The sequence below is a fragment of the Chiloscyllium punctatum genome, chromosome 51 (assembly GCF_047496795.1).
Source record: "Chiloscyllium punctatum isolate Juve2018m chromosome 51, sChiPun1.3, whole genome shotgun sequence".
Classification (NCBI taxonomy): domain Eukaryota; kingdom Metazoa; phylum Chordata; class Chondrichthyes; order Orectolobiformes; family Hemiscylliidae; genus Chiloscyllium; species Chiloscyllium punctatum.
Window position 1 is genome coordinate 41,425,909 of NC_092789.1, and position 72,089 is coordinate 41,497,997.

Here is a 72,089-nt window from a genome sequence, read left to right on the forward strand (position 1 = left end):
AAAAAGAGAAAGGAGTGAAATGAGAAAAAGCCAGACAGAATTATGAGAAATGTCGGGACATAAGTAAATACAAGAAAGGATGAGACACCGAGATGGAATCATAGAAAGAAAGAATAATGCAGTACAGAGGATTCCGTTTGGAAAATCGAAACTATCCTGCCTGAACTATGGCGACCATTGGAAATGTTGATAGAGAGAGATGCAAAGAGTTCTTGGGGAGGAAATAGTGGGATGAAAGGGAGCTGAGATCACTTTCTATCTCACTCTCCCAGGGACGGAAAGTGCCTGTGTAATGTGCAGGCAACGAATTCCAGTTGAAGAGTTGTCACTGTTGCAAGACTGCACTATCTAAGTCCATCTCTCTCTCACCCTCTCTTTAGTTTTATCTCGCTATCTCTTTCTCTCTCTCTCTCTGTATCTCTCCCCTTCATTCCGTGTCTTTAAACAAGACAGATGGGAGAAATGTCTGATCTCTTGCCCCATTCTAGGGATCCGTGTGCGTTTATTTTAGCAGCTGCTGTACAGCACATTTTGCAATTCGGGATGATCTTGCTGAAGACATAAGAAAGAAATACATGCAAGCTTAATAGTAGGAGCAGCACAGGCGCGTAAAACAATGCCGAGCTCTGTCATTCCAGATCTCCAATCCGAACAATCTGTTGTGGGAGAAAGTGAAGGTAACAGATGCCGAGGATCCGAGTCGACAGTGAGGTGCTGGAAAAGCAGAGCAGGTCAGACAGCATCTGTGGAACAGTGAAGTCGAACTTCAGGGTGTAAGTGCTTCATCAGGAATGAGGCTTGTTGAGCAATCGGGCTGAGAGACAAATTGGCGGAGTGTGTGGCTTGGGGAAAGGTAGCTGAGAATGCAACAGGCAGATGAATGTGGCAGAAGGCGATTGGTTAGAGAGGAGGGTAGAGTGGATAGTTCGAAAAGCTAATGGACAGATCAAGTGAGTGATACTGAGTTGGAGGATTGTGACTAAGATAACAGGTGGTGGAAGGGAAAATGAGTAACCTGGTGAAATTCGCGTTACTCCCGTGTGTTTGCTGGGTGCCAAGGTGGAACAGGAGGAATTCTTCCCCCAGGTTAGAGTGTGAGGAAATGTGATCCTCTGAAGTGTTTTATAAACAAACCCACAACTCGTTCTGGAGAGAGTGGTGCTGGAAAAGAATAGCAGATCAAGTAGCATGAGAGGAGCTGGAGAAATTATTTTTCGGTCCAAACTTGCAAACTTCAACAAGACCTGGAAAATATTGAGACTTGGCCAGGCAAGTGGAAAATAATACTTATGCTGTACAAGTATCAAACGATGACCATCAGCAACAAGACAGAAAGAAACTATCATCCCTTGACATTCAGTAGCATCACAATCACTGGTTCCCACACTGTCAACATAGTACACGGTTCAGGGAGTTCATGGGGTACCTTTGACCAGAAAATCACAACTTTCACCATCTAAATGTCTTGGAACGTCTGAGACTAGGAATTCTACAGCGAGTGGTCCACCTCCTGACTCCCTGTATCCTGTCCTCGATCAACAAGTCAAAAGTCAGAAGTCTGATTGAATGCTTCGATGAGTGCGGTTCCAATTACACTCGAGAAGCTCGAAATCATCCAAAGTAAACAGCCCACTTGATTTCCATCACGCTAAAAGATACTCACTCTGCCCCATTAGAGTCTCAGAAGAAGCAGTTTTTGCTGACTTCAGAAATTCAAGAGAAGATCCTGAGATGGCACCTTCCAAACGCATGACCATTACATTCTAAATGGACAAAGTTAGCAGATACATAGCAAAATCATTTACTGTAAGTTCACATTCAAGTCGTTCGCTATCGTGACTGACAAATATATTGGCATTCCTTCACTGTCATATGACCAGAATCCTGGAATTACTCTCGCTGACAGCACTGTGTGTCTATCTACATCACATGGACTGTGGCGATTCAATAAGGCAAATCACCTGTGGACAAACGATAATTCAGACAGGGGCTATACATGATCGTCCAGAGAGACAGCTCCAAATTCCCATGAGAGGCCATAAAAAGCTAAGCTCATGGTAATCGTATAATCAGTATTCCAGGTTTCGTGTACATGTCCCACCGACAGTCATTGACCTGTTTGTACATATTTAGGAACTCCTCTTTCCTAGTAACTTTGCTCAAGGTTGTCAGACAAGACACAACTAATGACAGCACCACGTTTTCAAAGCACAAATATTTAACAAGCTAATAAACAGCTCGGAATATTTCACCTTCTGGACAGAGAGATGACAACGGGTGATAGATACATGGAGAACCTGTGCATCAGAAGGAAAGGGACGGAGAAAGTGAGAATGCTAATTACACAGAGGCACAGTGAAAAGTCCAACAAAATAAAGTAATAAAATAGCAGTTGTGGAAAAGGGAAAGGCAGACAGACACCGAGATTCAGAGACAGATGAAGACATTTGATGAGGGCAAAGAGTCAAAGTTGCAAGCCTCACCTGGACGGCTATACACAATTCTCGTCTTCGTATACCTGAAGTAACCCAAACGTACAGGATGCACACTGATCTGTTCTATGTAGCCAGACTTGGAAGACTGTGTGCAATTCTACTGTCCACATGCTTCAGTTAAACTACCTTTACAACACGGTGCATGGAGTTAGCAGCGCAATATTCATTCTTTAGTCCGCATGCTTAGCACCGTGCTCAGTTCCGGCTTCTGTATACCGCAGTTAGAAAACAAGAGGGTACAATGCATATTTGTGGTTACACCGTCCATTGATTAGGCCACAATTAGTGCACTGTGTGCAGTTCCTCTCTCCATATCCCTCAGTAAGACTACATGCATGATCGGAACATGCACATTTCTGGACTCGAAATCTCTCAGCATGATACTTTGTTCTGTTCTCCATATCCCTTGTTTAATTGGAGCAGTATTCGCATTTCTATCTGGATTTCGCATGGTGCGCCTAAAATGAGAGTACACAGCGTAGATCAAATCCTTTTCTCCCTCAGTTTGATCAGGTTTTGATAATTTCACGCTGTTCCAGACTTCTATCTCTTAGCAGAATTACTTCAAACCGCTGCTCCGAGTTCTGTTCTCTATATTCTTTTACTGTACGTTTCTCTGAACTTCCTGAAGAGTTCTGGTCAATGTATCACATTTCAGGTCCCACTTAAAGCAATACACGGTGCTCCAACATTCGAATCCCCAGTTGAAACAATGGTTCAATCCTTTTCCCCAGTACGTTTTCTCATGTGCTTCGGTCCCCAACCTAATATGGAGCACAATGCAAAGTTCTTATCTCTGTAACTGTTGGTTACACCACATCTGGACCACTGCACACAGATCTGGGCTCCATATCCCTCAGTTAGACCACACGCAGAACAACGTGTGCCTTTCTGGATATCAACCCATGAGTTATAAAAAGAGAACTTGTGGACCTTCCTACAATCGTGGTATTCGCAGTCCTCAGTTAGACCAGACCTGTAGATCTGTACGTCCTTCTCGTCTTCACATTCTTTCTTTGACCTCACTTGCAACACTATTCCAGTTTCGCCATGTTAAAGTTTCATTATATTTTGAACACTGCATGCAGCTTCGCTCTCCATATCCCTCAGTTAGATCACACTTGCAACAGCTTGAACAGTGTTTATCACTGTATCCCACACTCGAGCACTGTGTATAGTTCTGATCTCCAATATCCACAAATGGAGCACACTTGCAATCTTAAATGCAGCTCTGGTCTATGTACTCTTGTGTTAGAAGACACCATGCCAACCTTAGACTTCCGCCTGAAGCGGCAGTGATTGCCACGAAAGGTATGACAAACGTGAGCAAAATTTTTACTTTTCTCATTCTCCTCAGAGTCCCTCCGAGTCATGGTTTGTGAAAGGAAATCGGAGGCTATTGTGTCGTTCATAATCACAAGAGGCAGGTTTACCTACGTTAGTGTGGGATTGTGGTCTGCATGGACTAGTTGGCCCGATGAGACTGTTTCTGTACCGGATGACAGTATGCCTATGTAATTATATAATTAATGAGGATTGGATAAGTTCACGAACTACACCAAATGTGTATGGTAACAGAGACCTTAAATCAAAGCTTGGAATCAAAGATAGGCAATTGGGCAGAGGGTTTGATTGTGCGTGAGTAAGATATAAAATAAAGTCAACAGGAAGAAACGAAGTAGAGTTACGTGTGCAGGATCAGTACTAGATAGGATTGAGAATCTGCAAAATGTTCGTAAAAAGAGAAGTTGGAATCATGCATAGGCTTCCAAATAATAGTCACGAGCTGGGGTGCAAGATATACCGGGGGATAGAAACTAATTGTAGGAAAGGCAAAGTCACAGTGATCATGGCGGATTTCAATATACATTTGGACTGGAAACCTCAGTTTCGTCGTGGTTCACAAGAAAAGGAATTTGGAGAATATCTATGAGATTTTTCTTTGAGACAGCTTGTGACTGAGCCCATTATGGATCAGTCAATTCTGGATTTAGGGCTGTGTAATAAGAATGACTTGATAAGGGAGTTTAAGCTGAAGGAAAACTGTGGAAGCAGAGATCACAATATGATCAAATTTTGGGAGAGAAAACAGAGAATTAGAGATAATGGAATTTGCGCTGAAGAAAGTCAACTACAGAGGCATTAGGAAGGAGCAAAGTATAATCGACTGGGAGAGGAGCCGAGCAGGAAACGCAGTGGAATAATAATGGCAGGAGTTTCTGGGAGTAATTCAGGACATAGAGAAGAGACTCATCCCGGGAAAATGAAGCCTGGTACAAGGAGTAACAGGCAACCAAGTCTGACTTGGGAATATAGGGATAACATAAAAACGAAAGACAAAGCATATAAAGGACCGAAAAACAGCAGAAAACGAGAGGATTGGGACGTTTATCAAGACCAACAGAGGGCAATAAAAAGAACTAAGGAGAGTAAGACAGCAAGTAATATCATGGAAGACTGTAAGAATTTCTTTCGCTGTATAAAATACAAAAAAGAGACAAAGGTAGAAATAGGGCCTTTGGAAAATGACGCTGGTTATATAGTAGTGAGGAAAAAGCAAATGGCTGATGAACTGAATAATTGCTTTGGAAAAGTCTCCACGGTAGAAGACACGAGTAATTTCGCAAAACCGTCAAGATTGCGAGGATACAGCGCTGAGTATGGTGGCCATCATCAATGTGAATTTGCTGGAAAAGCCGAATCGCCTGAAGTTGGAACCTTCTCCTAGACCAGATGGACTACACACTGACTGCTGAGGGAGACAGCTGAGATGATAATGGAGGCCTTAGTGATAATCTTTCAGGAATCATTAGAATCGTGGAAGATCCCAGAGGACAAGGAAACATCTAAAATAACACCCCTGTTTTAAAGGAGTGTAAGGCAGTAGATGGAAAATAGCAGTCGTGGGTAAGACCCTGGAATCCATCACGAAGGATCAGATTTCTGAACACTTGCAAGTATATGGTAAAATAGGACAAGCATCGTTTGACTAAGTATATTTCATGCCTGAACAATCTGCTGGAATTCGTTGAGGAAGTGATGAGCAAACTCGACGAAGGAGAACCAATGGATTTGAGTATGATAAGAGCCCATGATGTTCGCGGAAAGGTTAAAGCATGGGTGGAAGTTTGGCTGTCTGCCAGAAAACAAAGTGTGAGGATTAAAGGGTCCTTCCTCGACTGGCAGCTGGTGAAAAGCAGTGTTCCTCAAGGCTCAGTGTTGGGGCCAGAAGATTTCATTAACGATCTAGATGAAGGAACTTACGGTGTCTTAGCAGATAACAAGAATATTGGTAGAGGGACAGGTGGTATTATGGATTACGGAGGTTACAAAAGTGTTTGGACAGGATAGGAGAGTGGGCAATGAAGTGGCAGATGAATTATATTAAGGGAAAGAGTGAGGTCATGTATCTTGGTGGAAGAATAGAGTTGTAGACTTTATGTAATTGAGGAGGAATTTCAGAAGTCTGAAGTGCAGAGACTTTGGAGTGCTGATCCAGATGCTCCCAAGTTAAACTTGCAGGTTGAGTCAGGAGTTAGGACGATAAATGCAATAATGGCATTTAGTTAAAAGGACTTGAACACTAAACAACAGGGATATACTTCTCAGGCTCTATGGGGCAGGACAGGCCAAATTTTGAGTATCGTGTCCAGTTCCAATTCACTGCCACAAAAGCCTTTGAGATCGGGTCATTGGGTATACTTCAGAAAAAAAAGTTAAGTTCTTGATTGTAAATGGAATCACGTGTTACAGACAGAGAGCGGAAGAATGGACTTGAGAAATTTATCAGTGCTGAGGGATAGCAGAGCAGACTCGATGGGCTAAATGGCCTAATTTCAATCGCATGTCTTATGGTCTTGTCAAGACTTAAGTTTTCTGCCAAACCAATCATTCATCAGTGTACAGAGATATCAAAATATACAGCGTTTTCAGTGGTGAAGGTTTGAATAATAACGTCTTTGAACTTAAAATAAAGAATTTTCTGAATTTATGGAGACCATTTGGTCATTAATCCGCTGCAGTCTCTTTGAACAAATGCCTGAGATTGCCAATAGAATAAGGGCATAGATTTCCGCAGTTTGAGAAAGAGGTTCAGGCAAGAGGGCGATTAACTCCGCTTCAGAAGTAAACATTGAAATGAGCAACACCAAATCAAAAGAAATGTGTAACTATTGGAAGATAATAGTGGCGGATCAACGTAAGAGTCATTACATCTCAGCCAATGGAAAGGATGAGGAAGGTGGGACCTGCCATGTTCTTAATAGAGATATAATGCTCGGATAAGTCATAGAAAAAAAAAGGCAAATCGTGTATGATGTTGGGAGAAGTGAAGTTGTTCATTGAGAAAGGGACAGCGTAAGAGTAAAAAGTTTTTGAATGGAGAAAGCTGAAATTGAAAGCGACTTAGGGGAACATGTGCACGAAGCACAGAAAGCAAACACACGGGGTCAATAGATAATCTGGAAGGCTAATGGAATCTTGGCTGTCAATTCAAGAACGTTGAAGCATAAGAGGGAAATCTCACGGCAACTACACAAAGTGCTGGAGAGATCACAACTGGCGTGCTATGAAGTATTGGTCCGTAGATTTCTTACAAAAACGCTGAAAAATTTTGGAATCTACTCGCTGGGGTTCAGAGGAATGAGAAAGGTTCTCAGGTGGAATGCACAAGGCCGTTACTGAGCTTGACAGGGTCGATGTTGAGAGAATGTTTTTCAAAATGGAGGAATTACAGAAGAGATCCTCAGACTAATGGAGGAAAAATTTAAGACTGAGATGCGCAGACATAATTGTCTCTCAAAAGTTTGTAAGTAATTGGAATTTGTTTGGCACCGAGAGTTTGGGGGTGGGGGGTGTGGGGAAGAACTTTTGTGTATATTTAAAACTGAGATAGATGGATTTTTTATCAATCAAGTAATGAAGTAGCGAGGGTATGAAAATGGACGTGAGTAATGTTTGAACAGACATGATCCTGCCAAATAGCAGAGCAGGTTTGAGTTACCAAATGGCCTAATCCTCGCCAGATCTCTTTCGGTTTGTACTTTATCTGGTACAGGAATCTAACTTCTTTGTACCATCAACACCTCTTGCAGATGCACCAGGCAAAGCATGTTACCTGGATGCATCACAGGTTGACACAACAATTGCTCTGCTCAAGACTGGAAGAAATACAGAGAACTGTCATCACTGCTTAAATCAACGCTCAATCCAAATTTCAATCCACTGACTCTACCTACACTTCTTGTTGCAGCGGAAAGAAAGACAAGATCATTAAAGACTCCTCCAACTGCCGTTATAATATCTTCGATACTTTTAGAGCCATAGAAAGCCCTAGAGTCCGTGAACACGGAGCCATGCCCTTTGACCCAAACTGCTCCATGACGATAAAAATGTCCATCGCTATCTAAATCTTTCCTTGTCATATCTTCGTACAAATGCGTTTTAAGTAATGTTTATCGACCCACTCAACTACTTTAACTGGCATTTCATTCAATATGCGGAGCATCCTCTGAGTAAGTCACTTGCCCTCACGTTTCTTTTCACTCTATCACCTTCAACTGTAATATTATGGCCTCTCGTCCTCGATTCCCTCGCCTTGGGAAAAAGACTGAGTGTATTGATTCTCTTTTGACAGACTCAAGTTAGAAAAGCTTAAATACACATTACAAAGTGTTCAAGAACGTCTTCTTCCCCGCTAATAAGGACTTCTGAACAGACAAATCCATTCTGAAATCTCAAGTTGACGTTGATATCTGTACACGTTTACAGACAAAATTTGGTGTTGTTCGCTCTGTTTTATCACCCCTGTGTCTTTGTGTGTTGTGGTCTGCCATACTGCATGCAACACAGAACGCTTCGTTGTAATTATGGACATGTGGCAAGAATAAATCAAAATAAATCAAATTCACTTCTGGCATTGTTCTGTGTCAAAAACCAGTAAGCCTCCCAAATGACCTGCCCAACACTGACATCGATGCAATCACATTAATATTAAAGTAGAAAGCTGAAACATTGTTTGCAGGTAGTGATACATAAAAGTAGGCAAGGTCGACCCAGGGGAACGTAATTAGCAAACAGCAAATTAGAAAATGAGATAGAGAGAGAGAAATGAAATAGATCGTCAGAGAGAATAATCAGGTAGATGCAGGGAAATAGAAATGCCAAAAGGAGATAAAGTGGGAGAGAGAGTTGGTGGATTGGTGGGGGGGGGGGGGGGGGGGGGGGGGGGGGGGCAGATGCAGACTGAGCTACTGGGAATTGGATCCGAATTGAAATAAATTGAAATAAACAACTGCCAGCACCTTCCAGAATCCCAGGACATCTCAGAGAGGGGCACGCACATGGCCTCACTGTTGATTGCTGTCATTGATTTGTTTGGGGAGACAAGACAGCTAGTTTGCACACAAAATTTTCCAATGTTACCAAAAAAGTAACGGCTGGTCTGTTAGAGGGATACCTTCTGGTGACATTCCACTGTTGGAGGTGGCGCTGGGAGAGAGTTGGAAGAAGCCTTGAGGTCCGATTCCATGAAATACTTGATGATGGGAATTTTTACGAACCCGTAGAGATACATCAATGTGAACGGGGTGAAGGCCAACTAGATAGAAAGTTACATTGCTTCCAACGTTGATTAACTGAATAACTTTCCATGCGAAGGGAAATGGAACAGTCATGCCATTCCGCGTTGGAAGTGTATAAGCAATCGGAAAGAAAAGTTAAATCAGAACCATCTGAAGTAGAGAAGTGATGTTTGGATAATCTCCAGCCTCTTGTAAAGACCCAAACGCATCATTTCTTGCACAATTGCAATGGGTTTAAATTCAGACTTGGGCTATTTTTGTTTTCTCGCATGCTATTCTTGTCAACAATCAGCAACAGTGCTTCAATCTGAACAAAACATTGGCGTGATTAAATCGTCGGTTTTATGTGTCCTAGGTTTGATGTGAAGATATGACATATGAACTCAGACCTCTTGGCTCAATGGTCAGAAGATCAGAAAGGATTCTTTCTTAACACGACAACTGCCCTCAGTAACTTGCCTGTTATTGTTCGCTCTTTATGACTAATGCATTGGTTGGGAATTAGTTGGAGACTAACTTCTTTATCTTCAGGGATCCAGCATCAGGTTAAACGCCGAGAAGCGGACACACTTGGCAGGAATACTTCTGTTTAAGGAATGTGGGTTGACTATCTCTCATTGCTTTGGACGTCAGTCAGTCTGTTAAATATTTGCCTTTAACACGGATCCTACCGGCTACAAGGCTCCATTCAGTCTGCGAGGTTTCGAAAAAGGCTGCACTGTCCAACTGTAAAACTGGTTAGAATCCAGGATCTCATTGTGTCTTCAATACACATACCTAGTTTCCCATATTTTAGACATTGCATTACTGTACACAATACAGACTGTACAGATGCCGCATATTGAAACATCAATCAACTCACACGCTTCACATTGAATTACTGTGGATAACAAAGTTTACGCAATGCTAAGTGTCAACATTTCAGGGACCCAACATAGTAGATTAGATTACGTACAGTGTGGAAACAGGGCCCTTCGGCCTAACAAGTCCACAACGACCCCCCGAAGTGCAACCCACCCATACCCCTAACCTAACACTGCAGCACGACTGATGATTGTTCAAGCCAAACAGTAGACATTGTATTACAGCACACAACGCACAGATAGCTATTCTGCTCCAGAGTAGACATTCTATTACTACAGATGATACACACTTTGCACACTGCTGAGTGTCCGTGTGGCAGTTCATTTACAGAGCTTATATTGTAATACTATGCACAATACACAATCTGAATACTGCTGATTACTCGAATATGAGTCCTCCCACACTGTCCACATTGCATTACTGTATGTGTGTGTGTCTGATAAAAGGCATATTTATGTATGTACATATGTGCATTTGTTAGAGTATGTGTCTCTGCATTTGAATGTAAATGTGTGATTTGTGCGTTTATCTGTACATGCATGATGTGAATGAGTCTGTTTGTGTGAATGCGAGTGCATCTCTATTTGTGTTAGTTTTTTGTATGACTTTGCTTTTATGGCTGTACATGTGAATAGGTGCATATCCGTGTGTGTGAGTGTGTGTTTGTATGTGTGTGAATGTATGAGATTGCATGAAAATGTGTTTCAATGTTTATGTCTGTTTCTATGAGAGAGTTTCTGCGAATTCATTAATTTCTGTTCATGTTTCTTCACCTCGCGAGATGATGTCATCAGTGCATTTCCAGTGAATCGTTTGTGGTCTGTCCTGAATGCTATTTATTTGTCTTTATTTCTGGAACTCCTGGTTCTGCATCGGATTTTCTTGTGAATGGGTGTCCAGTTCAATGCGTTTATTGTTTCAATTCTCTTTGGGGTGCCATTATTTAATGAATTCTGCCAGGTGGCTTTGTGTTGCATGTGGTAAGCTGTTAGATTGGCCCAGTTGAACTTTTGTCATTCGTTGTCTATGTGGTTGGAAATGAGAGAGCACTGGACGAATCTGGCAATGGCAAGTTGACGTTTGTACCCAAAGTATGTTCAATCTTCTCCATATTTGTTCAATATCGTGCTTTTCCCAGTCCTTGCAGATAATCTTGTCGATTTTGTACGCGCTTTTGGATATGGATGTCGGTTCTTTAACTTATGTGAGTAGCTGCTCAATGATGTCTCCTAGTTTGTGGACCAGTATGACTCCTACAGTACTGTGTGTTGCTTTCTGTGTATCTGTGTGTGTGTGTGTGTGTGTTTCTGTGTGTGTGTTTCTGTGTGTGTGTAAGCGTCTGTGTTACGTGTCTCAATGCTCAACTTTGCTTTGTGCATCATTGTGTATCTGTATGGTTGAGCATCTCAGTCTGTGCACGTGATGGTATGTCAGTATGATTGTATATGAATGCGTGTATATCAGGGTGTATGATTGTGTGGGTGCCTGTGCATGTGCGTCAGTATCTGTGTGAGTGTGTGTGTGTTTCTGTTTGTGTGTGTGTGTATGTGCAAGAGGGAGAGAGAGAGGGAGGGAGAGGGAGAGCGTTTGCTTGTCTGTATGTGCGCCAGTGTAAATGTGCATGTTTCAACATGTATGTGTATGTGAATCTGAGTAGGTGCGCGCAAGTGTGTGTCTTTGAGTGTGGCAGTGACAATATACAATAGACAATAGGTGCAGGAGTAGGAAATATTGCCATTCATTATGATCATGGCTGAACATCCTCAATCAGTATCCTGCTCCTGCCTTAACCCCATAACCCTTGATTTCATTATCCTTAAGAGCTCAATCCTACTCTTCCTTGAAAGTATCCAGAGACTTGGCCTCCACAGCCTTCTGAGGCATAGCAATCCATACAACCACCATGCTCTTGGTGAAGTCGTTTCTCCTCAACTCTGTTCTAAGTGGTCTCCCCCTTATTTTAAACTGTCTCGTCTGGTTCTGGACTCACCCATCAGCAGAAACGTGCTTCCTGCCTCCAGAGTGTCCAATCCTTTAATAATCTTATTCGTCTCAATCAGATCACCTCTCAGCCTTCTAAACTCAATCGTATAAAAGTCCAGTCGCTACAATCTTTCAACGAAAGATAGTCCCGCCATTCAAGGAATTAACCTCGTGAACCTACACTGCACTTCCTCAATAGCTAGAATTTTGTTCCTTAAATTTGAAGACCAAAACTGCACACAATATTCCAGGTGCGGTCTCACCAGGGCTCTGCACAGTTGCAGAAGGAACTCTTTGTTTCTATACTCAATTCCACTTGTAATGAAGGCCAGCAAGCTATTCGCTTTTTTTCACTGCCTGCTGTATCTGCATGCTTGCTTTCATTGACTGATGTATAAGAACACCTAGATCTCGTTGTACTGCCCCTTTACCTCACCTGCCTCCATTTAGGTAGTAACCAGCCTTCCTGTTCTTTCCACCAAATTGGACAACCACACATTTATTAACATTAAATTGCATCTGCCATGCATCCGTCTACTCACCTAGCCTGTCCAGGTCACCCTGTATTCTATTAACATCCTCCTCACATTTCATCCAGCCACCAAGCTTTGTGTCATCAAAAAAAATTGATCATATTACTTTTAGTACCTACATTTATCATTAATGTACATTGTAAAAAAGCTGCGGTCGCAGCAGTAATCCTGTGGCACACTACTGGTCAGCGCCTGCCATTCTGAAAGGGAACCGTTTATCACTACTCTTTGTTTCCAGTCAGCCAAAAAATTTTCAATCCATGTCAGTATTCTGCCCCCAATAGCATGTGCCCGACATTTCGTAACTAACCTCCTATGTGGGACTTTATCAAAGGCTTTCTGAAAGTCCAGGAATACTACATCCACTGGATCTCCCTTATCAATTTTCTGTGTTACATCCTCAAACAATTCCAGAAGATTAGTCAAGCATGATTTCTCCTTCACAAATCCATGCTGATGCTGAACTCTCCTGTTACTGCTATCCAGGTGTGTCGTAATTTCGTCCTTCATAATTGAAAAAGCATTCTTACCACCACTGAGGTCAGACTAACTGGTCTATAATTCTCTGTTTTCTCTCTCCCTCCTTTCTTAAAAAGTGGGACAACATTAGCCACCCTCCAATCCGCAGGAACTAATCCCGAATCCATAGAACATTGGAAAATGATCATTCACGATTTCTAGAGCCATCTCCTTCAGCAGCCTGTGATGCAGTTAATCAGGTGCCGGGGACTTATCAGCCTTCAGACCTAACAGTCTCTCCAACACCATTTCTTGCCAAATATAATTTCCCTTCAGTTCCGATCCTTCAGCTGCTTTTTCATCTGGGGGATTGCTCGTGTCTTCCCCAGTCAAGACAGAAAAAAGTACCAATTCAGCTGTTCTGCCATTTATTTGCTTCCCGAAATAAATTCACCCGGTTCTGTCTTCAAGGGCCCAATCTTAGTCTTAAGCATTTGTTTTATCTTTTCACATACCTAAAAAACCTTTACTATCCTACTTTCTATTTTTTGCTAGTTTACCTTCGTACCTTATTTTTTCTTTGTGCACTTCCTTTTTAGTTATCCTCGGTTGTTCTTTAAAGCTTCCCAATCCTCCGATTTCCCACTCATCTTTGCTATGTTATACATTTTCCCTTTTCTCTTTTTATGGTCATTAAATTCCCTCGTCAGTCACGGCGACCACGCCTCCCCTTAGGATCTTACTTCCTTTTTGGAATGAACTGATCCTGCATCTTCTGCATTATACCCAGAAATACCTGCCATTGTTGTTCCACTGACATCCCTGCTAGGGTATTGCACCGTTGAACTTTGACCAGTTCGTCCCTCATAGATCCATCGTTCCCCTTGTTCAACTGAAGTATTGTCACTTCCGATTCTACCCTCTCCCTTTCAAACTGCATATTAAAGCTTATTGTATTGTGGTCGCTACCTCCTAATGGCTCCTTTACTTCGAGGTCCCTGATCAAATCCGGACACGTTGCACAACATCATATCCAGAATTGCTTTCTCCCTGGTAGGCTCCAGCACAAGCACTTCTAAGAATCCATCGAGGAGGCCCTCCACAAACTCCCTTTCTTGAGGTCCAGTACAATCCTGATTCTCCCAGTCTAACTGCATGTTGAAATCCCCCATAATAACTGTAGTAATATCTTTGAGACAGGCCACTTTCAGCTCCTTCTTCAACTTACACCCTACATCCAGGCTACTGTTTAGGGGCCTATAGAAAACTCACATTAGGGCCCTTCTACAGTTAGAATTTCTCAGCTCTATCCATACTGACTCTACATTGTCTGATTCTAGGTCCCCCCGCGCAAGGGACTGAGTATCAATCCTTATCAACAGCGCCACACCACCAGTCAGTCTGCAAGTCAGTCTGTCCTTACGATAGCATATTTGCCTTGAATATTCATTTCCCAGTCCCTGACTACTTGAAGCCACATCTCAGTTATCCCCACAACATCGTAACTGCCAATTTCCAAATGAGCCTAAAGCTCATCCACCTTATTTCTAATATTTCGTGCATTCATACATAATATTTTTAATTTGTTACTGTCACCCTTCCTGTCACCCTTCCTGTCAATCCCCAGCTCACTTGAACTTACGGAATGATCCTTTTTTTAGTTTTTTGCTCCACTGATTCCGTTGTCTTTCTTGACTTCTCTCGTTCTAACTTTCCCTTTAACTTGCTTCTTAAACTTCCAGTTTGTCCCCTCCCCTCTGCTATTTAGTTTGAAGGCAGCTGTGAGTGCGTGTGTGAATATGAATGTGAGTGTGACTGTGTTTGTCTGTGCGTTTATATACATAGCTGAGCAGAGGGAGACTATTTTCAGTGACGGTATCTGCGCCTATGCAGAAGCACTGAGTTTAATATTCTTCATCGCAATTTGACAATCAGACCCCTCCCAGCATTTTCAGACAATCTGTGAATTAAAAAAAACACACAAACCGGTCGTGTAATGTCTCTGATAGATATTTAGAAATAAAACACATTTGTTGAACCATCATAAGACGTGTAGAGGAAATATCCACTTAAATAACAAAACTTCCTGTTTTTCTTTGATGTGTTATTTTCGCTAAAGCGTGTCTTTATTTGAGAAAAAAGGAACTTTGAATAAACACTCAATGAATTCCAAATTTAAGCTTTCTGCATAATCAATGAATATTGAGCAGTTTAGGACAACACTCTCTGCAGAATTTAGAAGATTGCAGGAGATTAATGAGATGCTGAATTGCGTTGACAGATTAGGCTGAGAGATAATGTTTCCTCATGTAGGGTAATCTAGAACGAGAGGTCACAGTTTTTCGATAAGAGATTGCAAGCTTAAAATGGAATTATGGCGGGAGTGTTTTTCACAAATGATCATACGTATATGGAATTCACAGAGTGTGGTGTATACTAGGTGTTATGGCGATAGTTTGAACCTTTCTGCTAATGAAAACCAAACTTTTGAAATTGACAAAAAGTCATCCACAGGTGTGCTGATTGACTGATCGCAGAACCGAGACGCCCGTCCCCAGCAGTTCGGATCTTCAGGTATTTTTTTAATTGAACGTTAGAGAACACTGAGAGCCTTGAGTAGAGTAGAGAGTGGGAGGTGTTTCCATTGGCAGGAGCCAACAGTGCCCGAGGGGACAACCTTCGAGTAAAGGAAATACCCTTTAGACCGGAGATACGGAGAAAGTTATTCAGTCAGAAGATGGTGTATTGATGGAATTCATGGACGCAGCATACCGTGGAGATCAAGTTGCTGAGTACATTTAAGGCAGAGTTTTTCATTTTCTTGATTGATAAGGGTATTAAATGTTACAAGAAGGCAACGGGAGAATGCGTTCAACATTTCCAAGTCATTATTTAATGGTGAAGTAGACCTGATGGGTCGAATAACCTCATTCAATATTATGTTCTCTTAATCTTTTTTATCAAAATGACTTGTAAAAGGTGGTGCTTCCAATTTCTCTGTGTTTAAGAAATTTTGATTGTGGCTAACGGGAACTACCCTTTCAAACAAAGGAAAAAACGCTTACTTAAAAATAACACACTTCTACACAGAAAAATCGAATCTCCCAGTTCTTGCATTTTTCGAGTTTCGTTCAGTTTTCGCTGGGGCACCCAACAAGCTATTGGAAATAAGGCGATTCCTTATCTCAGCGAATGATCATTGTTAGATCCTCTCTGTAACCTCTCTCTCCTGTAAGAATTTGTCTTGTATTTCACTTTTTTGCCAAGGCGGTTTTTATTGAATTTGGCACCAATGCAACTGTTATTCAGTTTCACTTTACACGGAGACTACTTGCTACATCCCGCTGAAACCGTACCGAACCACAGCATTTCCCAACTACTCATGTTCCTGCTCTTGCCAAACTACTTCGATCCCTCACGAGTGTCACCAGCAAACTTCCCTGCCAGTATATTGGTGCCGTTCCAGTTTAAGTGGAACCCGTCTTTCTTGAAGACGTCCTGTGCACAGCCTTCACTGCTCTGAAGGAATCAAACCGAGCCTTTACAGCCTCCAATCGCATCAACAAGGCAACATTAACATATTTTCATTTCGAATTCAAGGGAAGACAAAATACGACTACACTTCTATTTTGCATTTTCTGTATACCTTCGTTTTAAAGTGGACAAGGAAAAATAAAGATTTTCACAACGGAACCCTTAAACAAAATAGCGCAAGCTTCTGGACACTAAATGCAGTGCATAAGATAGAAAGGTAGGTGATAACCGGACAGACAATCCTCTATGTTTCTGTGAAGAATTGTCGATTGTAAAGATATTGAAAATGCCAAGGAATAGGTCTTATCCATTTTGAAAACCTAAATTTCAAAGAAATTAGATTGCTTACAAATTAGGAACATATATATTACACACCAGTAAGGGCAACTGAAATAGCTTAAAACACTCATAGAACATGCAACGGTAGAGCACAATTCAGGCCCTTCAGCCCACGGTCTTGTCCCGATATTTTGTCAGACACAAAGATCAATTTAACCTACATACACTTCATTTTGCTCTCTTCCATGTGCCTATGAAAGAGTAGCTTAAAAGTCCCTATTGTAACGGACTGTACCACCATTGCTGGAATCTAGCACACTCTCCGTCAAGAGCCATGAATTTCACACAGTGCCAGGTTTTCTGAAAATAATCCTTCTGAATTACATATCTCCTCATTTCTCAACATGAAAGATTAACACGATCCGGTGTCTCTTAATACTGAAACTGCATTATCTGCAGTTCAGGACTTTTATTATTCAACTTTACATTCGCATTTACGTGGTTTTCGAAAATCTGGCATTTCCTCCTTAACCATTGTAGCCTACTTTATTCAGTGAGAACTTCAATTTACATTTTATCTGTTGGTAAACTATCTTTAGTATCTTCACAAAGATCTACTGTTCCCTTACCACGTTCTCTTCTCCCCAATTTCTATCCCGCACTGATTGATATTTTTAGTTGGAGGACAATTGTTGATTTTTTTAACCAGCTCATAAACATCTGCTATTTCATTTGCTAGTCTTGGCGTTTTAATTCTCTGCTGTTCCTCTTGAGTTGCCATCACCTTAGAAGTTATTTCTTTGAATTACTCCAAAATAATTGTCTCTCTAAGACCGTCATATGTTTGATCTATGTTTAATGTCCTTATCCACATTGTAAAATTGCTTTATTTGAGGAGAGACAAAGACATCGCTCCCTCAGCACTGACACTCTGACTGTGCAGTGCTCCACTATTACTCTTTCTCCGACAGTGAAGATCTCCATCAAAACTGACCTTCCAACAGGGCAGCTGTCCCACAGCACTCCATACCACCCTACCCCAACCCCCTGAGAGTGCGACGTTTTCTCAGCAAATTTCTCAGACCTTCCAACTGTGAAACACTCCGCCAGTGCTACTCCTGACGAGATCATATCCGGAATGCCACGAGTGGTTTTTACCTCTTGATCTGGGAAGGATGTTCGGGTAATTTAGACAATGCCACAAAGTTTTACCAGAATGATTCATCGCATGGAGGGACTGACGTACAAGAGCTATTGGACTGGTTAGGACTCGATTCACAGGTGTTCACACCAATGATCCAGACGTTTCTTACAATCTTCTATGGAGACACAATACAGGGCAGGAATTGAGTTATGAATGTCAGAGAGTCCCAAACCATGAGGTAGAAGTCTAAGGATCTGGGGGTAACTGTTTGACACTGAAATAAGGACAAATATTTTGAACGTGGTCAAGAATGTGGTCTGCCTTCGAATTCTCTATGAGAGAAAGCGTCAGAAGCAGATACATGAAACTTTTATCTTATAAATTAAAAGGACTTCGTTATCGTAGTTTCGGAGATTGAGATCGAAGGGTTAAGGTCAGACAATAGGACAAGGAGATTAAGCTGAAATATCACTCATGATCTGATTGAATCTTGCAACTTCTAGAAGGTTCGGTAGCCTCATCCTGTTCAATGTTTTGAAGTCTTTACATTTCTGGAAGATGTCAGGAGAGGTAATAGATGATTGGCTTTCTACGAACGTGACAGTATCCTTTCCAACACCATACAGTTAAGAGCCTTTACCAGATTTCCACTGATGAGCAATGACTGACGTTACATTGAGGCATACGCTGAACTTTCATTACTGTGTTCCCTCCCAGCTCACCTCTCCAGTGGAATTTCCTTCAACTTCGGAACGAGTTTTGCAAGGCACACGTGGAACCGAATGCTCCTTCCTGCACATCACCGCGATCATCCATGACATGTGCTTTCATGTGATTAATGACTTGGCCAAAGACGTTCGCCATTTGTTTGATGGGGAGTGTGTTGAGCTGAGTGAGAAAAAGGAACTGATCGAAGAAGGTTGTTTTTGTTTGCTTTATTTCCATCCCACTGCTCATAAAAGATGACGAGGAGCGATTGGAATTTCAAAGATTGCTTTGGGAATCATTGAGGATCTCTTCACAACACTCTTTTTTTTAAATGTTGCAATATTGGAAATGAGTTTTTTCCAATAATCTGAAAAACATTTGTGAAATACATAAATGGGTGAATTTAAAATTATGGATCGATTCGACGGGTCATGTGCTGCAAAGAATAATCGGAGAGTTCTGGGGAAGTGTGTCAATCAGTGATTGATGTTGAAAGGTGTGCTTCACTGCAAGAAACCTGTTGTCATGTACAGTCATATCTGGCTGGTGTTTGTGGTTTTGGGAAGCATTTCTGTACAGCTATGAAACGTAATGATCACTGATAACTGTATTTCTGTCATTGACATTCTCTCCCACACACATTGTGTCCTCTTTCTGCTCTGGTAATTATCAGTCTGTAGATGTAAGTCCCACAAACCATGTTTCACTGTGCTTCTGCATGTCTTCTTCAAAAGTTCAGAAACTAGTGCCCATTCTGTGCAGAGCCCAGCACTCAGCCTGTGTACTCTCCAGTGATCCTGCTCAACAGGTGTATGCCTGATCAGGACTGTATACAATCTCATCATTCCCCATGATTCTGGACTGTACCCCGATATAAGGCCATGACTGAAACATTCCTGCCTTTAATCTAATCCACGCAAGTGCCCATCTCCCGCTCGCCTCAGATGACTGCAGTGCGAAAATCCAGCTTTGGTCTTTGACAAATGTCGGACCACTTCACTCCGATCAACTGTGAAGACATCAGTTCTTGTCAACTGGAGCTCCTCCAAAAATCACTGCTGAACTAGCAATACATTCTGCTGCACCATTGTGCCATGCTACAGACGTATATATATGTGACTAATCGATTCAGCGATCCTATTGTTTTGTTCAGATCCATCCATGACCTCACCCTCTCATTGGAATCATGGGTCTGCGCTTTGCACGATGTGTTTTCAATTCCTCTTCAGCTGTTGGTTTCCTCCCATCTCTCTCTCTCTCTCTCTCTCTCTGTGTGTGTCAGTCTGCATAAAATACAATTTCATGTATTTTTCACATTTACATTCCTTTGCATCTGGCTTTTCTGGTTTTTCATTCAACGGCTGCTGAAAGATACTGACTCTGTATGGATACTCTCATAATTTACTTGCTTCAATTTTGCCTCGTTTATGGATATGAAAATTTGTGATGTTCAATTAGTTGCTGATTTATACTGTCTTATTTTTAAGCCATTAAAAGTGACAGTCAAATTTGGAAGTTGAAAAGATTGAAATATCTACACATTAACTCCCCCCTCCCACTCCACAAAGGACATGCAGGTCCTTCGCCTCCTTCATCGGCAGACCCTGGCCACAGGATACCTGGAGGAAGAGCGCCTCATCTTCCTCCTAGGAAACCTCCAACCACACGGGATGAATGTAGATTTCTCCAGCTTCCTCATTTGCCTTCACCCCACCTTTTCTCAGTCCCAACTCCCGGATTCAGCACTGCCCTCTTAACCTGCAATCTTCTTCCCCACCTCTCTGCTTTCACCCCGTCTCCGGCCTTTCCCCCTCACCTCCTTACACCTATCATATTCCAACCTTCCATCCCCCAAATTCCCCCCCCCCACCTTTTATCTCAGCCCACTTGGCGCATCAGCCCTCATTCCTGAAGAAGGACTTATGCCCGAAATGTCGATTCTCCTGCTCCTCAGATGCTGCCAGGCCTGTTGCGCTTTTCCAGCACCACACTGTTCAATGCTTCATTTTTATCCTGCCTGTTAAATCTTCTGCAGCAATGTTTGCGTTCACCTCTTCCATCGCTAAACTCTTGTAGAAATCCCCACTTGAATCTTTGCTGAATTTGCCCTCGTTTAATGCAATAGCTCCTTGGACAAACCACAAAGGTTCACGTCATACTGCCCTGAACCATGCTTCAACTTCACCTTTGTTTGGCTTTAACAAAAGTCAGTTAGACTCGAAAAGTTAGCTCGTTTCTCTCCTTACAGATTCTGCCAGAGCTGCTTAGATTTTCCATCATTTTCTCTTCTGGTTCCAACTTCACCTTGTCAAACACAGCAAACACCAAAAGGTGCTTCCTAAATTGAATGCAAACTTTCCTGTTCTGCACACACCTTTATTTAAAAGGAAAAGACACACAACGTGTACATCTCATTCAAATTACTTCCCACCCCGGCTCCCTTTTCATTGACACACTCCCTTTCTCAGACTCCACTTTCTCAACAGTTATTTGAACACTTCATTGGGCGTACGGTGCTGGAAATCGAGAATTCCACTTCTGAAGTCACCTCAAAAGTTGCTGACTGTTTTTCCAAATCCACCCGGGATATCCTGTTACGTAGACCCGCGGTGAAGAGAAAGCGGTTGAGGTTGATCTTCCTGCTAATTGTGCTTAATTTTAAATCGACTCCAATAACATAGTTACAATTATGAATCATTGGCTTAAAGCTTACAAATTTAAAGAAGAATCTTCTTGTAAACCCAATGGCTACACACAGTCTCATATACATGAAACAAACGTGGCTCTTATGAACTATGAGAAAATTCGGAAAGCAAATCAGTAGTCCCGGTTTTCTGGACGGACGAGTTGTTACCTGTCCTGATAAGAACATTGCTTTACGATCTTCCTTTTCTGGATGATTTCTGTTTACTGATTTACAGGAGGTACAGGATGTTGGTAAAGTTATTGAAGATCTCTGTTTTAGTCATTGAAACTCACAACTCAAAGCATCTGGTGCTGGGAACATAAGTTGACTTTTTTCATTGTTAAGGTGGCAATTACTGCAGGAACAGATTGAACTCCTCAGAAGCTGGAGTTCTGATCGTTTCTCTGGAGCCTATTCATCTGGACAAACTGTAGAGTAATGTCAGAACTAATCACATAATCATTGGTAACAGAAGGCCACTGTGATCGACAACTGGTCCACAGAAAAAAAAATCAATTACCGTTAGCAACGAAATCTCTACTCGAAATCAACTTTCCCGCTCTAGTTTATCGGTTCACTTCATCTCTCCTAATCAGAAACAGCAGCTGCAGAGGCAATGTTTCCAGTGGGCAACAGGTTAATTGTTTTCAAAGCATCAAATAATTCACCAGCAATCATGACTATGACAGCAGTTGTGCACACTAAATGATCCGATACTGAGGTTCCAAGTCTCTGTTCTTCCTTGTCATAAACATCTTGATTATTCCGATTTTCTCTCTAGGAAATTGCAATCTCACGTAATTTGTCATGTTCTGCCTTGTGGCAACCTCAACATCGGATAAACCGGTCATTATATTTGACATGGTAATGAGGCACAATCCTATCGTTTGTAGGGAACACGTTCTTTTCCTGAAGACTCTCCCACTGCGTAATATTCAGGCTGTTCTGCTTTATACTGTCACAGGCTGGGTTTACGGTCAATTTCATCTTCATTGATTTTTGGCCATTTCTGGTCAGAAGTCGGAAAGGAAATCTTTCATGAAGATGTCTGCGAATGAGGTTTCGGTTGGAGTGATTGAATTGAGCTTTACATTGAACAGTCTCTGTGTTTTGATGTTAATAAGTCTGCGCACTCTTGGGAATGCTCGGTGCTTTTGTGTCGTTTTTAGTAGGTCGAACATTTCAGTAGAATTATCAACAAATGAATTCCTGTCACATTTTTTAACAACGTGTGTTCATTTTATTTTGACTCTTGTTCACAACCCTTCTACTAACATTAACATCTCAGTGACCAGCAAAAACGGCAGGATACTCCGAGGCTCACAAAAGTGTGAAGGTTTCCAGAGGCCCAGAGACGGAGTATTAAAGGAAATCATTCAGTTTATTGCTTGTTATCTCAGGAGCTTTTGCCTTGTTAAGAAGAATATTGATGTTTTACTCACTGTGGAGACGTATGCATTTCTTTGGCTACAGATTCATGTAAATGCTCGTCCTGGTATGTAAAATTGTCTTCATCGTACACCTGCTGAGATGCTTCACATGTATTTATTCCATGAGCCACTAAGTTCAGAGACCGTGGAAGATAGTGCTGAAATATCCCTTTAGTCTCATTCTTAAATGACTAAACAGTGAAAAGAACCAAATTATTTATTGAGTATGAAATGTGCCGCCTCATTGTGTGCCTCATTTTCTTCAAGTCTTGTAAACTGTTATATACCTAACAATGGTGCAGATTCTGCCGCTCTTCAGTTGATTTCGTGTGCAGTGTTCACTTGTGCGTTAGTTATGTCACAAAAAATGCGAAGCCAAAATGTGTCAAAAATGTCTGTCTGCGATGGTAGGAATAAAACTGCGTTCAAAGTTGACCATTGATGGTTAATTGCAAAGGGTTAATTGGATAGGACAACGAGCAATTAGATAAAGTTGAAATATGCATGGGAAACAGGATAAATGTGAAACCATTTTATTTTGAAAGAGGAATGGCTGCGTGATGCTACACTGTTGTGGGAAATGTCCTGCTTCGTCATTACACGAAACCACGTCGAGTTGTTTCCTTTTACAATGGAAAGTCCGGAAAGGTACTGAAGGTACCATGAGATAATGGTGCTGCATGTCATCTTTTATTCACAATGGCGGTGACATTGCCCTAATCAGGGCACTTCGCCATGGAATTGGGTTGTGAATAATGCCAGGAGCTTCGAGTTCATCAGACTAGCCATCGTAACACAGGATCAAAAATGCAGAAGAGTTTCCACTAAGCAGATTTTGTTGAATATTGCTAAAGTACTGTTATGATGGTGTAGGTGTGTGCTGTAACATTATAAAAGAGACAAAGCTAACAAGTACTGACCGAAAGCACATCAAGATCTAATCATCATATAAATGTAACACTTGATTGAAACATATAGGTGGAGTTGGTTGCCATGAAATAAAACCAAGTCAAATTCGGCAAATCAGATGAAATTGTGCGCCGTTTACCTAAATCCAGTCGGATGTGAAGTTAATATTTTGATGACTTCAAGCTAATGAAATTATTCGAATGTGTTGGTTTATAAAGCCGGATATTTTGAGCAGTGAGGGGAAAACTGGCAAACAACAACAAGAACAGACTGTGAACATATCTCTCTCTGAAAACTGCCTGTCCATTAGAAACGTTGTACAGCAGAGGATGGAAGAAAAAATAGCCCTGATAAACCCATAGGAAAATCTACAGAGTAAAATCGCCAAAGCTGACCAGTTTTGAAAATTGACTTTGTTTTTAAAAACGTATTCCTGTTTTTTCAGCAGACCAGTAGAGGAAGGAGTTGTAAATACTTGAGCGAACGCTATCTGTTGGACCTAAAGAATAAAACCGTTAATATTTACTTTAAATTGTGCAATCTGGGATAGTTCTTTACCTCTCGAAATTTAACAGATTATGATGCAAGGTGAGCTTTTCTTTGTGTCGGGTTTGAATTAGCACAAGGGGTTACACCGTGTAGGAACAAATTGGCGGTTTTCGTTCCAGACTTGAACAGCATTAAACAGATCCAGTCTGAGATTTCAACAGAGTGTTTCCGGAAAAAAGAAGCACATCACATTTAAGCACTTGCAGGGTTAGTGTCTCAGATCATTAAATAAAACGTAGGTGTGACAATTTGTTTAATTTCGCTTACTTCTGGTTGGTTAAATTAAAACTTGAAGAAGTGGCTCCAAAAATTGGAGAATAATTCTGGAGTTTGAATTTGATTACTAAATTTGCCAAGAAAGCTTAGAAAGAAAAGAAAAGACCATGTAATTAGAATTAGCAAGAGGTTAGGATTAGGTTTATCAGAGGACAAAAGTAAAACTGAAATGAGAATGGCATCACTGAAACAATTAGGTGTGATGAGAAACCAGCAAGTGCAGTACAGGGAGAAAAAAATATAATGGGGGAAAATGAAATTATAAGATATACAAAGTGATAGAGAGAAAGAGAGGGGGGAAATGAATGTTCTTCGCTGAGCAAAGAGAGAAAAAAGAAGGTAAAGAGAAAGGGACAGGGTGGAAAGACAGAGAGAAAGCGAGAAACGATTCTAAGCTGAGAAAAAGAGAGAGATTTGAACTCGAGAAGGTGCTACTTCGTCGCAAGTGTTAAATTAACATGAAGGAAACTAAAAGAGAAGTTAGTGACATACAAATATGTGAAAACGCTGCCACAATTTCATGAGAAAGATGTCGAAGCCTTCTTTATTTCTTTAGAAAAATTATCTCGGAAGAAGCAATGTTCCGAGGATTTATGGGTAATGCAAGTTCAGACTAAACTGGTAGGCAGTGCGAGTGAAGCAATTTTCAGGCTTTCAGACGGGGTTCGGTGTCAAGAGATTGTGAAGAGATCAAACATGTTATTTTATGTGTTTATGAATTGGTACCACAGCGTATAGATGGCGATTTAGAAATATAAAGAAGGAAACAGGTCAGAATTATGTTGGGTTTGAAAGAATTAAACATCGTCATTTTGATAGATGGATGTGGGCCTTAAAGATACATAAGACCAATGAGGTTCTAAGGGAGATTATTTTTGTAGAGGTGTTTAAAAACCTCACTTTCAAAGATGATATGTATTCACGTGGAGGAACACAAAATTCAGAAATTAGGAAGGGCAGCAGAATTCGCAGATGAATACATGTTGGCACATAAGACACGTTATTGACCAGAATGTCGTCCTGTGACGAATAGATGTTGGGAGAAGGGGAGATACTGTACTATGAAACCAAAAGCAAGGAACACTAGTCAGGCTTTTCCAAAAGAAGTCCAAGAGGGTAGAAATGTGGTGAAAGATTCCAGGTGTTTTCACTATTAAGTAGAACTCTAAAGTCACAGTCGTGGACGATAAAGAAAGAGAATGTGGGACAAGATGGGGTAAATGAAGCTAGGCCAGTGGCATTAGAGAAAGTAGTAAAGGAAACCCTAAGAAGAGACGAGGAGCTACAGATAAATGCACAGACTAGGCAGGGTCTGGGTATGCAGTTAGTCCCTGGCCTATTTTAGAATTCGCCACTGTGGGTAAACTGTACTCATTTAGTGGGCAGCGCAGTGGTTAGCACTGCTGCCTCACCGCGCCAGAGACCAGAGTCCAATTCCCACCTCAGGAGACTCTCTGTGAGGAGTTTGCACATTCTCCCCGTGTCTGCGTGGGTTTCTTCCGGGTGCTCCGGTTTCCTCACAAAATCCAAAAATGTGCACGTTCGGTGAATTGGCCACGCAAAATTGCCCTTAGTGTAAGGTGAAGGGGTAAATGTAGGGGAATGGGCCTGGATGGGTCGCGCTTCGGTGGGTTGGTGTGGACTTGTTGTGCCAAAGGGCCTGTTTCCAATCTGTAAGTAATCTAATATAATCTAAGTAATCTGAAGAACAGGGGAAGAATGACATGAGGTTAGAATGTTGAGAGATAAATGATGTAACCATACTCTAATAGTAGGAGATAAGAGAATTTGCACTCTTTCCAATCTGTTATCTGCGAGGATGTTACTTTGTGGGATAGGATGATAGAAGTTTAGCCTTCTTCTGTGTAAGATCTGTTTGGTGTCCCAACATAAGACTTGGGAAGAAACAGTGGGTATGATTGTCAGTGGGCGTCAGTACCTGGAATCCAGTTTGTTCTTGGGAATCATTTTGCAGGATCCAAGGTGGGAGTGATACCGCTTGTTGTGGAAGAGCCGAAGGAAGACCAAGAAACTGAGGGAGTTAGAAGAAAGATATCCTGGTATTTTCACAGATTCTGTATTCACAATATCCTCACATCATTAGTCAAAGTACGAAGCAAAAATTAAGGAGAAAGATGAAGGAGTACGGGTTCAGTTAGTGGACACTGTGTTTGATATAATGGTCATGGAAAATCTGAACAGGCAGAATTCAAGCAAAAGTGTTTAGTCCTGAAGGTCACGTCTTGGTATGAAAAGCTCATGCTAAGTTACAGAAACATGTTTAATGGCCTGAAAAGCAAAGCTAACGGTGTTAACTTTTGTCGTGCGTTTCATACATGTCAAATGGCTGGTCGTCATCAAACCAGCACTTTTGTTGTCAATTCCCATGTTCGAAGAACATTTTAGATTAGATTAGATTAGATTACTTACAGTGTGGAAACAGGCCCTTCGGGATATAATTGATTGCGTAGATCGCCTGCAGATAACACAAAGAGAGAAAGAAATGGAGAAACAGGTGTCAATTACTGCCCTGTAGAATGAGGAATCAATTCCTCATAGAGTCAGAGAGTCACAGAGATTTACATCATGGAAACAGACCATTCAGTCCAACCCGTCCATGCCAAACAGATATCTCAACCCAATCTAGTCCCACCTGCCACCACTCGGCCCATATGAAACCAAATCCTTCCTATTCATATGTTTAAAAATATGAAGAATTCCTTGAGGAGGGGGATACGTTAGTAAACTTGTGGGTAAACTAGATATATTCGGCCGTTGACAAGTTTGCTACTGAAACATGAGGACAAATATAGGAATCAGATGAGGAGGAGTAATGCTATTGCACATGAAGTCGATGTCTTAAATGCTCTTTTTTACAAACAACGCACATATGTGCTCAAATCCTTAAAAGCCAGTCAGGTCCACAATGAGTTTGAAGCCATACTCAAAGAGGATGTATTTCAACTGAGTCAGTTCAAGTGGAGTTCGCTGATTGTCTTAGTTCCCAAATGGAACGAGAGTCAATGATGTTGGGTCGAGTATTGGAAGGTCAGCGCCATTACAAATTCGAAGTCATTTCCAACACCGAAATTTCAGGACTGTATTGAGAAAGTTGAACAATCTAGTTACATCACCAAATTGGACATACTGCGTGGATACTGGCAAGTAACGTTATGGAAACGGTCAAGTTCATTTCTGCGTTCGTAACCTCAAATGGGCTACATCAATTCAAAGTGATTCCCTATGGAACGAAGAACACACCTGTAAAATTCAAAGAGACATGAACAGAGTTGTGACCGTTTTAACAAACAGTGCAATCCATTTGGATGTTCTCGTGACATTTCGTAAGTTCTGGAACGATCACATGGTGCAGTTGACAGAGTTCTGTAAATGCCTATGAGAAGCAGAACCGGTAATTAACTGAAACAATGCTGAATTCGCGAAAGCAGAGTTTACTTTCTTGGTGCATAACGTCACTCATGGAAGGTTGACCCCACGGAAAGCAAAGATGAAGGTAGTCACGGAATTTCCAAGACCCCCAACCTCAAAGAAAGAGGTGCTTTGATACTTGGGGCTAAGCTGATTCTATTGGAATATTATTCCAACCTTCAGACGGTTAGTGTCACCATTAACCGAGATGCTGAAGAAAAGCATAAAGTTCCAGTGACAGAGCAATGCAAAGAGGCGTTCGAACATTGAAAGCAATATTAGCCCCTGCACCAGTTTTAATTGCACTAATCTTTATGAAACCTTTCAAACTTGTGAAAGATGCTCGTGACTTAGGAGTTGAAGCAGTACTGCTAAAGGGAGATAATGATGGGATTGAACAGCCAGTTGGCTACTTTTCGAAGAAACTCAAGATCCACCAGAGGAAATGCTCTACAGTCAGAAGAGAACATTGAGTTTGTTACTGGACTGACAACATTTAATATGTACACCACGAACAATGCGTCGCAGATGGCTGTGTACACAGATCATACTCCTCTCACGTTGTTTGAACGCTTGAAAGACAAGAATATGAACCTATTCCGTTGGAATTGTATAGTAGAGAATTGTACTTTACAAATCAAACCATTTGTGAATCGTAAGAAAGTAATCACAGCTGTGTTATTATGGATTTAACACAATGTCGAGATGAAATTTGGAGCTATTCAATGTTGTGTGTGTGAGTGTATTTGTGTGTGTGTGTGTATCACACATACATGCATGCACGTACTTATATGGGAAGAGGTTACTATGAACTTAGAGTAAAGGTATATGTATGTCATGATAATGTGGTTAATTAATGGTTCTTTTATTTTCTTAAGGGCAAGTGTTATAAAGGTGTAGTTGTGCACTTTACCTGTCAGAGAGAGGGGAGGACAGCAAGGACTGATTGAAAGTGCAGACAGTGCTGACCTTGGCTAAAAATGTAATACTTGTTTGATCCAAGTTTCTGGAATTGCAATTTCATGGAACAAAACCAAATTCAAATTCGACCAATCAGTTTAAGCTGTGCGCCAGATACAAAATTCCATTCTAAATTTATTTTAGTGTTTTGATGACGCCAATCCAATGAAATGATCTGATATTTTGTGGTATCAAACTGGATATAGTGAACAGTTAGGAGGAGAATTGCTAAACACCAACAAGTATACACTGCAAGCCAAATAGCTCTGTGAAAAAGAAAAGGTGTTTAGCAGAAGACCAAAGAAGAGACGACCCAGGAAATCCCAGAGGAAAATCGACTAAGATGACTGATTCTGAAACGTGCCTCTGTTATTTTCCCTTGGACAGGTCATGGATTTGGAAACCTCTGCCAAAGAGGCTTTCAGGCCTGACAGAAATGCATTGGCACACGTTGCTGTCCCTGTTTGGAGATGTTGATTAGAGTCAATGTTTAATGGATTGTCAATGAAACAGGTTGGTTAATTCTGGACTGAGCAATGCACTTTGAATATTGATGCCAAAGCTAATGGCGCCCTCAGATTTATGCTGTGACTTGTTGAGAGCTAGCAATGAATTGTCACCTCCAGGATATTGATCATGTGCCACTGACCGATGGAAACATCATCAAATACTTAGGTGTCATGATTTGATTTAATTCTGTTGGAGATTCTGTTTTCTCTGAAGATTGCATGGCACAAATGTCCCTTTGCAATTCGTCAGACCAAACGTCAAAGTTGTATGGGTTTTCCTGCATTTGGACATTGAGACGTTCAGTATCAATGTACGCCTTCAAACCCCTGTGATTCACATCCAATTGGGAATGAAACAGATAATGGAAGGGTGCTGTAAGTATCCCCTTCTAGAATGATGCTGAGTCCAGCATTTCGCGATAAATGCCAAGGCGGGAATATTTGCTCTCGCATTCAGTATTACTATGATTCTTATTGTTTTTATTGTGTGATCTCTCTGTCTCATTCAGATGTTGAAATAGTTTAATGTGGGCAAATTCGAGGTCTTGCAAGTTGGAAAAAAGAATTCAAGCATGGACTACTTTCGAAACGGTGAGAAAATTCATAAAACCAAAGTACAAAGGGATCTGGGAGTGCTAGTCGAGGATTCTCTAAAGGGAAACATGCAGGTTGAGTCCGTGATTAAGAAAGCGAATGCAATGTTGTCATTTATCTCAAGAGGGTTGGATCATAAAGGCACCGTTGTGCTACTGAGACTTTCTAAAGCTCTGGTTCGGCCCCGTTTGGAGTACTGGATCCAGTTTTGGTCACCACACATCAGGAAAGACATACTGGCACTGGAGCGTGTCCAGCGGAGATTCACACGGATGATTCCCGGAATACTAGGTCTAACATACGAGGAACAATGTCCAATCCTGAAGGACTGACCAGCCGACAATGCAGCGAGCCCTCAATCTCAAGGCGCCAATAATAAAGAGCAAATGAATTTACAGCAAAGGAAAAGGCCCTTTGACGTTGCTAAACGTGCACTGATCGAGTTTCGGTATCTAATTGTGATGCCTATCTTCTAAAGATCTGCATCTCTTTGCTCCGTGTCCCTTCATGCATCGTAAATTACGCTATCGATCCCGCCTCTACCACCTCCATTGGCAAAGCGTTCCATGCACCCACCACTCTCTGCAGAGAGAACTTCCAAGGCATAGCTGGCCTAAACCTTTCCCTCCTCACTTTGAACTCGTGACACCGAGTAATTGAGATCTGCATTCTGAGAAAATGCTTCTTCCTGTCCACCTTTTCTAAATCTTATGATTTCTTAGACCGTACAGGGTCTCTTCCCAACCTTTTTCTTTGCAATGAAAATAATTCTAAACCATCTCTCTTTTTATCAAGTTTCCTCTACGCCCGGTAACATTCTGGTGAATCTCCACTGCACACTCTCCAAAACATCCATATATCCTTTTAGTAAGAAGGCGACCAGAAGTGTATGCATTATTCCAAATATGGTCGAACAAAAGTCCCATGCAACCATAACATGACCTGCCGACCTTTGGACTCAATCCCTTAACCAAATGCACGAAAGGATGCCGTATGCCTTCTTGACCACTTTGCTGACCCGCGTTGACACCTTCTGGGAATAATGGACCTGAACACTCAAGTCTCTCTGTACTTAACTTTTCCCCAGGACTTTTCTGTTTACTGCATAGTTTGCTCTTGGATTGGATCTTTCAGAATGCATCACGTCACATTTACTTGCATTCAACTATACCTGACATTTTCTTTTTGCCATCTGTCCAATCGATCTATATTCAGCTGTATTTTCGATAGTCCACCTCACAAACTGCTACTCCACCAAATTTAGTGTCATCTGCAACTTGCTAATTTGGCAACAAATACATTTCTCCAAATTATTTATATATATCACCAACAATAGATATCCCAGCATGGATGGTTATGGAATACCGAAGGTCATAGGTCTCCTCCTGAACCGTTCTGGTACCAATGTTCTAGCGAAGAGGATAAATAGGGTGGTCAGTAAGACTTTAAACTTCCCAGTTGGGGGGAGGGAAAAGTGAAAGCGACAGGGAGTATGGAGTTAAATGGAAAGATAAGCAGCAGGATAGCATGTGTGCAGGTGGATTTAAGCTTGAGGCAGACTAGGAATGCATCAAAAAGGAAGGATAACTTAGGATATCTTATGACTTCCAATATCTCTAATGATAAGAAAGTTAGCATTAAGGCCCTTTAACTGAATGCTCATAGCATTAGTAACAAAGTCGATGAACTAACGACACAGATCATCGTGAATGATTATGATGTGATAGGCATCACACAAACGTGGTTTCAGGAGGTTCAGGACTGGCAGTTAATCATCCAAATATTTACAACTTATCGAAAAAACAGGGAGGTGGGCATAGGAGGCGGAGTGGCCTTGTTAGTTAAGAATAAAATGAAATCTATAGCACTAAAGGACATGGGGTCGGCTGATGTGGAGTCTGTGTGGGTGGAATTGAGGAACCACAAAGGCAAAAAACCATAGTAGGAGTTATGTACAGACCTCCTAACAGTGGTCAGGACCAGGAGCGTAACATGCACCGGGAAATAGAGAAGGCATGTCAGAAAGGCAAGGTCACGGTGATCATGGGGGACATCAATATGTAGTTGGACTGGGTAAATAATGTTGCCAGTGGATCCAAAGAAAGTGAATGCATGGAATGCTTACCGGATGGTTTTTTGGAACAGCTTGTCATGGAGCCCACAAGGGAGCAGGATATTCTGGACCTAGTGCTATGTAATGAAGCAGACTTTATAAATGATCTTAAAGTAAGAGAACACTTAGGAAGCAGCGATCATAATATGGTCGATTTCAGTCTGCAGTTTGAAAGAGAGAAAGCAAAATCGGATGTCATGGTGTTACAGTTAAATAAAGGCAATTATGATGGCATCAGAGAGGAACTGTCGAAAATCGACTGTCAGCAGAGCCTAGCGGGGAAGACAGTAGAAGACAAACTGACAGGGGTTTGTGCGTGTAATTGAAGACACAGTATAGAGGTTCATGCCTAAGAAAAGAAAAATTATCCAGGGAGTTATTCGACAGCCATGGCTGACAAAGGAAGTCAAGAAATGTGTCAAAGGAAAAGAGAGATCCTATACAGTGGCCAAGAGCACAGGGAAATCATAAGATTGGGAAAGTTACAAAAACAGAGGATAACAAAGAGCGAAACAAGAAAGGAGAGCATCAAATATGAAGGTAGGCTAGCCAGTAATATTAGAAATGATAGTAAAAGTTTCTTTCAATACGTAAGAAACAAACGACAGGCAAAAGTTGACATTGGGCCACTTCATACTGATGCTGGAAGGCTAGTGATGGGAGATAAGGAAATAGCTGGAGAACGTAATAAGTACATTGCGTCAGTCTTCACAGTGGAAGACATGAGTAATGTCCCACCAATTAAAGGGAGTCGGGGGCTGAGTTGAGTATGCTTGCCATTACAAAAGAGAAAGTGCTAGAAAAGCTAAAAGATCTTAAAATTGATAAATCCCCTGGGCCCGATGGGCTACATCCTAGTGTTCTGAGGGAGGTGGCTGAGGAAATAGCGGAAGCGTTGGTTGAGATCTTTCAAAAGTCACCGGAGTCAGGGAAAGTCCCGGATGATTGGAAGATCGCTGTTGCAACCCCCTTGTTCAAGAAAGTATCAAGACAAAAGATGGAAAATTATAGGCCAATTAGCCTAACCTCAGTTGTTGGTAAAATTCTGGAATCCATCGTTAAGGATGAGGTTTCAATATTCTTGGAAGAGCAGGGTCGGATTAGAACAAGTCGACATGGATTTAGTATGGGGAGGTCGTACCTGACAAACCTGTTAGAATTCTTTGAAGAGGTGACATGTAGGTTCGAACAGGGTGACCCAGTGGATGTGGTCTATTAAGACTTCCAAAAGACCTTTGATAAGGCGCCACACGGGAGGCTGCTGAGTAAGTTGTTCGAGGTGAGCTACTGGCATGGATTGAGGATTGGCTGTCTGACAGAAGACAGAGAGTTGGGATAAAAGGTTCTTTTTCGGAATGTCAGCTCGTGACAAATGGTGACCCGCAGGGTTCAGTGTTGGGGCTGCAGCTATTCACTTTATATAATTAATGATCTGGATGAAGGGACTGGGGACATTCTAGCGAAGTTTGCCGATTATTCGAAGTTAGGTGGACAGGCAGGTAGTACTGAGGAAGTGGGGAGGCTGCAGAAGGATCTAGACAGTTTGGGAGACTGGTCCAGGAAATGGCTGATGGAATTCAATGTGAGCAAATGCGAGGTCTTGCACTTTGGAAAAAAGAATACAAGCATGGACTACTTTCTCAACGGTGAGAAAATTCACAAAGCCAATGTACAAAGGGATCTGGGAGTGCTAATCAAGGAATCTCTAAAGGTAAACATGCAGGTTGAATCCGTGATTAAGAAAGCAAATGCAATGTTCTCATTTCTCTCAAGAGAGTTGGAATATAAAAGCAGCGATGTGCTACTGAGACTTTATAAAGCTCTAGTTAGGCCGCATTTGAAGTACTGCGTCCAGTTTTGGTCCCCACACCTCAGGAAGGATATACTGGCACTGGAGCGTGTCCAGTGGAGTTTCACACGGATGATCCCTGGAATGGTAGGTGTAACATATGAGGAACGGCTGAGGATCCTGGGATTGTATTCATTGGAGTTTATAAGGTTAGGGCGAGATCTAATAGAAACTTACAAGATAATACCTGTCTTGGAAAGGGTGGACGATAGGAAATTGTTTCCGTTAGGCGAGGAGACTGGGACCCGTGGACAGAGCCTTAGAATTAGAGGGGGTAAATTCAGAACAGAAATACGGGGAAATTTCTTCAGCCAGAGAGTGGTGGTCCTGTGTAATTCATTGCCACGGAGTGCAGTGGAGGCTGGGACGCTAAATGTCTTCAAGGCAGGTATTGATAAATTCTTGATGTCACAAGAAATTAAGGGCTACGGGGAGAATGCGGGTAAGTGGAGTTGAAAGGCCCATCAGCCATGATTAAATGGCGGAGAGGACTCGATGGGCCGAATGGCCTTACTTCCACTCCTATGTCTTATGGTCTTATTTTGAGAAACTCCCTTCCACTGCTACTCTCTATTTCCTGTTGTCCAGCCAGTTCACTCTCCATCCCGCTAGAACACCCTGGAACCCATGCACATCCATCTTCTCCAACAGTGTATCATGGGTAACTTTATCAGACGCCTTACTAAAGTCCATGTTATGACATCTACAGCCCTTCCCGCAATAGTGTATACCTTTCCCGTGCTTGCAGATTGTAGTGTGATGCTCCATCAGCCGTGACTAAATCACCATAAGTGCCGTCTTTTGTACAGAATATCCGCCACTTCCGCTGTCTGGGGACAGACCATCTGGCAGCATAACATTTATTCAGATTGGCCCACTTAGGATGTAGTGATCCCTCTGTACTGACCACGATTACATGACACCTGCAGTGTTGCAATTAATTTTGAGCATTTAAAGTGAGGAGGATGTTTTGACTATACATGGAAAGTAATGAAGATTTGGCAGACCGATTGGCAGGATGGCAGGACTGACGCATGGTAAGAGACTATATAGGTTAGGATTATTTTTCGTGCAGTGGGAATGGGCAGTGGAGTTCTCAACAGATTAGCTGAGGTCACCTACAGTACACACAACAGACAATTTCACCCAACAAAACAACAACCAGCATCCGAAGAGTAACCTACCCAGAGCCAATCGCCAACCCTATATTTACCCCTGACTAATGCTCCTCGCACGATGGGCAATTTAGCATTGCCAATTCACCTGACCAGCACATCGTCAGATTGTGGGAGGAAACCCAAGCACCCAGAGGAACCCTATGCAGACGTGGTGATAATGTGCAGACACCACAGAGAGATACACCTGAGGCGGGAATCAAACTTGAGATGCTAGTGCTGTGAGGCAGCAGTGCTAACTACTGAGCCACCATGCCTGCCCAAAAGAAGGCTTATGATGTTGTAATGGACCTGAGGTGATCAACAAAAAGAGGACGGTGGTTTATTTTGTGTATTTAACAGTCCTCCAAACAATGGGTGGGACGTGGAACATCACATTTGAAGGAAGAATTTGGAAACCTGCAGGATTGGTTGAGTCTAGCTTGTTGGTAATTTTAATTATCAGAGGGAAAACCAGGAGAAAACAACGCGTGGTGTGAGAAGGGGAATAATTTCTGCAAGGTGTGCAACAGAACCTTCTAAAGCAGCAGATTTCGAGTGCAATGAGCAAGGGAGACATACTGGATCTGGGCTTTGCAATTTAAGCCGATCAACATGGAAAAGTCACAGGCCGGGAACATTTGGGAAACAGCGATCATAACATGATAAGATTCAATCTGAAGTTGGAAAAGGATAATCGTCAGTCAATAATTACGACTCTTGATTGGAAATGTGGAGATATATAGAGATCTTTAAGTTAAACAGGATTACATCGATTGGAAATGCATTGTAATGGTAAAACTATGAATGAAAATGAACAAATTTCAAAAAAGAGACGAGTAGGGTGGTGTCTGTGTACCTACTGAAGAGAAATAAATATGGGCTATCTAAAACTACCCAAAGTTCCCTGGATGCCCAAGGATTGAGGTGAGAAAATAAGGCAGGAAAATGATGTATATGCTGAAATAAGTCACTGATGGTCACAGAGCGCTTCACTGCTCATAGACTCGAGTAACTGTGGGTTACGATAGGAGGTGTGAACACATTTAAAAGTGAAAGGAGAGCACTCAGAATGCTGGAAAATTCCAAGCTGGTCTGGCAGCTTCCCAAGTGCAAGACAAACATTGATCGCGTTTCGAGTTCAAATTCTGAAGAAACTCTGATGTAAGTCAGATTGGCCTGAACATGCACGCTGTTTTGATCTCTCTCTAAGTCTCTCCATAGATTATGCCACATCTGCTCAGTTTCTCCTTTGACGTTTGCTTCGATTTCCAAAATACGCACAAAAAACTATTCAGAATTTTGTCTGTTGAGATATGCAAAAAAAGGTTGAAAATGAGGTGTTGGAGAACGAATGAGGCCATTCTGAATCCTCAACTGCTCCTGCAATTCCATAAGTGCTTGCCTGTGATAGCTGGTTTTATTGCATCACGGTGTGATATCCCTTCAGTTCATCACGTCCTCTGCATCTCTGCAATCGCTCGCTGCCTGAAAAATACTTTTTGGCATGTATGCTCCTCAGCATCGGTTTTCCCTGAACATGATGAGAACTACCCTGAGCCACTGTTCTTTCAGCAGCCAAATTCAATGCTGAATTCTTCCCATCCTCATTCCTGCTGTACTTTGAAGGTAGAGTTTTGTCAAGTCTCTGTGGACTTGTCTCCAATATTTTAAGATTTATCATTGACAAGTCAATATTTTTACTATATTTTATATGTGAGCAATAGCAGAACGTTTTAGTTTTCAATTTCTGCCCATATGACTGGAAGAGGCAGAATGGGAATTAGAACATAGAGTTGATTGAGCCTTTCCCGACATTGAAACAGATCGTGGCCGATCTGATCATCCTTCACTCCACTTCCTTTTCTTTTCCCAAGACACTTCCTCCCCTTATTAATTGAACACCCATTTTCATGAATGAGCCACATAGTCGTCTGTGGTAATGAACACCATACTAACCTCGAACAGAAGATGTTCCTTAAGATCTCTCTTACAGGGTTGACTTCCTTACCCAAAAAGGACACCCTCCAACAAAGTTTCACCTCAAAGGAAATGCTGGCGTTCACCAAAGATTGTATGATGCTAATCACCCATCCATGACTCCTCAGTTACCGAAGAGTCCATATTCACCACAAGAATATCTAGAGAGTACACAAGCTTGAGCTGACAGGTGGCAAGTGACTGTTGCCCTGCACTAGTGCCAGGAAGTAAGCTCCTGCAATAAGAGAGAAAATGAGGACTGCAGATGGTGGAGATCAGTGTCAAGTAGTGTGCAGCTCAAAATCATAGCATGTCAGGCACCAAAAGACGAACAGAAATGTCGACGTTTCAGTTAATGTCCCTTCATCAGGAATATCACATTTCTGATGAAGGGTTTATCGCTGAAAATCGACTCTCCTACTCATCTGATGCTGCCTGACCTGCTGTGATTTTCTAGTGCCACACTTCTGACATTGAATCAGAGATAGTATTATCACTGCTCCTTAATATTCAATGTTGACCTTTCGACAGTATTTCTTAATTGTGCTATTTTAAGGCTTTCATGTTGACTTTTAATTACATTTCCTTACCTTTCTACATAATATATAGGATTTGTCATGAGAGACCTCTGTATCTCAGATGGCGCCGGGAATGTGGACAATACACACTTTTCACTTTGCTTCTCTCTCTCTTTGTTTGAGCACACTTGACAAAAATTCCAATTCTAATTCTAATTCTAAATCCAGTACACCTTCTAATTCTAGATTCCCCCAACTGCATTCTGCGGAAGTGAGCTCATACGACTCACAACGCTCTGAAAGAAGCAGTTATTTCTCATCTCAGCTTTCAAACTATCTCTTTTGACTCTGTAACCCAGTTCTCTTGGTCGAAACTATCCCACAAAAAAGAATAATTTGCTCAATGTCCACCTTATCAATTGCCTTTCTCCTAAAAGTACCTCAATCAGATAAACACTCACCCTTCTGTACTCCATCATGAGGTTCTATTTCAAGCCAAAGTTACTTGCACTCCTTTCATTACATCTTTATCATGTGTTGAAGCAACTTGATGAACGTCCTCTGAACTGCATCCAGTGCCACCAAATCTTTCCTCAAGAAAAGTAACCAAAACTGGAGAAGATTGTGGTCTCATGACGTCTGTTTAATTGTAATAACAATGTGCCTTTATATATTTCAGTCTATTTGCAGTAAATTCAGGATTCAATTTTCCTTTCTTATTATACCCTGCATTATGTCACAATGGTTCAGGAGGATGGCAATTAAAGGACCTCAGGTATCTCATAGGAATTTCTAACTGAACGAGATTATGGTGGGATGAGTCCGTGGATGAATTGGAAATCATGTACTTTTAAATGTCACCCGACGGCATTAGGTAGGTGTGAAATAAGAAGTGCCTATGGAGAGATCATTTGCGGGTGCGGTGTGCAGGAGTTTTTTTTTCTTTGAGTGAATCATTAAAGAAGATGTTAAACTGCATAATTTCAGCAAAGTTTCAAACATGAGAGTGACACCTTTGGTTTGGAAGGGATTTGCACCATCACACAAGCATGGTGGTAAGACACATAGCAACCAATATCTGATAAAGAGTCAGGATAGACCTTAGTGACAGAATAAAGGGTCCTACATCAGGTCCTCCTGATAACGGGGACTCCTTTGCTCCTCAGATCTGCCTGAACTGCTGTGCTTTACTCCAGCCCCACATTTTACCGACTTAGATGCAGAATGGCCCGACACAGCTTCAATGAACGATTTTGTTCATTGTTAATTGGATATGGCATGATCTTCAAAGCAGAGAGATTCAATCGCTATTCCATTGTCATCACTGATGGACTGGAACAGCACCGGAAAACCAATGAGGGAGGTCGTGTGTTCCTAAATCTCAGCTTTGAACTTCTCAGCGTCTTCGTGACTGCAATTGCGATACAAACTGTCCGCATATGAACAGCAAGAAACTTCTGTCATCAATGCATTTAGGTAGGGGCTCGCTCCGCCTTGGTTGTGTAAAATTGACAGCAAAACCGAGTGGACAGGCACTTTCGCTAAACATTCACCTCTGAAGAGGAACAGAATTGCTGAAAGTCTCCGTCCTGTCTGCCACTCTTCAGTGAGCTGCAGGGACTGAGGTGTCCTTGGACATTGACCAACAGCTTTATATTCAACTTCAAAATCTCTTCAGATTACTTCTTCAATCATTGTCGTGTATATTGTGCAGCAGGTGTACATTGAACAGAGCAAAACACACCCATAAAAAGATTTAAAAAAACAGCGACTCGGTCGAAAGCTGCTTCAGGTCTTTTTTCTGCCATCATTAGAGTACCATGTGTTCACCAGCTTCACAACACAGTTTTCGTTGTGGCCAATGGAGCTCAATGTAGATAAATTCAGTACATTGTATTTTGGTAAGCCAAACAAAGATAGAACTTACACTGTTGATGGGACGTCTGGGGAATGTTGCCGAACAGAGAGATCCAGTAGTTCAGTGACATGGTTACTTGAAAGTGGTTTTGCAGGTATACAGGTTGGTGAATAAAATGCTTAACACGCGTTCACTTTGAGATTTAGGAGATGGAATCAATCCCTTTTCTCTGAGAATGAATACTATGTGCGGATTGGCACTGACTCCTTGAAAAGAGCATCGTGTCTGCTCATGGCGACTTTGAGGAGTTCGAAGAGAAAATGCGAAGAGCAATGTACATTCTCCTGGGTTTTCTGGTTCTGGCCTAGCTGATGCCTGTTTTAGAATGAATATTGCTAGGCTCTTTTTAAGGGTGGATGCTTATCTGAATAGGGTCATGGAAGAGCAGATGAAGGCCATTCGTAATTCAAGATACTACTCTCTCTCATTTCAATGACTCTAATATGGAATTAGTGGGCTGATTAGTGACAAACGGGGCTCTGCCAAATAAGTGGGAATGCATGCACTTGGGTAGGCCCAACAAGACAAGGTCATAGTAAAAGATTGGGGTGTCCCTGCGGAAGCATCAACGATCACAAGGAAATGGGAGGACATAGTCACTGACTTCATAAGATATCCAGACAGGCAGATCAAATGCTTAAGAAGTTACACATTATACTTGGCATTATTAGCTGAAGTGCAAATTTAAACAAAGGTGATGTTTGAACAGCATCAAATATTCCTCAGTCCATAGTGAGCATGTGCCTGATGGAGGGCTTGTCCCCAACCATCATGTTTGCTCCTCGGATGCTGACTGGACTGCTGAAGTTTTCCTGTACTATATTCTCGACTGATTATATTGTGTGCAGTTCTGACATTCTCATCGTATGAGATATGAAATTTTATTGGAGAAGATGCAGTGGTTCTGGGGATTGGCCAGTATATTGCCTTGGGCTCGAGTGTTGAAGAGCGTTTCAACAGATTCGGCTTGTTTCCTTTTCAGTGAAGGAGATTGAGAGTGGAAGTGATTGAGGTGTCCAAATTTATGACAGGCAGGAAGGACGCTTTGCCCAATCATTGGCGGTACAATGAATCGGAAGCATAATATTAAGGTAAGCAGCAGAAAGTTTATGGTAGATGTGAGGAAAAACGTTTTTGTTCAGAGAATGGTGGGGGTGAGAAAATCAGGTCTTCTACTTTAGGGAGAGCAAATCCCTCAAGCCATAAAGAAATATTCAAATGTGCATGCAATAAGGTGTGCCAAACGCTGGAAAATAGAATTTGAATAGTGAGGCAGTTGGGAGGATGCGTTGGGCCAAAAGGCCTTTTCTTTTGCTGTCGATTCTGGACCTTGCTGACACTGTCGAGGGAAATGTACTTGAGCGAATTAGCAGAATGATAACAATCTGTCGCTTGGAATACCGCAGAATAATGTGCTGGGAGGCGGCGATGATGTGGTGGTGATGGGGAGGGGGGGGGAGGTTGTGGGCGACGGGGTGGGTGGTTGGGTCTCAAACCAGCATTGCCTTTCTTAGAGAAGACGATGCTTCACTCCCGAAACCGACCGTGCCAGGTCGGTTAGATCAACTTTGAAAAGTTGACATGCTGGATTTTTCGTTTTGTATTCTTCCCTGGATGAGCATGTAGTCGAGAAAATAAGGATTGAACACTAAGTTCTATGACTCACTGGTTTGAACACAGCCGGAGGTTTGTTGTGGAAATTTGATCGCAAATTACAGGGAGCGCATCATTGATCAAGAGAGAGTACAGAAGGGATGCAAACGATTGGAACTTGAATCTGAACGGGTAACTCTGGAAACTCCAACAATATACACCAGGTCCTGGAACGTTGAACTAGAATGAGTAACTTTATCTTTCGACCAGTACAGAGATGTGGGGATGAAAGTTCTGTCTGAATGTGCCGTTACTTTACTGTGGTGCAATGATTCCCTTCTCCTTATCCTTCAGTAGCATGACAATGGGAATATTGGAATATTGCACAGCATTCTGGTTTGTGTGTGTGTCAGTGATAGCAGACGTCAGGGTTGGTCTGTCTCGACCGTTGCGTCAATAATCTCTCCCTTTCTATTCCATAGAAGGATTCTCCTCTTTTGAATATATCAGAGGAGTGTGCAGAGCAAATCGCTATGATGCAGGAGACGTTTACATCGTTGTGTATTGCCCCGAAGTGTTATGCTGCTGTAAGAAGTAATGATTGAGTGACTGGGAATTGTCCCACATATACTCCCTCTAAAGCTGGGACTGACACTAATTGTATTCCTTGTTGTTCAGGTTCAGTTACAGTGGATCAATTTAGTCACCGCTGAAGCATTACATTCTGACTTGTGGAAATAAAACTTCGAGCATTGATTGCAGCACATTGTCCGTTACTCATTTTTCATTGTGATTTCTTTGTCTGTTCATACCGACTGAAGGGAGGGGGAGTTAGGAAAAGGCAAGAGCATCATGACATCTTATACATCAAACACAGACAGTATTACAGAATCATTGCTTCCCGCCAAATCGCAGGTTCGATCAGGAGCATTCCCTGTATATCCTTGCCCCACTGGAAGAACACAAACTCCAGAGATGATGACGCAGTGGTGACCACGGCCAAAAGTGACTGGCCCTGGATGTCCTCAAATTTGGCGTCTAACTCTGCGTGATCTCACGAAGTACAACCCGACCTGGGAGTGGATTCCCCTTGCTGAGTTTCCAACAAGTACACTCCCTCGGCCAGCCAATCCAACTGCCTGTTCATTGAATTCCATGGATAGAATGTTTTGAGCGAGTGAACGGCACAGATTGGAATCTGCTTTGGTCAACATAAACGGCTGACCACATCGAACAGTGGGGATCAGAGATAGAACTGATCGGATTAGGGTTCCAACAGTACTCTACCCTGAGCATTGTGGCAGCCTAGTCTGTCATTTCGATTAACAACACTGAATCCACCTTGCATGTTCACTCATATAGACATGTGGAGAGGGTGATTATTTTATCATATTTAATAAAAGACTGGTCAAACCTTGAGATGTACAAAGATCTGGTCATATAGCCTCTTTTATAGCTTTAAATGCAAGTCACCAACATGTCACCAATTCTCTGAAAGATGCCAGTGCTCTAAAAGGTGCTGGTGAAGGCTTGCTCCGTTCATCACTTCATCTGAAACGTCCATTAGCTCTCCTCTCACTCTCACTCATTCATTATTCATAGTTTCGCTTCGCTCTCCTTCCTCTCCCTTTCTATCTCACACTCTAATCGACTGCTTAACTTCTTGCTGTCCCAGTCTCATCGACATGCTCCTCCATTATGATTTGAAACATAGAGCAATACATCAAAAGAACAGGCCCTTTGGCTCATCGTGTCTATGCAGACATATAATATGTTTTTAAACTGATCCCATTCCTCTGAACATGGTCAGAAAGCTTTTATTTTCTGTGTATTCATATTTCTCCCAACATTACATTGAAACGTTGCTGTCGTATCTGTTTTAACGTTTCCTCACAAGCTGGCAGCGTGTTACAGACACTTGCCACCCATTGCATAAAAAATAATTTTGCCTCTCATATCTACGTAAAAGTTTATCCTTCTCATCTTAGACCTGGTTTCTGATATTTCAACGCCGTGAAGATGGTCGTGCAACTCACTCTGTTCATGCCACTCATAATTTTACCGACCTCTGTGAATGCACGACTTAATCTCTAAATCTCCCGTGAAAAAATTATTGAACTTCTACTCATGACAAATCCACTCTAACCCAGGCAGCATCCTAATAAATCTTTTGTGCGACATCTCCAAAGGCGTCCTGTGCTGCGGAAAACGGAAGGTGTACACAATGCTACAAGTGTCACGGAACAAAATGTTTCACAAGCTGCCGAAAGATTTGCTAACGTTTACAGTCATTGTCCTGACTAATGAAGACTACCACTTCACACATCTTTTTTACCACGTAATCTTTTTGTTCCAATTTCAGGCAGCAATGGATTTGCATCCCAATATTTGTCTGTCTATCAATGCTCCTCAGGGTCCTGCCAGTTACTGCATTAATTCCTCTTGCATCGACCTGCCAAAGTCAAGGACTTCACACAGAGTCAGATAATCTCAGAGATGCGTAACAAAGCAAAAATCCCTTCGTTCCAACTCGTCCGTGACAACCAGTTAACCTAAGTTAATCTAATACTATTTGACATCAATGGGCCCATATCCATCGAAATCCCTCCAATTCTGGTACCTATCAAGATACCTTTCAAATATTATAATTTTAACAGCCCCCACCACTTCCTGTAGCTACTCAATTCCGACAAGCACGACCGTCTGTGTGAAAATGCTGTCTCGAAGGTCCGTTTCCAATCTTTGCCAACTAAATTATCGCTCACCAGCAGAAGAATGCTTCCCTACACACCACTGCCTGTGTTCCACAGACACCATTTTCTCTGCAACTCACATGTTGGATCCACGCACCGCCTCCACCCACCCTCCACACTTGGAACCTTCACTTGCCGCCACAAAACTTGTTAGCCTTTATCCCTGAACTCTGTTCAAGGCCCCAAAGCATGTTGTCAAATTCAGCTGAGATTTTTCCGAACGTTTACCCACTACATCTACTGTGTCCGTTGCTCTCGATGTGGTCTTATTTACATTGGGTACAGGACTGCAACCCCTGGAGATTTTCTGGAAACATCTCAGGAACACATACACCAATGAAACCCACTGCACAGTGGCCAACCATGTCATCTCACCCTCACACTACTCCAAGGACAAGAAAATTCAGGGCCTCCACCACCACGAAATAGAAACCACCTTACAACTGAAAGAAGAACATCTTGACCTCCACATTGGGACCTTTCCGCCACACAACGTAAACATCAACTTCAATAGTTTGCAAAGCTGCCGTTCCTCCACCTGAACCCGAACCCAATGCTACAACTTGGCGCTGCCACATTGACATGATGTACCTGTTCATCTTTCTTCCCACCATTCCATTGCTTCCTTTCAAACGACCTGTCACGATAAACCCACACCTACATTCACCTGTTATCTTCCAAATTAACTTACCCCACTGCCAACCACACACTCGTATTTATGTCTCTGAGACCTTCCAATCCCCACCCAGTTTTGGCGGTTGCTGCAAAATACAAATGGTGTTGATTCATCTGTGAATCTTCTCCATAAAATATATAGGATGTTAAATCTTATCATGGTATTTGCTTCAGAACCAAACTAGAAGTTATACTTTCTCTCTGAAGGAGTAGAGTGTAGAAAGCAAGAGTTTTTGTCAATCCAGAAGTACTCGCCTTGATTATTAGCCTTAAATTCATGACAGCTTTGATCCAAACTTCGACAAATAAGAAGTACAAGTCGGGAGTTGAAAGTGATGAGAGGCGATTATTTGAGTGAGGTTTGGAATTCAGGCAAACGAGAGTCAACGAGACTCCAATCAGAAGAAAACTCCATTCTTTTGAAAAATGTTATTTTCTCAATTTTGTTTACAGATTCCCTGCAGTGTGGAAAAAAGCCTTCCACCCATCAAGTCCACCCGGCCCTCTGAAGAGTTATTCACCAAACCCAATCAACTGCACTGTTTTCCTGCATTTAGACCAACTAACGTATACATCACTGGAGACTATGGGCAATTTCGCACTGCCAAATCACCTGACATGCACATCTTTGCATTGTGGGAGATAACAGGAGCACCCAGAGGAAACCCACAGACATATGGCAAGAATATGCAAAATCCACACAGACTGTCGCACAGGTTCACGACGAACCCGTATGCCTTGTGTTGTGATGCAGCACACCTTGCTGCCCCAATCGTATGTGCTGCTGTTCATTATATTTTCTATTCACTTAATGAAGCCTGTCCCAATATGCTCTGGTTCTTTGGTCACAGTAGAAAATAGTTTACCCGCTCTTCTCAGCTGCCCGACAGAATTGCAACCACTTAAACCACGAGCAAATCCCTCCACTCCCTGCCCACTCTTAATCCTTTGTATATCTACGCAGAAAATTGCAAAGTGCTCCAACCTCCGCAGTTGAAGGTTATCACCCAGAAACTATGCAATCAAAGCTTAATTGCGTTTGCTGTCTCCAGAATATTCATCTCAACTAATTGCCAGTGCTGGAAGAGCGCTGTTCTGAAAGAGGGTCAGTTCTGAGTGAGTGCCGGCCTGTTAGAGCGTCACTGCTGAGGGATCTACACACTATTAGAGGGTTCGCGTTGTGGGGTTCATGCAATATTGGAATGTTTTTGCGGAAGACTTGGTACAATTGGAAGTATCAGTGCTGAGGGAGCAGGGTCTGCCCAATTGCGAGCACTGAAGCAGCTCCCCACGACTGAAATATTAAAATACAACGTTCACACGAGTTAGAGATAAATTAAGTGATTTTAATTAACACAGATCGAAGAAAATGTCATGTTACGAAGACTCAGACTACCTCTCCGTCGTTGGACAAGTTGTTAGTGTGTTGACGTCACAGTCGACAGTAACAAGTCGCAAGTTGTCTTCATCATTTTACCACGCAGCAGTTATAACCCCAGAAACATCTGTTAGTGACTATGTACTCATCACTCCTACAAATCGTTTCTCTACAGGTCCCAGTCATTCTATTGCACCCAAAGATCTCTCCTGAAAGGAAAAGAATTCCAGAGTATAAGTCGACAGGCTTTATGCAAGGTGCTCCAAGTGTGTTTGGGAAAAGCGAAATTTGACAGGAAATGTTCACTGTGCTCCTCGTGTGGTCTGGGCAGGGACGATAGAGGTCGGGTCTGAACGATGCACTCCCAGCATGTTCTATGAGGAGAGGTAGCGACATGGTCAGTGAACCGTAGTCTATGTGGTCTGTAATCGAGAATGCAGACAGTTAATGCACACTGTCATGCTTCTGTGATTTGGACAGGGGAGGTGGAGCCAGATACTGAGCTCTGTGCTCTCGGTTTGGCATAAAAAATGAACTCTCAGACCAGAACCATCCTTAGTAACAAAAATTTAGATGTACATAAAAGGTTAAAGATAAAAGGAGAGCACAAATGAGATTATTTTTGTGAAATTTTGCAGCAACCACAAACTGAGAGTGCTTCATTCAGGTTCAGACCTTTTTGAGAACTACGAGTTGCAAGAAGAATTAAATTGAGGGAGATCCCTGGTTCACGTGAATGACGTTTCAGTTCCGTCAATGCATCCCATCTCTCGGGTGGCTCGTCAGATTGAAGACTGAAAGGCTGACTTACCCCCATAGATCATCCGTCCTCTTAATCCACATTCAGACTCGATGGGCTGTTCCAGCACCAGAAGCACAAACACTAAGAGCTGTGCTCCCCACATATTCAGCTGATCTCCTTGGAGCAATACTGAGATGATCCAAGCCCAGATTTCATTTATAAGAACGCACAGTATTTTCAGTTAATGAATACACGCGTTTGGCTATTATTGCATCCAGCAGCAACTGAGCACTCAGATGCTGGAGATCAGAGACGAAGATTGTGGTTCTCGAAAGGCACAGCCGGTCATGCAGCATCAGAGGAGCAGGGGATTTGACGGTTCGGGCATAAGCCCTTCATTAGGAATTCCTGCTGAAGGGCGAACGCCCAAAACGACGACATTACACGCTGTCCATTTCCAGCAGAACACAGTTTCATTCAGGATTGCACCCACTCCAGCATGTTGCAGTGATACTTTCCGAACCGAAATTTTAAAGAAATCACCTGGAGAAACGTATACACGCTGCGTGAGTTTTATTATTTTAATGTCACTCTGAAGGTGTTTAGTATCCTTACAATTCACAATTGACTCTCATCAATGTCATTTCCAAATTGAGGGATTTTACCCTCATTATCTATCTCGGAATGATTCTTCAAAGCAAGAAAAAATACCAAGCATTCAGAAAGTCATCCCCTGGCAGCGACAAATCCGCTTGTCTCCAATCTGACACATTACCTCCCTTACCCTCTGTTTCCAATCTTTTCGCAATTTCTAATCCATGCTGCTAATGACCAATCAATCACAATCATTTACAATTTGCTAATCAACTTATCAACTGGCACGGCAGCAAAAACGTTCTGAAACTTTAACAAAAACATCGCTTACAGTACTCCCTCACATACTGACTTTGTAACATCAACAAATACCTGAATCCGCTCTTTCAGGCATGGCCTGCCCTTGACAAAGCAATGTAGACTGTCACATGTTGTTTAATTTTCATCTTGTGTCTATTTCAACTTATTCTGCATGTTGGCTCCCATCAGTCTTCACATTATTAATGTCAAGCGAATACGTCTGCAATTTGTGAGAGTAGGCGAAAGTATAGACTGATGATGCTGGAGATTAGAGTCAAGCGCGTTCCTTTGGAATAGAACAGCAGCTCAGGCAGAATCCGGGGAACAAGAGAATTGTTACTCGTCTAAGTTTGCTTGATTTCACCTGTCTTAAACATGTGTGACATTTCAAACATCTAGCATTCAAGGTCATTGCAGAAGGATATGAATGCAACTGGGCCGAGGGCACAATTCTATGGACATCCTGTGGTAAAATGATCTGACCTCCAGAGTGACTAGTGCATTGCTCTGTGACAAATGCATTTGTAATCATTGGATCCCGTGGTCTCCATTGTCCCGACCGATCCTTGAAGCCACACTCAGACACATACTACCATGCTGTGAAGGGCAGTTGCTCTTCCATTCTGTTTTAGTCCACAGCTTGCTGTATGTTTGGCGTATGGCCCACGAAATCACAAAACACTCGGGGTGCAGCAGGATGCCGCTCAATCCAAACTGTTCCAAGTTGCTCTTTGAAAGTGCCTCATGAATGAATGGCAATCCCCTTGGTTTCGCTCAAACCTTGTGTATCCATTCTGCTGAAGTCTCCATTAAATGCCCCGTTTGAGAACCTCAATGGAATCTGTCTCCAACTAACATCCAGGCAGCAATTCCAGAATAAATCTCCGTGTTTTGAGAAAGAAATAACTTCTTCATCTGGAGTATGTTGCTTTTCAAGTGACTTGAAATGTATGCCCGAATCCACACACCTTGGTTCTCTGTTTGTCTACGAGCGAGAAACAGTCTATCTTGATCACCTCTAATTAACCTCATCATTGGTTTGAAGCCTTTCATTCTTGTCCTGTGCAAGGAGAAATGTGCCCCGTCCTAATATCTTCAGACGTGCGTTTATTACACGGATCCCATACTTGTAAACCTCTCTTACACGATCGCTCTCTTCGTTGTGTTCACATCCAGCTCAGACTGTGAAGTCCAAATATATAGAGGATGCCGGAACGCAAAAGGAGGCTGCAATACTTCAACTTTATGGACAAGACTGGGTTAACTGGGAAGAATTAAAAATATACGATTCACTGAAAATCGATCACAGCCCTTGAAACAAAGTCTGCAGTTTCCCATCGATGACAGACACAATGTTTGACTGTGTGACACTTCAGTTTATGTGTTATCTACAAAATCATCACGCATTATTTTACAATATTTAGGATTTAATCTGATGATCGGATATTCAACCATTCAGATTTTTGTATTTTCCCAACTGATCAACACTGCGCTGCTGCATCATATTCTGTGACAGATCATTTCATGCAACCTATGGAAAAACTGCGTGGTGACCAGCGAGAAGACAGCCATTTGGAAGAATTTATTCAACAAACCAACAAAAAATCAACACTCTTTTAGAAAGTGGAAAAATAATAATGCAGGGTGAGACAGAGACGCATAGGGATAGGATGAGCCAGGACACAGATGATGAGGGAAGAATGAGAACAGAGGGGGAATAACGCAAACAATTGGAATGATATCAAGAGAAAAGAACTCTGGAACACATGGAGAGACAGTGGGAGTAAGAGACAGAAGAAAAGCAGAGAGTGAGAGACAAGAGACAGGAGGTGAAATCAAGTAAGGCAGAGCTACAGATTGAGTGTTACCAATAGAGACAGATAGGAAGGAGAAGAACAAAGACAGAAAGAGCGAAGACAGAGAGAATATCGAGAAAGTTCGGGACAGAAGTAAATTTAAGAAAAGATGAGAGACCGAGATGGAAACGCAGAATGAAAAAAACATGAAGTACAGAAGAGGCCGTGTTGAAAATGAAATCTACACTGCCTAAAATATGGCAACAGTTGGAAAGGTTCATCGAGAGAGCTCAGGGAAATTTGGTGGATGAACAGAGGCTGAGATCATTTTACATCACACTTTGCCAGACTTTGTGCACGCAACGAATTCCGGTTGAAGTACTGTTAATGTTACAAACCTGCACTATCATTGTTCGTCTCACTCTCCCTCTCTCTCTCTCGCTCTCTCTCTCGCTTACGCTCTCTCTCCTACTCTCTCTCTGTCTATCTGTCTCTCTCTCTCTGTTTTTCTCTCTCTCTCTGTATCTTCCCATTCGTGATAGTCTGTAAACAGAACAGATGAGGGAAATTTATGATCTCTTGCTGCATTCTAAGAATCTGTGCACGTTTATTTTAGCAGTTGCTGTGCAGCCCATGAGGCAATTCGGTGGTGCTCTCGACGTCGCTAAAAGTTATATACTGGATTAGTGGTGCTGGAAGATCACAGCAGTTCAGGCAGCATCCAACGAGCAGCGAAATCGACTTTTCGGGCAAAAGCCCTTCATCAGGAATAAAGGCAGTGAGCCTGAAGCATGGAGAGATAAGCTAGAGGAGGGTGGGGGTGGGATAAATTAGAGGAGTAGCATATATGCAACTCTCTCCCCACCCCGACCCTCCTCTAGCTTATCTCTCCATGCTTCAGGCTCACTGCCTTTATTCCTGATGAAGGGCTTTTGCCCGAAACGTCGATTTCGCTGCTTGTTGGATGCTGCCTGAACTGCTGTGCTCTTCCAGCACCACTAATCCAGGATTTGGTTTTCAGCATCTGCAGTCATTGTTTTTACCTACATCTCTAAAAGTTATTTCAAACGAAGTGAGCAGCTTCAAACCTGGACATGTATGGAACGCTGTTGACCATGAAATACTGAAGATGAGATTGCAGTGGTGCAATTATTTTGCTCACAACCCCCTTGTCAAAGACAGCTCGGGCTGGGCAGAGAATACACACCCTCTAACAGGGACGCAGGGCGCACCAATGAATGAAAAACAAAAATGAACTTAATCGTTATTGATAACCTCACGGCCTGGGTATTTACTTCAATTACTATTTCCCATCGACATTGTTTAAATGAAGACGATTTTAAGCACCAAGCGCATATCAGGAATGAGATTAGAATGGTGCTTGAAAAGCACAGCAGTTCAGGCAGCATCCGAGGAGCAGTTTTTATCTTCTTCCTTCTCACAGACGAAGGACCGTTTTGCTGAAGCTGGAATAACTACATGTAAGAAAGATTGTGGGAGCCGCACAGGCGCGTGAAACAATGCACGGTAGAAGGTGCTCCGTCATCCCACATCCAACGGATCAGACCTCCAGTCCTAACAACTAGTTATGGGAGAAAGTTCGGAATGCAGATGCTGGAGATCAGCGTCGAGAGTGTGGTAGTGGAATGGCAAACTGCATCCGAGGAGCAGGGAGACCGACGTTTTGGGACTAAGACCTTCATGCCTAATGAGGCTGGTTGGCCAAGGGGGCTGAGAGACAAATAGGACGGGAGTGTGGCTGGGGGAAAGGTCGCTGAGAATGCAACAGGCAGATGAAGGTGGGGAAAAGGTGATCCGTAGGAGAGGAGGGTGGAGTGGATAACTCGGAAAGAATGTGATTGGATCGAGAAGGTGGTGCTGCGTTGGAGGCTTGGGACTTGCATAAGGTGGGTGGGGGAAAAGGGAAATGAGGAAACGTGTGAAATACGCATTCAACCCGTGCGGTTCCAGTGTCTCAGGTTGAAAGGTGAGGAGTTCTTCCTCCAGACATCGGATGGTCAGCGTTTGGGGAAATGTGATCCTCCGAAGAGTTTAATAATCAATCCCTACAACCAGTTGCTGACAGTCAGTGTTGTGCTTTTCCAGCACAACAGGTCAGGCAGCATCAGAAGAACTAGAGAACTGATGTGTCCAAATCTCTGAAATTTCTGGATAATATCCAGACTTAGCTAGGCAATGCAAAATCATATTTATGCCAAGCAACTATCAAACGCTGACCATGCAACAAGAAATAAACAAACGATCGTCCCATCACATTCAATTGCACAACAATCACTGAGTCCCATACTGCCAACATACGTTGCGGGGTAGGGAGTGCAGGGTGGTAACGTTGACCAGAAAATCACAACATTGAATGTTGTGGCAGGTCAGAGCCGAGGAATCCTACAGTGAGTAGCCCACCTCCTGACGCCCTGTATCCTGTCCACCATCAACAAGTCAATTTCAGGAGTCTGATGGAATGCTTTGCAAGTCCCTGGAAAAGTTCATTTACAATAACACTCGAGAAGGTCAAGGCCATCCAAGATAAACAGCCCACCTGATTGCCATCACATCAACAAGTATTCACTCCACCCTAACAGACGTTCAGCAGAAGTAATGTTTGTTTACTTCAGATATTCAAGAAAACTCCTTAGACAACACTTTCCAAACACAAAACCACAGCATTCTAGAAGGACGGTTTGACCATTATTCCTCTGCTGTTTCTTTGCGCAATTCTCTGAGTTTGCCGAAACAATAATTGCATAGATTCACAGTAACTTGATAATGTGAGTCACGTCGGATGGCGACTAGCTCCTCTTCAGAAGTAAACACTAAAAAAAGCAACAGCAACTCACAAGAATCCTGTAACCATTGGAAGAGAATGGTAGTGGTTTGACCTGATACTCAGCATATCTCAGGCAATGGGAAGGCTCGAGAAGTGGGACCTGCCATGGTATGAATAGAGAGATAATGCCAGATAAAGTTATTTGAAAAGAAAATGACAAATTGTGTACTATGTATTCATAGTACACGAAGCTATAATGAAGCTGTTCATTTGGCAAGGGAATCTAGGTTTCATTGAACTGCCACCACCTTTCACAGATGCACCAGACAAATCGTTTTGCTTGTTTGCATCGGACCTTGACACAGTAACTGCTCAGCCGCAGACTGGAAAAAAATTTACAGAAAGCTGAGATCACTGTCTAGATCAACACTCAAGCCAACTTTCAATCTATTGTCTCCACCTGCACTTCTTTTTTGCCGTGGAAAAGCAGCCAATATCTTTAAAGCACCCACCCCCCTCCAAAAACCTCCAGTTATAATTTCTTACAACCTTTCACAGTCATATAAAGTCATGGATTCCCACAGCACAAAGACAGGCCCTTTGGCCCAATCTGCTCCATGCCGACCAAATTGTCCATCCACACAAGCCGCATCTCTTTGCACTTGTTGCATGTCCTTCAAGCTCTTTCCTATCCATGCATTTGTTCAAATGTGCACTTCCACTGTCAGCTTATTCCAGATGCGTAGCAACGGCTTTTTAAAACAGGTGCCTCAGGTTCCCTTTTATCCTATCCCCTCTAAGCTTAAATTGATGTCCCTGTCATCCTCGATTCCCTCAATTTGAGAAAAGAAAATCTGAAGGTACAAATGCTTAAAGACACATACTAAAAGGTTCAAGAGTATCTTATTGCCGCTGTTGTCAGACTTCTGAATGGGCATCACAAACTTGAAATCTTAAGTTGACGTTGCTTTCTGCACTCTATTGCAGCTGAAACTTCATATTTCTCACTCTGTTTAATCACCCTTGTGTCTTTTTGTGTTAGGGTCTGCTATACTGCAGGCAACACAAAACGTTTCGGTGTCCTATGGGGCATGTGACAAAAATAAATCAAAATAAATCAAATTAATTTCTGGCATCGCGCTGCACCATTAACTCCAACATCGATGCAATAATACAAATGTGGAAAGCTGAAATAATTTTTGCAGACATAAAAATAGGCAAGGTAAACACCAGGGAAAATAAATGGCAAACGGAAAGGGAGAGAGTGAGAAATAGTGAGGAAGAGGAAAATGAGATAGAGAGAGAAAACAAAGGGAGTCTTTTACAGAATAATCAAGTAGAGGCTATGAAATAGTGAAAGCAAAAGTAAACATAAAGGCCGAGTGAGGCTGGGGTGGGAGAGAGGAAGTAGAGTAAGCTGCTGGGAAATGTATATATTGGGAAAGGTGCCGAATTGTAACAAATAACTGGTAGAACCATCCAGAATCGCATGAAGTCTCAGAGTGGTGGACACACATGCATTTCCTATTGTCTGCTGTCAATATTTTGTTGCTCGGGGGGGTGGGGGGAGAGGTCAACCAGTTTGCACACAGGCAGATACAATGTTACCAGCAGCGTGACGGCTGGACTAGTGAAGGGTTATGTTTTCTTGCTAGTTCACAGTGTGGGAGGGTGCAGTGGAATGCTGGTGGGGGAAACTTCAAGGTCGATTCCGTGAAATATTTGAAGTTGGGAAGCTTCAGGCCCCGGTAGAAGTATGCCAATTGGAACTGTGTGAAGACCGAGTTTGACAAAAATGTAACTTGTTTCCAAGCTTGAGTACCTGCAACCTGCAATGCGAACGGCTTAGAAGCAGTCATGCCATGTGGCGTTGGAAGCATATATGCAATCAGAATGGAAAGTTTTAGCCGAACCTTCAGAAAAAGAGAAGTGGTGTTGTACGCATAATCTCCCTGCCTCTTTGAAAGACCTAATTGCATCATTTCTTGGGTTGAAGTACAGAGTCAGTCTGTTACTGCTTTCACGCATGCCATTCCTGGCATCAACAAACAGCAAACATTTTTTAATCTGAAAAAAAAACAAACATTGGCATGATTTCACAGTTGGTTTTATGTGTCCTCGGTTCCATGTGGAGATATGGTACATGAACTCACACACCTCATACATCAATGGTCAGAAGATCAGAAATCATTTTTTCCCAAACCGCAAGAGCTCTCAGTACTTTTCCTGTAATTGTTGACTCTTTATGACTAAACTTTTGCTTGAGAATCAGTTGTGGAATAATTTCTAATCATGGTTACAAAACCAGGTTAAGCACCAAGCGGCCAACACAATTGACAGGACCACTTCTTTGTCAGGGATGCAAGAGGAACAATCTTTGATTGTTTTGGGCAGTCGGTCCGGTTGTTAAATATTTGCCTCTTAAACGGATCTCAACGGCCACAATGCTCCATTCAGAACCTGAGGGCTCCACAAAGACTGCAATGTTCCACTGAAAAGACTGGAAAGGTTCCAGTTTCTCATTATGTGTTAAATACACAGGCTGCACGCAGTGAATGCCCAAATAATAAGTCCACACACTACAGGCATTATGACACTGTAGGCAATGTGAATGTTGCTAAATGATGATTGCCCAAATATCTGGATCCCCACATTGGAGACATTGCATTACCGTACACAATACAGACTCTGCAAGTACAGTGTGTTGAAATTACAGTTATCTCGAGCCGTTGACATTGCTTTACTGTAGACCACACAGGTTACACAATGCTGTGTGTTCAAGTATCAGGGCACAGCATCCCACAAACGTGTATGCATATGTGTGCATGTGGGTGTGTGTACGTGTGTCTGTCTGTCTGGGTTGGGGTTTATGAATGTGAGAGAGATTGTATATGTGTGTATATGAGTGTGAAGTGACGTTGGTCTGTGAGGGGATACATGTGCGAGTGTGGGCACGTGTGTTTCTGGGGTGGGGGTTCTGAGTGTTTGTAAGAGAGAGCGTATATGTGTGTGCATGAGTGTAGAGTGGTCTAAGTCTCTGAAAGGATGCATGTGTGAGTGTGCGAATGTATATATAAGAGTATGTGTGAGTGTCTGTGCGTGTCTGTGTATATGTGTGCCCGTGTGTATATGTGTATGTAAGAGTGCCTGTATTTGTGTGTGTGTGTGTGTGTGTGTGTGTGTGTGTGTGTGTGTGTGTGTGTGTGTAGGAATGCCTGTGTGTTTACAGTGCACTGGTGGTCACCTGTTGTGTGACATGAACGCAAGGACCCGCGGTTGAGCCCCTCCTGATCGGTCTGGAACATAGCTATCAGCATCTGCTCGGCCACTGATAGCTAAGTCCCATACTCCAACACTCATATGCATTCACTCAGACTGCAGACACGTAACACTTACATACACACACATATACACTCTCTCTCATACTCACAACTCACCAACCCAGACAGACACACACATACAAACACGCACACATACGCACACAAAGACCCACATGCACACATACACATACACGTTTGTGAGGTGAATTTGTACTTGCAGAGTTACATTGTACTTTGCTCAAAAACTATGGCTTCATGTTAAACTCTGGTATCTCATTTTCTTTATTGGACTCAATCTAAACATTTTGACAAAGACAGAGAACACAGGGGGATAACACCTTTAACATATTGTCTAGCTAACACCAATTGTTACAGTTAACCTGAGAATGCAACTTTTTTTGAAAAAAAGTTGTGATTTACACATGAGAGAATTGAGACTATCATGATATTCGAAAAGATGTAAGGATCAACCGAAAATCAATGTATTTTTCCATGTATAATTTCAGTGACATTACACTGTGAACTTTTCCTATAAATTCTGTGCCTTACAATTGTGTCCTCTTGAACCATCTGATGAAGGAGCGGCGCTCCAAAAGATAGTGTGATTCAAATTAAACCTGTTGGACTCTAACCTGGTGTTTTGTGATTTTTAACTTTGCGTTACTATGGGTATTGTTTTATTGCAGTTTGTATAATGGAAAGTAGCCATGCCAAACAGTGGACATTGCATTACTGCCATATTTTGGAGATGCCAGCATTGGACTGGGGTGTGCAGAGTTTAAAATCATGCGACATCAATTAATAGTCCAACAGGTTCATTTGGGAGCAATAGCTTTCAGAGCGCTGCTCCTTCATCAGGTGGTTGTGGAGTATAAGATCTTAAGATTATTTCTTAAGACTCTCATCTTTTGGAATGAACGTGTTGGTTTTAGTTCTTTCATATGTCAATTGCAGCACTGTTTTAAAGTTACGTTCTCAAGTGAAATTTAACAGTTGGAACCATCTCGGACCGGGTAATGCATTTAAGCTGTGAGGTGCCCTTTCTGAGACTGTCTCTGTCAGAATGTTTAGACTGATTCTAATCTCAAAAAAACATTTACAGAATCGCAAATGGGTTCATGCAGTTTTTGAGCAAAACAAAATGTAATTTTACAAATACCAATGTACACCACAAACTGATGTGTGTGCATGTGTGTATGTGGGTTTGTCTGTTGTGTGGGGAACTTGTTGAGTGTCTGTGAGAGAGAGTGTGTCTATGTGTGAGCCTGTGAGTGTGAAGGGGTATAAGTTCGTGAGGAAGTGCATGCGTGCCTGTTACGGTAGGAGCGTAAATGTGAGTGTATGATAGAGAACATGCGTAGTGGACAGGATCTGTGTGGGTGTATGTCTGCAAATTTATGTGTAGGGGTTTCTGTATGTAGGGGTATCGGTGTACCCGTGTGGGTGTGCTTGAGCGCCTGTCTGTGAGTGTGCGTCTGTCTGTGTGCACGTCTGTATGTGAGTGTTCGTCTGTCATTGTGTGCGTCTGTGTGTGTATCTGTGCGCGTATAACTGTCTGTGTCAGTGCGTGTGCAGTGCAGTAGGGTGCAGTGAAGAGTAGTGGAGTACATTATAAAGAGGTTCTGCGATTAATATATGAAAGAACTGAAACCAAACTGTTCACTCTAAAAACTGAGAGACTTAACATGTTAAATACCCCAAGGTATTTTTTCAATATATAATTTCAGCTAAATCATACTGTAAATGTTTTAGATAAATTCTGTGCCTTATGATCTTATACTCCACAGAGACGTGATGAAGGAGCAGCACTCCGAAAACTAGTGCTCCCAAATGAATATGTTGGATTATCACCTGTTTTTGTGTGCTTTTTAACTTTGCATTACTGCACACAACACACAGCGTACTCACTTTTGAATGTCCAAGAATCTATTGTATTATCAAGTAGATATTGCATTACAGTAGATGCTATGCACATTGCACACTGCTGAGTGTCGGTGTCTCAGTTAGTTTACACAGTGTACATTGTAGTGATGTGCACAAAGAACTGTCTGAATAATACCAATTACCAGAATATCAGTCCTCCAACAATGTCGACATTGTACTACTGTATATTGTATCTCCTTGTGTGTCTGAGATATGATAGGTTTAGGCATGTTAACATGTGTGTGGGGAGGGGGCGAACGAGTTAGTGAGTGTGTGTCTGTGTTTGAATGTAAGTCTGTAATTTTGTATGTTTATCTATATATGCATAATGTGACTGTGTGATTGTGAGTGTAGCTGGTTGTGCAAGTGTGTATGACTTTGCGTGTGTAACTGTGCATGTGCATGTGTGTGTTTCTGTATGTGTATGTCCATGTGTGTGTGCGTGTGCGTGTGTGTGTATGTGAATGTACGAGACTAAGTAAGAGTGTGTGTAACTGCCGCGACCCTGTGTGCAGATGTGTGTGTATGTGTGTGTGTGTGTGTGTGTGTGTGTGTGCGCGTGTCTGTGTATGTGAATGTATGAGATGAAGTAAGAGTGTGTGTCACTGTGTGTGTGTGTTTGTATGAGTGTATTACTGTGCGATCAGACATTCATCACCGAGTCTATGTGGGTTTCTGCAGACGAAACATTGGGTGAAGTGGTTAGTGCACCTTCGGTGAATTGTTTCTGGTTTGTCTCGAACGGTATTTATGCGACTGTGTTTTCTGACACTTCCAGTTCTATATCTGATTGGCTTGTATATTGGGTCACGTTTAATACATTCATTGATTCTGTACTCATTGGGCTGCAGGCTTCAATGAATTCTGACAGGTGGCTTTATTTTGCCTGCAGGAGGATGTTAAATATTTGCCATTTGAATTTGTCTCCTTCATTGTCTATCTGTTTGGAAACAAGACAGAGATTACTTGTGGTGAATGGCAATGGCGAGCAAATGTTTATGCATCTGTATGGTCAGTTTTTTCACATTTTGAGTGCGAGCAGCAGCTAAGGTAAGACAGTTTGTTTTAAAATTAATTACTGGGAGCGAGCAGCGGTGTTTTTTTTCTCTTCACAGAAAGAGCGGGAGCAGAACGGGGAAGTGACGAAGACCAGAGGGGCAGCCGGGACCCGGAAGCAGGTGTAGCATAAGCTTACCTGGGTAGGTTCTTTTTTCCTCTAAAAACACGCAGGAGAGGTCTTGTGGGGGCAAGAGAGACTCACGTTTGGTATGTTGCCTCCCAGGTGCAAGGGTACGTGATGTCTCTGATCGTGTTTTCCGGGTCCTTAAGGGGGAGGGGGAGCAGCCCTAAGTCGTGGTCCACATTGGCACCAACGACATAGGTAGGAGGAGGGCTGAGGATGTTAGGCAGGCTTTCAGGGAGCTAGGTTGGAAGCTCAGAGTTCGAACAAAGAGAGTTGTTGTCTCTGGATTGTTACCCGTGCCATGTGACATAGAGTCGAGGAATAGGGAGAGAGAACAGTTCAATGCGTGGCTACAGGGATGTTGCAGGAGGGAGGGATTCAGGTATCTGGATAACTGAGGTTCTTTCTGGGGAAGGTGGGACCTCTATAAACAGGATGGTCTACACTTGAACCTGAGGGGCGCCAGTATCCTTGGTGGGAGGTTGGCTAGTGCTCTGTGTGTGTGTGTGTGTGTGGGGGGGGGGGGGTTTAAACTAACTCTGCCGGGGCATGGGCACCTAGACTGTCGCTTTAGGGTGGAGGACCTGGAGTGTAGGGAGGTTAGGAACATTGCATCAATCTCAAAGGAGGGTGCGTGTAAACAGGAAAGTGGCTTGAAGTGTGCATACTTCAATGCAAGACGTATACGAAATAAGGAAGGTGAACTTGCAGCTTGGGTTGGTACCTGGGATTTCGATATTGTGGCTATTACGGAGACATGGGTAGAACAGGGACAGGATTGGCTGTTGCAGGTTCCAGGGTTTAAATATTTTAGTAGGGTCAGAGGTGGGGGTAAAAGAGGGAGAGGTGTGGCATTGCTCATCAAAGATAGTATTACAGTGGTAGAAAGGACGATGAATGAAGACTCTCCATCTGAGGTAGTTTGGGCTTAGATTAGGAATGGGAAAGGGGAAGACACCCTGTTAGTAGTTTTTTACAGACCTCCTAATAGTCCGAGAAACATAGAAGAAAGGATTGCGTGGATGATTCAGGAGAAGAGTGAAAGTAATAGGTGTGGTTGTTATAGGGGACTTTAACTTTCCTGACATTGATTGGGAAAGCTATAGCTCGAGTTCGTTAGATGGGTCGGTGTTTGTCCAATGTGTGCAGGAGGGTTGCCTGACAAAACATGAAGACTGGCCAACAAGAGGTGAGGCCATACTGGATTTGGTTAAGGTAGGGAAGCACTTTGGGGACAGTGACAAAAATTCGGAGACTTACTCTCGTGATGGAGAGGGATAAGTGTGTACTGCAGGGCAAGTGTTATAGCTGGGGGCAGGGAAATTATGACGCGGAGAGGCATGACTAAGGATGCGTGGCTTGGAAAAATAGGTTTCAAGGCAAGGGAGTAATTGATATGTGGAGCTTGTTCAAGGAGCCACTATTGAGTGTCCTCGATAAGTATACACCTGTCAGGCAGGGAGGAAAGGGTCGTGGGAGGGAGCCGTTTTTTAATAAGGAATTGGAATCCCTTGTGAAATGGAAGAAGGCGGCCTATGTAAAGATGAGGCGTGAAGGTTCAATTGGGGCGCTTGAGTGTTATAAGGTAGCCCGGAAGGATCTGAAGAGAGAGCTAAGAGCAGCAAGGAGGGGACATGAAAAGTGCTTAGTTAGTAGGATGAGGGAAAACCCTAACGCTTTCTCTAGGTATGTCAGGAATAAAAGAATGACTCGGGTAGGAATAGGTCCAGTCAAGAATAGTAGTGCGAAGTTGTGTGTGGATGCTGAAGAGTTTGGGGAGATACTGAATGAACACTTTTCGTCAGTATTCACTCAGGAACAGGACATCGTTGCCAATGTGAATACTGAGTAACAATTAATTCGAATGGACGGCTTTGAGGTATGTAGGGAAGAGGTATTGGAAATTCTGGAAAGAGCGAAAATAGATAAGTCCCCTGGGCCTGATGGCATTTATCCCAGGAATCTCTGGGAACCAAGGGAGGAGATTGCAGAGCCATTGGCCTTGATTTTTATGTCCTCGTTGTCTACAGAAATAGTGCCAGATGACTGGAGGATAGCAAATGTGGTTCCCCTGTTCAAGAAGGGGAGTAGGGATAACCCTAGTAACAATAGGCCGGTGAGTCTCACTTCTGTTGTTGGCAAAGTCTATGAGAGAATCGTAAGGGATAGGATATATGAACATCTGGATAGGAATAATGTGATCAGGGATAGTCAGCATGCTTTTGTGAAGGGCAGGTCGTGCCTCACAAACCTTATTGAATTCCTCGAGAAGGTGACGAAGGAGGTGGACGAGGGTAAAGCGGTAGATGTGGTATATATGGATTTTCGTAAGGCGTTTGATAAGGTTCCCCATGGTAGGCTACTGCAACAAATACGGAGGTATGTCATTCAGGGTGAATTGGAAGTTTGGATTCGGACTTGGCTGGCTGGAAGAAGACAGAGGGTAGTAGTTGATGGTAAAGGTTCATCTTGGAGTGCGGTTACTAGCGGTGTTCCGCAAGGATCTGTTTTGGGACCATAGCCATTTGTCATTTTTATAAATGACCTGGAGAAGGGGCTAGAAGGTTGGGTGAGCAAGTTTGCAGATGATACGAAAGTCGGTGGAGTGGTTGACAGTGAGGAATGATGTGGCAGGTTACAGCAGGATATAGATAAACTGCAAAGCTGGGTAGAAAGGTGGCAAATGGAGTTCAATGTAGGTAAGTGTGATGTCACTTTGGTAAGAGTAACAAAACGATGGGGTACTGGGCTAATCGTCGGATACTTGGTAGTGTGGATGAGCAGAGTGATCCTGGTGTGCATGTACACAGATCTTTGAAAGTTGCCACCCAGCTAAATAGTGCGGTGAAGAAGGCATATGGCGTACTGGCTTTTATAGGTAGAGGAATTGAGTTCCGGAGTCCTGAGTTCATGTTGCAGTTGTGTAAGACTCTGGTGCGGCCGAATCTGGAGTATTGTGTGCAGTTTTGGTCGCCATACGATAGAAAGGATATGGAGGCACTGGAACGGGTACAGAGGAGGTTGACCAGTCTGTTGCCTGGTATGGTAGGAGGATCGTATGAGGAAAGGCTGAGGCACTTGGGGCTGTTTTCATTGGAGAAAAGAAGGTTTAGGGGTGACTTGATAGAGGTGTACAAGATGATTAGGGGTTTAGATCGGGTTGACCATGAGAACCTTTTTCCACGAATGGAGTCAGCGATTACGAGGGGGCATAGCTTTAAATTAAGGGGTGGTAGGTTTAGGACCGATGTTAGGGGTAGATTCTTTATTCAGCGAGTCGTGAGTCCATGGAATGCCATGCCAGTAGCATGGTGGACTCTCCATCTTTATGGGCATTTTAATGGGTATTGGATAGTCATATGGAGGATAGTGGGTTAGTGTAGGTTAGGTGGGCTTTGATCGGCGCAACATCGAGTGCCAAAGGGTCTGTACTGTGCTGCATTCTTCTATGTTCTATATTTGTCCGACCTTGTGCTTTTCACAGTCCATGCAGGTAAACCTGTCGATTATATTCGTGCTGGTAGATGTGGTTGTAGGCTCTTTAAATTCTGTGAGAAGACAGTAGAAGATGTTTCCTGGTTTGTGGGCCACTATGACTCCTTGTCGTCTCTATGTTACTGTGTCTGTGCGCGTGTGTGTATGCATTTGCTCATGTGTATATACACATGCGTAAACGCACGGACGTGTGTGTGTGTATTTTGTATGTGTGCGGGTGTATGTGTGTATATACCCATGGGCAAATGCATACACGCACATGCACACACACAGTAACATATCGATTGTGAGTAGTCATAGTAGCCCACAAATAAATAAACCCCTTTCCCCAGCTCCTCACAGAAGTTAAATACCCAACAATCACACCAACAGCATGAAAATAACCTGCAATAGACAGAGGGCATGAGTGATCAAAAGGCAGAGAAAGAGCAGGAAGGTAGTGCAGGTGACCCCTGTAATCATCTCCCTCTAAAACAATTGTCCATTTTAAGATTGTCTTGGGAGAGCTGGCTCAACGTTGACGGCAGCAGGAATCAGATTGATAGCACCGTGGCACTCAGCTGTTCAGAAGGGCTGACAAAAGATTGGGAAGACGATAGGCACAGGGAATTCAATTGAACGGAGTGTAGATAAGCGGTTCTGTGGTCGTCAATGGGACTCCTAAATGGTATGTTGCCACACAAGTGCACGTGTCAGGAGTGTCTCAGAACAGATGTAGAGCCCTCTCAAGGGGTAGGATATCGTGGTGAATATGGGCATCAGTGAGATAGTCAAAACGGACGGGATGATCTCTTACGACGAGAATTTAGGGAATTAGGAGCCATGTTAAAAGTCGAAGCTCAGAAGTGGTAATGTCATGATTGCTACCAATGCCATGCGTGAGTCAGAGTAGAAGTGAAAACATGGGCAGGATGACTGCGTGGCTTGGACATGGTGCAGGGGGGATGAGTACAGATTTTGACTCATTGGGACCAGTTCTGTGGGAGGTACGATTATTACAAATTTGGCGGCCTACACCTGGGCCAGTCTGGAACCAATATCCTTGGGGGTGGTTTTGTAAATTCTGTTGGGGAGGGTTTAAACTAATGTGGCATGGGGATGGGAATCAAATGAGGAGAATCGTGGACAGTATGGAGTTAGTAAGTAAAACTTCTAAGGAAATCACTGAAGTCAGAGTGACGAAGTGGAATGCAAGACAGGGAGGAGATTAGCAATGCAAAGGTGTCCTGAGGTGTATTTATTTTCATGTAAGAAATGTGCTAGGTAAGGCACATGGGTTAGTACCTGGGAGCATGATGATATTGCTATTACTGAAACCTGATTGAGGGAAGGGCATGATTGGAAACTCACTGTTGCCAAATATAGATGGTTCAGACAGGATAGAGATGGGGATAAAAAGGGAGGAGGGTTTGCATTACTAATCAAAGAGGGTATCACAGCTGTGTTGAAAGAGAGCATATGGAAGGCTCAAAGAGTAACGCAAAGAGAACAGAGCTCAGAAATTGGCAGGGAGCTGTAATAATGCTGGGATTATACTACAGTCCTCCCAAAAGCCTGCATGAGATAATGTTACAAATATGTAAGCCGATTATGGAAAGATGTAGCATCAACAGGGCGATGGTGATAGGCGATTTTATCTTGCCCAATATTGACTGGTATTCACTTAGCATTGGAAATGTAGGTGGAGCTGAATTTGTAAGAAATATACAGGAGGGGTTTCTCGAGCAGTATGTAAATTTTCCAACTCGGGAAATGTACATACTGTACCTGGTGTTATGGAATTAGCCTGGCTTTGGACTTTCAATTTCAGTCGGCATGACTTTGGGAATAGTGGTCACAATTCTCAAGTTTTAGAATACTCATGGAAAAAGACGGTAGTTGTCGTAAAGTAAGAGGGCTAAGCGGAAGGAAGGCCAACTTTACCAAATTCAGTCAGGAGCTGGTGAATATTGACTGGGTTCAGCGGTTTGAAGGCAAATCCACATTTGATATGTGGGAGACTTGTAAAGAGTCGTGGATTAGAGTTCAGGAGATTTTCTTTTCCATTTGAAAACCGTGGGTAACAGATTAAATTGTGAGCTGACCTAAGTGGAAAAAGGAAAGGTACACAAGGTCTCAGCGACACAAGACAGATTAACCTTGTTAGGAGTAATCCTTGTCCGGGAAAGTAGGAGTAATCTGAAACGTGGAATTAAGAGGGTTGAAAGTGGTCATGACATATCTCCAGCAAAAAGGGTTACGGGAAATCCCAAAACCTTTTCATTCCTATACATGGAGCAAGAGGGCAACAAGAGAAAGGGTTGGCCCCACTCAAAGAAGAAACGTATGCGTAAAGTCAGGGAAATGGGTGAGGTTATCAATCAGTATTTGCATTGGTATTCGCCGAAGAGAGTGTTGTGATGGATATTGATGTTCGGGATAGATGTTTGATTACCCTAGGTCGCGTCAGCATAAAGAGGGAGAAATTACTGGGTATTCTCAAAAGCAATAATGTGTAGAAGTCCCCAGATCCGTGCAGGATCTATGCTAGTCTACTGAGGGAAGCGAGAGAGGTAATTGCTGGGGCATTCAAAACAGATATCATTGCAGTATCATTGAACATAGTCACGAAAGATTGGGCAATTTCTAATGTTGTCTGCTCTGTAAAAAGGATAGCAGGTAAAATCGAGCTAATTATAGAAAAGTGATACTGATGTCACCGCTATGAAAGCTGCGAAGAAGATACTGAGAGCTAGGATCTACTCCCATTTGGAAGTAAATAAGATTACCAGTAATAGGTGACATGGCTTTGTGTAGGGAAGGTCATGTCTTACCAACTTATTGCAATTCATTGAGGAAGTGACAGTATTAATTTTGTGAGGGAAGCGCTGTAGATGTAATACATACGGACTTCCATCAGGCATTAGGGAACTTTCATATGATAGGCTGACTGAGGTCGTGAAGTCGCATGGGTGCCAGGGTATACTAGCTAGATCGATAGAGAAGTGGCTGGACAGCAGGTGACGGAGTGTCGTAATGGAAGGCAACTTCTCACAATGGAAACCTGTGACTAATGGTGTGCTGCAGGGATCAGTGCTGGGACCACTGTTGTTTGTGAAATGCATAAAAGTTTTGGACGAAGGTAACGGTAGCATGATCAGCAATTTGCAGATGTCATAAAGATTGTTGGAGTAAAAAGTATTGAAAGGAAATCTCGGAGAATACAGCAGAATGTACATAGATCAGAGAGTTGGGCAGAGACATGGCAGAGAGCATTCAATCCGGGAAAGTGAAGGTGTTCCTTTTTGGAAGATTCAATTCAAGACTGAACTACACAGTGAATCGGAAAATCCTAGGGAATATTGATGTACAGACAACCCTTGATGTTCAAGACCATTGTTCTGTGAAGGTGGCAAAGCGCGTCAATAGAGTGGTTAAGATGGCATACAGCATGATTTCTTTCATCGGACTGGCCATTGAGTGAAGGACTTGGCAAGTCATGTTTTATTTTCATCCAACTTTGGATCGACCACATTTTAAATACTGTGTGCAGTTCTGGTTGCCACATTACCAAAGGATGTGGATGTTTTAGAGAGGTTGCAGAGATGATTCACCGGGATGTTGCTGGTTATGGAGGGCTTTAGCTATGAAGAGTTTGAGGAAATCAAGATTATTTTCATCAGACAGAAGGAATTTGGGGGAGGAGCTGATTGTGCTCTCCAAAGGCGTGGGGGGTACCAATTGGAAAAAAGAAGCTTTTTTCCAAGAGTGGGGGAACTCACTTAAGAGGTGTCAGGAGATCAAAGTGAGAGGGCAGACATTTCGTAGTGATATGTGTGGAAGATTCTTCACAAAAATGGTGCTGGGTGCCTGGAACACTTTGCCGTGGAGGTGGTGGAGATGGGCACAATAGCACCATTTTAGATGAATCGCGACAGTGACATGAATGGGCAGGAAGCAAAGTGATACAGATCCTTAGGAAATGGGAGACAGGTAGAGATAGAAGTTCTAGATCAGCGCAGGCTTGAATAGCCGAAGGATCTGTTCATGTGCTGTAATTTTATATGTTCTTTATTCTTCGATCGAAACAAAAACTATTAAAGGTTTGAGCCCCCATGTCTTAACTAACCACTATTTAATCCCAACTCTTTAAAAATGCTGCTCCAACAACACAATTATTAAACATTAAATCCACGTAATCTCTCGAAGTCCATATAATCTCTTATCCTGAATTCCTTCCACTCTTCCAAATTTGTTACTTCCCTATTTCCTTCTAATTGTGTTGTCTTCTCCCCAGGTCGACTGCCTTCTTTTTACTGTTTTTACTGGAAAGGCTAATGTTGACAGATAGAATCTTCTGATATTTCCTTTAGAGAGAGCATGTCAGATGACGTTGTCTCTCATATTTGATGTTAGTTGCTCTGACCAATTTTCAAACTGCCAATGATGACGTCTGAAATTCCTGTAGACTGCTTTGCTTCTGGCTGTCGAGATCATCGGACTTTAATTTTGATTAGCTTTGAAGAGTTGACCGTTTGTTTTAAATCAATCGGTCAAATTTGAGTTGCTGTCAAAATATCAAACTAAACTCACGTGTTCATTTGTCAGCCAATTTTTGGATTCTGAATAATCTGATCCTATTCTCCATAGCTATTCTCCATACTGGCAGGAAATGTTGCACCTGAAACCCAGGGAAGCACTTTCTGTTTAAAACTAACCATACACTCTTTGGAATTGGTAACCCAGGGTACGAAGGAAGTTTAAGGAACAGATAGAAAGATTTTCAGTTCTTCAGGAGATGAAGTGAACGGACAGGAAAGTTGATGCCAAGTTAACATCAGCCATTATCGAATTGAATATCAGAATAGTCATCAAAGTCCGAACTACTACTCCTGCTCCTCGTTCATACAATTTTAATGAATGAGCCGAGTGTGTCAGAGGAAATGAAAGGGAGAGAATTGTGTTCAACAAAGAATGATTGAAAGTAATTGAGATATTGTGAAGCAGATGTGCAGCGACATAGGAAAAAAATCTGTAGTAAAGGGAAAGAAAAATATACAGAAAATAAATTGTGGGTGATAGGCAGAAAGGGTGTTTTGTCAAAAGAAGGGCAGACAGAGATCGGTGTGGGAAGAGATACAAAAACGAAAACACATATCATTGGGAGCAAAACAGTGATAAATGAATGAGAGACATAAAATAGGAGTATGTCAGCGAGAGAGACCGAGAGAGAGAAAAGGATACACAATGGGCGGAAAAAGTATTGAGTGAGACTGCGACAATGAGAGCGCGAATAGCAGAGGATTGGAGAAAGACTGACAAATTGGGAATATCAAATAGCGAATGGGAGACAGTTAGAGGTAAACATCAGGAAGACAATACTTCCAGTTAAATGTTCTTGGCTGCAAGAAGTTCAGAAAAAGAGAGCAAATGAGGAGAGCAGTATATCTGTAGGAGAGTTTTGTAATTTGGAGAAAGAGGATGTGCCAGAAACATCAAGGAGGTTATTAATTTGCCAAATACAAGGAACAAGAAGGTATCATTATGTTGGCATGTAGGCTTGGTGGGAGAGGAGTGGGAGAATGCACAGAAACAAAAACCTGGAGAGCAGTTTGTGAGAGATACCGACGTTATTATCGTGCGATATTGACTGATAATGTTTTCCCAATCGTAGATTGGAATACCGCAAGTGATAGGTACTTGAAAGCAAGTGTCTCGAGATTTTTTTCAGGAGGGCTTTCCAAAGCAGTATGTGTCCAGGTTAATAAGAAAAACGCTATTGTTCGTACTGGTCCTTGGAGAAGTTCAACGTCAAATAGACCAAGTGGAAGCACATTTAAGAATTGGTGATCATTTTATCAGAAGGTTCAGGATGATGAAGGGAAATGTCATTCTCAACTTAGAGTAAGTATTGGCGAAGAGAGATATTCAATGGCACAACAATAAGTTGGTGGAAGTGATAATAAATAAAAATTCATATACCTTTAAAGAGGAGATGGTTTGAGTACAATCAAGGATTGTTTCCTCAATTTGGAAAGCATGGATAAACAAAGTCAGTGCGCTACAATTGACAAAAATGTTCTTACATGCTGAAACGCATGTTGATGATAAGCATCCCTCGGAATTACAATTTAATATCAACAGGAAATTAGATGAGACAACTGAAGGTTACATTTGTAGTAGAGAAACAAAGATTAAGAGTGATAAGAGACGGGCGCATAGCATTACGTGGTGTCCCAAACTGTGCTTTTGGCATATAGCTTTCCTTATATGGTGACAGAAAGAATAATGAGAGTCAAAAGCAAATGGAAACAGAGGACAGGCAATTTTTATCATGGACTCAGATGAACGACAGAAGGTGGAGCAGTATAAATTGCAGCCTTCACCACGTTAGGTAGGGGACGTATGTTGTGAAGAGATACAAGGAGGATGCAGATTTACAGAAACAGGTTGAACGAGTCGGAAAACATCGGTCAGCTGGAACATAGGGCGTGAAAATGTCACGTTGTTCGGTTTGGCAGATAATCATAAAACGACAGATAATCATAAATCATTTATCACTGTTTTTCTCCCAATGATATGTGTTTTCGTTTTTGTATCTCAATGGGGGGGGGGGGGGGGGCATTGCAAAATTCTGACGTACAGAGTGATTTACTTAATTGGCGCACTATCCCCGATAAGTTATTGTATAAACTATGAACATAATCATGTAGGTCTTTACAAGATAGTGTGAACACGAATGTGATGCTGAAATTATATCGGGGTCTGAGAAGATGATGTCTGGAATACTGGACTGTCTTCTTGAAGAAAGGATGTGAGTGTGTCTGTGCTGGAAGTTTCATGGACTGGTACATGCAATGAGTGAGCTGTTTCCCGAAGAAACGTTGGACAGACTGAACTTGTTCCCGCTCGAGTTTTGAAGTGTGGCAGAAGGTGGGGGCGTCTGGCCTGACTGAAGAGCATGAGCTGCTGAAAAATGGCGGACAAGTGGACGTGAGAGGACTTGTAGACTGGTATAGGTCAGTCCAGAACGAGAGGGCAATGATTTACAATGCCTGTGGTGGTGGGTGGAGTGTGGAGGCTCGGGAGGGGGTTATTGAGAGAAAGATGTGGAGGATTTGAGAAATGGAAAGTTTTTGGAGGCGGATAGAAAGCAGAAATTAGAAAGAGAATAGAATCAGCCAAGATCTTATTGAATGATGGTGCACACGTGTGATTGGGGTTGAAAAATTACAGTCTGTCCCTACCTGGAAAGTTTACATAACCCTTAACTGGGATCAAAAGAGCCATTCCTTAATTACATTCCGTGGTTCTGTTGCCTTTGATTTTCAAAGACAGCACTTACGGCTTTTTTTGTGTAATACTCCTCCCAGTCTTCCTATCTTGATCCCTTGTAGTTATTGCAGGCCAATGCCAAGCCGAACCTGAGGAAACAAATATCTCAATCCAGCACAATTATATGCTGAAAACGCACAGTCCCAATCGATTCTGTGTATGGGGCACCCTCCCCCGTCTCTCTCTCTCTCTGTCTATCTCGCTCTCTCTCTCTCTCACTCTCTCACACTCACACACATACACACACGCTTGATCTCTCGCTCACTGTCACACCAAATAGTTATCGTCATCAATTGTCTTAAGTTTTGGAACACCATATAAAAAGCAATACATCACATCCACTCCTTCCTTCACATAGAAGCAGACTTTGGAACACCCACGATATTGCATCGGCTTTTTTTTTGGGAGGGTCGTGATAGAGGAAGAAATCCTGTGACAGTATCTCACCAATTGTCTTTAGCAAAGACATTCTATCTCATTTCCATGTTATTCCTTTTCTTACAGATTGCCCCGAGCTGACTGATACCTTATTGTTTCCTGATGTAATAGCATTATCTTCCTTTGGAATTATTCTGTGTGTCTTGGTGTTCCTCCCTGATGTTTTGCTCTGCCTTCAACCCTCCTGTCCTGCTCGTTATAAACTTGCCCAATAGTAGGAAGACATCAGCCACCTACCATTCCGGTCCACTGGAAGCTACGCAAGTCACATCAGTCTCATCGTTGGTGCTATTCCTCCTTCGCCCCACAACACACCAATGTGCTCCCTTGTTCCGGTCACTCTATTTTCTCCCACCTTTCTTTGTTAATTGTTAACATCTTCCCCTCATCAATCCTCTTCAGGTACTCTCTGAAAGATCTGGAAAAGGTTCGTTATTTTCAAACAAAGTGAATAAGACCAGGCAGCGTCTGTGTAAAGTGAAGTGAATGTGGTTTAAAGGTCTGAGAATTGTTTTTATTTCAACAAGACGGTGGTTTAAAAAAAACCAGAAGATGCTATCAAGTAGGGTGTTGGAGGCGTTAAAATACATTATCTTCTCGAATTTGTCTTATGTTGACATTAGCTATGGTGAAAACCGTCTCAAACGTTAAAATCTTTTGATATCAAAGAAATTCCCTCTGTTATGCGTTCAAAAACTGAAACCACTTTACTGCACATACTGTTTTTATTCTCTCTCTCTCTGTTCAAGCATGGTCTGTTCCATTAGTTGTCATTAGCGTGTATATAGCTGCATTAATTTTTTTTAAAAATAAGGACTGTACCAAGCACAGCTGATGACTCAAAATAACTGTGTCGCTGGTGGTGAAAATCAGATCTAAATAGGCACGTCACAATCCGTCCTTCCGATGCCATTTAGTAGCAATTCATTATTGAGTCAGAGTCATAGAGATGTACAGCTTGGAAACAGACCCCTCGGTCCAAATCGTCCATGCTGACCAGATATCCCACCCAATCTAGTTCCACCTGCCAGCAGCCGGTCCATATCCGTCCAAACCCTTCCTATTCATATACACATCCAAATGCCTCTTAAATGTTGCAATTGTACCAGCCTCCACCACATCCTCTGGCAGTACATTCCATAAAGTAACATTTTGTGCGTGGAAAAGTTGACCCTGAGGTCTCTTTTATATCTTTCCACTCTCACCCTAAACCTATGCCTTCTAGTTCTGGACTCCCCGATGACTTTGTCTATTTATCTTATCCATGCCCCTCATAATTTTGTAAACCTCTATAAGGTCTCCCCTCAGCCTCCAACGCTCCAGGGAAAATAGCCCCAGCCTGTTCAACCTTTCCATATCGCTCAGAGTCTCCAACCCTGGCAACATCCTTGTAAATCTTTTCTGAACCCTTTCATGTTTCGCAACATCTTTCCCTTAGGAAGGAGATCAGAATTACACGCAATATTCCATCAGTGGCATAACCAATCTCCAGTACAGACGCAACATGACCTCCCAACTCCTGTACTCAATACTCTGACCAATAAAGGAGAGCATACCTAACGCCTTCTTCACTATCTTACCTAACTGCAACTCCACTTTCAAGGAGCTATGAAGCTGCACTCCAAGGTCTCTTTGTTCAGCAACACTCCCTAGAACCTTACCATTAAGTATATAAATCCTGCTAAGATTTGCTTTCCCAAAATGCAGCACCTCACATTTATCTGAATTAAACTCCATCTGTCACTTCGCAGCCCGTTGGCCCATCTGGTCAAGATCCTGTTGTATTCTGAGGTAATCCTCTTCACTGTCCACTGCACCTCCAATTTTGGTGTCATCTGCAAATTTACTTAATGTACCTCTTGTGCACACATCCAAATCATTTATGTTAGTGACAAGAAGTAGAGAGCCCAGCACCGATCCTTGTGGCACTCCACTGGTCACAGGCCTCCAGTCTGAAAAACAACCCTCCTCCATCGCCCTCTCTCTTCTAGCTTTGAACCAGTTCTGTATCCAAATGACTAGTTCTCCCTGTATTCCATGAGATCTAACCTTGCTAATCAGTCTCCCAAGGGGAACGTTGTCGAACGCCTTTCTGATGTTCATATCGATCACATATACTGCTCTGCCCACATCAATACTCTTTGTTACTTCTTCAAAAAACTCAATCAAGTTTGTGAGGCATGATTTCCCACGGACAAAGCCATGTTGACGAACCCGAATCAGTCCTTGCCTTTCCAAATACATACAACCTGTCCCACAAGATTCCCTCCAACAACTTGCCCACCAGTGAGTTCAGTCTCACCGGTCTATAGCTCCATGGCTTGCCTTTATTGCTCTTCTTAAACA